The sequence below is a fragment of the Coregonus clupeaformis genome, chromosome 16 (genome assembly GCF_020615455.1).
Source record: "Coregonus clupeaformis isolate EN_2021a chromosome 16, ASM2061545v1, whole genome shotgun sequence".
In the NCBI taxonomy this organism is placed as follows: domain Eukaryota; kingdom Metazoa; phylum Chordata; class Actinopteri; order Salmoniformes; family Salmonidae; genus Coregonus; species Coregonus clupeaformis.
This window is the reverse complement of record NC_059207.1, coordinates 815287-876234: the sequence shown is the minus strand read 5'-3', so window position 1 is coordinate 876234 and position 60948 is coordinate 815287. Positions and strand designations below refer to the sequence as shown.

The 60948-nt window shown below is 44.8% G+C and overlaps 2 protein-coding genes across 5 annotated transcripts in view; both read right to left on the bottom strand.

Annotated features, from left to right (window-relative positions):
* Window positions 1-2272: 2272 nt before the first annotated feature.
* Window positions 2273-51148, bottom strand: LOC121559264 (vang-like protein 1). Of its 4 annotated transcripts, none has more exons than XM_041872557.2 (9): window positions 50932-51148; window positions 40295-40569; window positions 33213-33342; window positions 19803-20234; window positions 19256-19431; window positions 8795-8955; window positions 6618-6765; window positions 5919-6153; window positions 2273-5668 (listed from the first exon to the last, which is right to left on the bottom strand). In XM_041872557.2, exons 2-9 carry the CDS (start codon window positions 40363-40365, stop codon window positions 5408-5410), a joined length of 1614 nt encoding a protein of 537 aa, XP_041728491.2. In that variant the 5' UTR covers window positions 40366-40569; window positions 50932-51148; the 3' UTR covers window positions 2273-5407. The 4 variants fall into 4 exon arrangements, with proteins under 4 accessions (XP_041728491.2, XP_041728492.2, XP_045081459.1 ...); XM_041872558.2 differs by having other exon boundaries at window positions 8822-8955; window positions 50932-51147; XM_045225524.1 differs by lacking the exon at window positions 50932-51148 and adding an exon at window positions 46577-46601.
* Window positions 51149-60024: 8876 nt separating this feature from the next.
* LOC121559259 (helix-loop-helix protein 2-like) overlaps window positions 60025-60948 on the bottom strand; it is a 2991-nt gene continuing 2067 nt past the window's right edge. The window contains exon 2 of the mRNA XM_041872552.1: window positions 60025-60948. This exon is cut by the window's right edge and continues 657 nt beyond it. The gene's annotated coding sequence lies outside the window, so the exon portion shown is untranslated.

Sequence of the window (60948 nt, the reverse complement as noted above, 5' to 3'; positions counted from 1 at the left end):
GGATAGGAGAATTAGGTTAAGGTTTGGAATAGGGTTTGTTTTTTAAACGTTTATTTTATTTTAGGGTTAGCTAGAATCCCTTCTAGACATGACCCTAAAATAGAGGGTAAGAGTAGGTAATCTCCATCCCGGGCCTTATTCTCTATCAGTTTAACAGTGTGGCCGTAACACTTGTTAGTTTTTGTTTGGGGACTGAGAGGGAGGTTTATTGCAGGTGCAAAATCAAAGAAGAGACAATTGATTGATGGGGAGAGTTATGTGCACCTGCCACTATTAGTGCACATTTAAAGGCCCAGTGCAGTCAAAAATGTGATTTCCTGTGTTTTATATATATTTCCACACTATGAGGTAGGAATAATACTTTGAAATTGTGAAAATGATGCCATTTTAGTGTAAGCGCTACTTGAAAAGACCGCCTGAAATTTCAGCCTGTTTTGGTGGGATGCAGTAAATTATATAGTTAAAGGAGAAGTTGGCTTTTTTACAACCAAATCTCAATTTATGTAAAGTATTGTGTTAGATTTTTTGGGGGTGATTTCACTAGTTTTTTAAAAACCTACCCTAAGCAGCGATTCACTTCCTCCTCTTCGTTGTGCAGTACGGGGCCTCTGAAAAAACATGAACAAATGATCCAAAAACACCCAAATATGTCCTTTTAGAAACGGAAACGCTCTCAGTATAGTGATGCAGGTGTTTAGATATTGTACACATGAAATTGTCATTTCGAACATTATCCACAACGTTATATTCCATTTTGTGCGACTCAAGCCGCTTCCCCAATCCAGCTGTTCCATTCCCCGTGTCGCCTGCTGCTAAAATGGACGGAGAGGTATTGCTCGAGTCACAACAAAAATGGAATATAATGTTGCGGATAAAGTTCAGAATGTTCCTTTGTTCATGTTTTTCCAGAGCCCCCATACTGCACAACTAGGATGAGGAAGTGAATCGCTGCTTGGGGTACGTTTCTCAAAAACAAGTGAAATCGCAAAAAAGTGTCTGGACCCTTCTATAACATGGCATTTACATCAAAAATTGATTTGGTTGTAAAAAAGCAAAATTCTCATTTAATAGACCAATAAGAAAGAGTTCAACCGCTCTGCCAATAATAGCTCATTTTCTGTTTTCCTCTCCCCTCTCAGACCACTCGCAGACAGTCCCAGCAAAATTCTTGCTTGAGAAATTGCCTTTTGCTAAGACGCTATTTTTGTTTCTTTTTGACCATTTTAATTGAAACTAATCAGAGTAAGGTACTTAACTGTTACCAAGAAATGATTTGACATTGTGATAAAAACAGCTGCATTGGACCTTTCAGTGTGTATTCCTGATGTGTTTCAGAGTCAAGCTCCTTGGTCAGAAGAGCTTCATCAGACTTCTGTGAGCACAGGATAGTACTACAGATCTGCCCTACCCAGAACTGATCTTGTTCATCAGAGCCCAAAAGGCTCAGAGCAGGCTGTGAGAACCAAATACCACTGATCTCTCCCCCACTGCTTCAGTCGGTCTGCACACAGCCAGGCCAGCACACATCACCAAGTCATTACAAAACCAAAGGAGGGAAAGTATGAGAAAAGAACATTCCATTTAGATGCAAATGGTTCTCATTTCCTCTCCACACTCTGATGATGTATCTCTGTTGCTCTTCCGGAGAGCGAAGGAGAAGCGAGGATTAAACCGGTGACAGATGAGTAGTGACAGGTGGGCCCGCAGCTAGTTTTCGGGGGATGAGGTCGCGTGCGTCGCCGCTGCACACATTCATTTACCCACAAGGCTGTGTGGCGCCCCACTGAGAGCCTGACAGCAAGTCAATTACTATGGGCACCATGACAACAACCAGCCAGCCCCAAAATAACCCAAAAAGCTGACATTTGGCTCATATAGCAGGATCAAACTGTTAATGGGCGATGACAAAGCAGAATGTTTAAATTGGGGTTTGACAGTTAATAGGTCATAACAACACACTGTGGTACTTGTGGGTAGTCTGGCAGCACTGTATTCATTTATAAAGTAGTGGAACTCTAGTCTAGACAATTATACACACTGACAGCTCCTCATTGAGCCTCCTCAGAAGAGGCAACAAGTAATGGTCATTTCACTTTCTATGCGTGGGTGACAGTCAATATAAGTGATTTCTTAGTACCAATGGCACTCAATGATGTTACCTAAATTTATAACCACCACATAATGGACCACAGACATGCTAGGATATAGTTGTATGGTCCAAAAAAATATCATTTCAATGGAATGCTTGAAAAACAGTCCTTCCTAGAGCCAGTTTACAAATGTTCATAAAAATGTTTATTTTACACAAATGCCTAAGTTGTATAGTGAAATTGACACATTTGTTACAATGCGATGTCAGGTCAGTAAAAAGTAGAGGTCTACAGTATGACTGCAACCTGGCTAACCTTTAGCCTAGTCGTGACCAGGCCAAATGACAGAGGTCAATACGCAGGTTAGCATTTTTTGGGATGACTCATGTATGGAGGGAGCTTTACAGAGTGGTCACTAGCTGGCACAGCCACAATGTCATAAAATCTGATTTTACCCTAATCTTAACCATACTGCTAACACTAACCTTTAATTAAGAACAAACAGCTATTTCTTGTTTTCATGAATTTTTACAATACAGCCAATTTTGACGCTGGCTAATCTAGCGGAAATCGCTCAGTTCTGCCTCCAGGGCAAGATTTATCCCAATAAACGTCAACCTGCGGTCAATACAGGGAAGGCTGAGCATGTGATAAGGGAATGACATATGCACACGCTTAGCTACATAAATACATACAGTGTAAAGACAAGAGGCACAGTCACAGGAGTTGGGGTTCATACAAAGTCCATCCATTATGGGTACAAAAAACTCCCAGTGCTAGAAGTATAAAATACGTTTGTTTTCATGACGAGTGAGAAAACAAAGAGAAGTTGCATTTCCAAGTGGCTTTTATGAGCCACATGCTGATCGTTATAAAATGCTTTGTGTATAACCTGACACGGCATCATGCGTTTGTTTGTGAAGGTGTGAAAATGTGTCAAAAGCCTGCATGTTTCACCACCCATCAACAGTAAACCCAGGCCATACCAGTCTTACACCTTCTGGTTTGTCTGCCAGGGGGCGCTGACGGACAGTTTAGTTTTTTATGAATGACATGTAGAGCTGTACTACCGTGGAGGACCTCTACAAGCCAGAAGTCAATTCTACCGGGGGATTAAGAAGATTTTACGTAGAAAGGAGGCTGATCCAGATCACCTCTGAAACAACTCATCCTGGATGGATCTAAATCTGCCATCCACATGCACCAGGGGAGAATATAGGATTCTTATGTCATTATATGAGGGATTAAATTCATCAAACATTTCTATGTTCATCCTTTTTAATAAGGAACCAATTCAAAAGCTATCAGGTCCCCAGATTCACAGTTCAACAAGATATCTCACTTGATGACATTGTAGTAGAAGACAAACTAGACGGGTGAGTTACAAGGGAGGCTCCTCTTCACCACCTCATACCATACTCACCATCTCAAGAGGATTGATTAGCTTAACTAACCGCTTAGAGCTTCAATGGTAATAGCTGCAGAATAGAGTTCTGCGTACAGTGTACAAGGTACACAGGGAAGATTTATGCTGTGGTCCAAATCAGTGTCATACCTTAGTTGTATCATCTGTGTATCTTCTCTCCTGGAGTTCTCCATCATGCAAAGTAAGCGTGATAGACGTTAAAGCCCGAACTCTGAGATGAGAGATATATGCGGGACATGAATGTGTTGCTTTATAAAAAGGTAATTGTTAAATTTCAGCAAATACAGGGTCCTTAATGGACTCGATATCAAAATATGACTAAGCTGGGAAGTGGGAACATCCCATGAAAAAAATTAAAAGTGGAACGGAGACAGCAGCACATCTCCAAAATCAATTACAGAAGCTGTAAATATTGAGGAGTTACATCAGCAATCAGGATCCTATGGGATTCCTAAAATGGGCAACTTTGGTTTTTAAATGTTTGAAGAGCTCTGCTTTACAAACCAGCCATGAGTGTATTGGTATGTTGAAAATGTTACATCTGTTCATTTGGGATATGGATGGACCCATCTGAGCTTCCCCCGTGTTGACAGTAGTACTTCGAACAGAACATGGGCCTGTATAGTACAGTATAACCTTCTGTTACAGAGAGAGAGCTGGCTTGTGGATGAGATTAACTGCAGTATAACATACTGTTGTATTGCTACATTGCACCTGGAAAAGTGCTGCTGTATGCATAAGCCGTACTACTTACTTTGAGGTCTAAAAATACATATTTTTTTAACAGATCCCTTGGAGATTTAAGGCCGTATAAATTGGCATTGAATTTGAATTTAACATCACCAATAACAGCTAAAACAAGGGTTTTGTTTAAATTAGAATTACAAAACAAATGCTACTGATATTCATGTCTGACTAATGTACATCCACAGATTGGGATATAAGGAAATGGGAGGGAGATTAACCCAGTAGGCATAGATTTACACACCATTATATCACAATGTGTTTATACATATTCAATATACAAATGTAGAGAACATGTGCATGTAATGCAAAAATGTGATTGAAGTAGCTATAGTTTCATGATTTAAGTCAAAATGGTTGAGTTTCAACAGGAAATAGGAAACCAAGCCTTGGGCATAAAGGTGGACAGTTATGATCCAGAGAAAGCAGACCAAATAATCGATCCCAGATGCCTCAGTATTACAGGTGTCTGTCCAAGTGAGGGCATCAAGAGACATTCTCACTCTGTTGGTAGAGACTGAGGGAGGAGTGGGACAGCTTCCGCTGCAGAACAGCAGACAGGCCTGAGGCGATTGTGATAAAAGCCTAAAAAGAGACAGTTAAATAGTGGCAGTTCACCGTCCGTAGTGGTTTAGCTGAGGGGGAATGAAGGAATGGCCATGGCAACAGTAGTGTCATCTGACTTCTCGTGATATGTCAAAATGGCCAACCACCACCTCCTTCGGTCTCTACTTTCTGTCTTGAGTCATGGAATTAAAACAATTCCTTGTCTTGAGCTCTGCATCAGTCTTTCAGAGGTGGAACAACTGATTGTGTTCATAGACATTGACACATTATATGCAGTTGTGTGCAGACATTGTTCCTCAATAGTTGCATCTCCACAGAGTCCAGTTCAATCTTCTGTGTGTGCATACAAGACGTGTCAAATTCATCACCGGTGTATATATATTTTTACAATAAAAAAAATATTAACTCATATAAACCAGGTAAACCATAGATAAAAAGGACAATATATTCCAACGTGTGTGTAACATATATATATTCATATATAATATATAAAAATCCCAAAATAAAACAAAACTGCAAACCCAAAATAAAACCATTTTGAAAACAAAGGGGTGGTGGTGTTAAAACCAGTTGTCCAGTTCTACACAGAGGTCTCTGACTGTAGCCGCAGGACGAACTTGTGCGACTTGGGGTCGATGAACTCCTCTGAAAGCTGGATGTAGGGGATCCTTTTGGCCGTCACCACCAGGCTGAAGTCTATGCACTTGACGAGGAAGATGGCACCCTCCTTGAGGCCGCTGGTGACCGAGGCCTCACTGACCAGAGTCCACTGCCGGGCCAGCCAGCGCTCGCGGCCGTACTGTAGGGTGGGCCCGGGGGTCAGGTAACTCTCCAGGAAGGCCTATGAGGAGAGGAGTTAGCACTTTCCAAATAACATCATTATTTGTTACTACTATACAAGTAAGGTGACACTCAATGGAGTTGGTCAAAACCAGTGGAGGCTGATGTCACCTTAAATTGGTGGACGGGCTCATTGTAATGGCTGGAATGGAATCAATGGAACACACAACTATTCCATTCCAGCCATTACAATCCGCTCGTCCTCCGATGTCTCCTCCCACCAGCCTCCACTGATCAGAACACTTGGTCACCTTGGGCGTCATGTTGTTGGTGATGCAGAAGGCCAGGTGCTGCTGGATGCTCTCCATGCTGTGGCAGTGCTGCTGCCTGGTGGTGCGGAGGTACTTCTGCAGGGAGCGGGCCATGGAGGGGAAGATGGCCTGGGCGGCCTCGCGGGGGTCCATCACGTCGCCGGGGGCTTTCTTCTGCTCCTCCTCCTGCATGCGCTTGATGTGTGTGAAGGCCTCCTCTACCGCCACCACCAGTCTGGGAGGGCACATGAAATGTGGTTGTTCAGCACAAATGATGATGGAGTGTATACTCCTACTACAGGGGCTTTGGTAACATCTAAAACGTTTTGACATGGCATAGGAGTAACTAATCAAAAAATATATATAAATAAAAACATTATTTTCCTACTAGCACTGAATTAGCTGATAACTACTTTATTTAGGGAAGACGTTCTTACTACAACTGTGAAATGTGGTTGTCTCACCCAGCTATCTAAAGATGAATGCACTATTTATAAGATGCTCTGGATAAGAGCGTCTGCTTAGTGACTCAAATGTAAACGTAATATAATATCAAAACCAAAGAGATGAGACATACTTTATGATCTGTTTGCTTGGCATGTCCAAACGGCTCCTTTACCACAGATGTACAAGAACAATCCCCATATGTCCTTCCATTCCTTTATCAAACAGCCGAAAACCCCCAGACCTGTCTCTCACCGGGCCTTGCGTTTGCGGACGCGTCTCTCGTGCTCCGCCTCCTCGTAGTACAGCTCGTTGTGACTGGTGTCTCGGCGGCGGGCGGCAGCGGCGATCATAGCCCGAGACTGGGAGTGGGCCAATCCGGTCGCTGCGTTGTTCCCAGGGCCTAGGGAGGCAGACAACAGAGGGATGTTAAGTTAATATAGGTGTTCATTATTTTCCCTGATGCAGAATATTGCAAAGTCAGAGTGTCATGATATCACCACGCTAAAAAACATGCCCTATACTTAGCGTAAAACAGACATATATAGACACTTGAAAAAACAATGTGACAACTGAACACACACTTATTTGTGTCTTTGAATAGTAGTAAAACCCAAATTATAAAGGACGGAACACTGTAATCATCAAAAAATCTGCATAGTTAGAAATGCATGTTCCAAGTTCAAACTTCCTCGCCCACTGTTTCACATTCAGTTATTCCGGGTTCTCTGCCTCTCTGTGTCTTTGGGCGGTGCTGAGTGTCTGTCTTAATAAACATCCCGGGCCAACTTCAAAAGGTGAGCGTCAGGCGCATGTCATTATGAGAGCTTTAATATGCAAGAGAGCGGCAGCTCATGTTAATAGAGGCTAAGAGACGGCTGGAGCTGCTGCAGTATTAATGTAGGGGAGGCTGGGGGTTCGGGACGGGATCATTATATTATACATCCACGCCCTATTTCTCCAGTCTGAGAAACGGCAGCCATGTTTGCACTGCCAGTCAGGTCATGAACCTGTAAACGTACCAACCCAAAAGAGAGATGTTTTTTCTTTTGAAGTAGTAATGATGGGGGTTAATATCATGAAGAAGAATTAACTGGTGATCAAAAGAACACAGTTTGCTTGATGTAAAGGCGAGAGCCCTGTGGGCGAATACATGTGTATTTCCGTATAAAATATAGTACTGAAAAGCTAAACATTGGGAATTAAGGGAGACTGTCTATGAGTATCATGATTCATTTCAGCAAAGCCATGTCTCCTGCTGCCTCATCTGTAGTGTGTGTTCTAACAGCCTCTACCATGCTTAGTGGTTAGGTGATGTGTCTTAGTCATGGATAATGGAGGGAGGATAGTCTCTCTCCCAGACTTCCCCATGTCACTGTCCCTGCTGCAGTTACTGTGATGACAGAGAGGGGGACTCCCCAGAGACCAGCTCCTCTATGAGGAGAATGAGAGGAGAGCGACAGAGTGGGCAGTATAGCTATTGATTTAACACTGCTGGCTGTCTCATCTCTGAGCACTACTGGAGGGTGGAGAGAGAGGAGGAGGAGGAGGAGGAGGAGGGAGACAGAGAAAGAATAGAGGAAGGAAGAGAGCAAGAGGCAGAGAGCGAGAGAGGCAGAGAGCGAGAGAGAGAGCGAGAGAGAGGCAGAGAGCGAGAGAGAGGCAGAGAGAGAGAGAGAGAGAGGCAGAGAGAGAGAGAGGCAGAGAGCGAGAGAGGCAGAGAGCGAGGGGGGGAGAAAGAGGGAGGTGGAGAGGCGGTACACTTATGGGGAGCACAGAGAAGATACAAATAATGAGATTGCTTGTGAGTACTCATGAAGTAGTCATGATGCCTCTTCACTTCAAAACAAAACATGTTCAAACAAATGCATTTATTTAATTTCCCTCTCTCCAGATATCCTGTGAGATTTCGCTCTTGCCCAGAGCTGATTTGACAAATTCAACTAATTATTATTCCATATCAGAAACAGTCAAAGCAAATGTTGAGCAAAAAGTGAAAATGTAGAACACACTAGTAAATACAAGCAGGCGATAAATAGTCACTAGGTCAACGTCGACAGTGACATCACATGCTTTGGGCGTGGCCTACACAAGTGCGTTAAATCATTTCACAGCTGTGTCTCTAAACCAATGAGGCATGCCGATTACAGTGGAGTGTAAGGGGATTGGTTGGGACTGCAGCTCCAGTGGAAGAAAGGCGGGTTAGTCGGTGAGTCCAGACAGTGGTCAGAGATGCAGGGTTTTAGTGAGAGGACTACTATACTTACTGTCCAAAAGGTACGCTTTCAGTTTAGCTTTAAAGACCTCTGGGTGTTAGAGAGCAACCAAGGAGAGGAGAGAGTCGAACATCAAGCCCAAAGGACAGATAAGAGAGATGAAACAGATATAGAAGAAATGTATAGATAATCCCAAGGGAGTCTCCATGCACTCACCAGTGGCGGCGGTTGCTGGGAACTCACCATCCACATTATAGACCTTGAGGCCGGCCAGGTGCTTGGCGGCACGGGACTTAGAGGCAGTGAGCAGGGCCGGGTTGTGGACAGAGAAGTCCCTGTAGTAGTTCTCTATGATGGCCAACGCTGCCCGCTGAATACTGCACACACACACACACACACAGACACACACACAGAGGAAGAATAAGGAGAATTTATTGAGATTTACTTGGAACCTCTGGACATAGAGGAGAAAAAAATAAGCTAATAAAATCCACGACTATAAAAACAAAAATCAATACCATAAAATGAATAATGCATGTCTCTGTGCGAAATAAACCCTGAAAACAAACAAAACAATCGATAAAAAACAGGAAAATCAGGCGCTGCAGGGTCTGACACTGAGGGGAGAAGATGGGGGTGATTAGAGAGAGGGGGGGAGAGGGAGGAGAGTGAGAGAGATAGAAAGAGGAAGATTGAGAGGGGAGTGTGAGGAGAGGAGTCACTAACGCCAGGAGTGTGACTTTGAGCCATCATGTTATCATCAACAGCCCCCCCCCCGGACACATATCCCTGCTGCCTAGGCTCTGTCAAATAAACACAGAACAGAATCTCACAGCGCTGCTGGCAGAGAGAGGCTGAGGTAGAGACAGTCTATTTCCTATTGCTGCTGCAGCATGGACGTCATGTCCCGGCACAACATGCCATGTCTTGCCTCTCAAAGACAGCAATATTTCACCAGTTGAGACTTTTCATATGTGTTCTGTTCTTGTGCTTTAGCAATCCATTATGTAGCAACTGAGTATGGCCTGAACACATCTCTAAGCCATTGGCTATGCAGACATGTAGTCAAGTGATCAATGGATCAATGTACCAGTGCTGATTAGCCAACTACATAATACCAATTAATTAAGCATGTGTATCCATTTTGTTTACGTGCCTTTACACAGGTCCAGGTTGACCGTTGGGGTTTTGATCTAGAAATGCCAGGACTGATTTTCTGCTGTAGCTTATTGTAGCCTACTGATCCAATCCGGCCCTGTTAGTATGCTGCTGAGACACAGTCAGACCCCAGTTCCTCTGTGTTGTTATTGTGTTGTAACTGTGTTCGGCCTACTGACAGAGCAGCAGCAGATGCAAGCAGCTTTTCACAGGCCTACAGCAGCACAGGGTCATTTCTCACAGCTCAACAGACTAGTCTACAGTTCCCTTGCTCCAGAAAAAATGGCCCATATTTTAGGGAGGGAGAGAGGGAGTCTCCCTCCTCCTCCTCCTCCCGTTGACACTGAATCCTGTCTCTCTTTCAATTCTATTCAATTCAAAGGGCTCTCTCTCCCTTTACATCTTTTTCCTTTCCCCTCCTTTTCACTCCCTCTCCCCTCCCATCTCAGGGGCTTGTGTCATTTGTTAAGATGAGCGGCGCTAATTTAACTGTTGCAGACAGCAGCACAATTAGACCAAACCAAATCATGAGAAAACAAAAAGATAATTACTTGACACATTGGAAAGAATTTACACAAAAACAGAGCAAACTAGAATGCTATTTGGCCCTAAACAGAGAGTACACAGTAGCAGAATACCTGACCAGATTACACAGACCCACAAAGAATTAGAAAACAAATCAAATTTTGATAAAACTCCCATTTCTGTTGGGTGAAATACCACAGTGCCATCACAACAGCAAGATGTATGACCTGTTGCCACAAGAAAAGGGCAACCAGTGAAGAACAAACACCATTGTAAATACAACCTATATTTACGTTGATTTATTTTCCATTTTGTACTTTAACTATTTGCACATCATTACAACACTGTATATAGACATATGACTTTGAAATGTCTTTATTCTTTTGGAACTTTTGAGTGTAATGTTTACTGTTAATTTTTTATCATTTTTTCACTTTTGTTTATTATCTATTCCACTTGCTTTGGCAATGTAAACATATGTTTCCCATGCCAATAAAGCCCCTTAAATTGAAAATGGAATTGAGTCAGGGAGGGAGGGATGGAGCACCACGTGCTGGCCTGGAGCATGTGCATTCTATTTCCCCCTGGAGCAGCCAGGCAGCACACTGAGGCTATTGTCACCCTGGGGCCTGTAGACAGAAAGACACCTCTCAGACACAGTCTCCTCTCTTCTTACCTCTCCTTCTCTTTATTCCCCTATTGATACTACACCATGAGAAGGGTTTACTGCTGTGTACCGTTCCACATGTAAGAGAGAGAGAGAGAGAGAGAGAGAGAGTAGGAGAGAGAGAGCGAGAGTAGGAGAGAGAGAGAGAGAGTAGGAGAGAGAGCGAGAGAGAGAGAGAGAGTAGGAGAGAGAGCGAGAGAGAGAGTGTAGGAGAGAGTGAGTAAGTGAGTGAGGGGTGAGTGAGTGAGTGAGAGAGAGAGAGAGAGAAACAGTCATCACATGGGATGTCCTAACAACAGTGACATGGAGAGGGGAGGTGAGAGGTACAGTGGCTTGTGAAAGTACTCACTCCCTTGGCAATTTTCCTATTTTGTTGCCTTACAACCTGGAATTAAAATTGATTTCTTGGGGGTTTGTATCATTTGATTTATACAACATGCCTACCCCTTTGAAGATGCAAAATAGTTTTTATTGTGAAAAAAACAACAAGAAATAAGACAAAAAAACTGAAAACTTGAGTGTGCATACAGTGGGGAGAAGAAGTATTTGATACACTGCCGATTTTCCTACTTACAAAGCATGTAGAGGTCTGTAATTTTTATCATAGGTACACTTCAACTGTGAGAGACGGAATCTAAAACAAAAATCCAGAAGAAGGATGAGTACAACCCCAAGAACACCATCACAACCGTGAAGCATGGAGGTGGAAACATTATTCTTTGGGGATGCTTTTCTGCAAAGGGGACAGGACGACTGCACCGTATTGAGGGGAGGATGAATGGGGCCATGTATCGCGAGATCTTGGCCAACAACCTCCTTCCCTCAGTAAGAGCATTGAAGATGGGTCGTGGCTGGGTCTTCCAGCATGACAACGACCTGAAACACACAGCCAGGGCAACTAAGGAGTGGCTCCGTAAGAAGCATCTCAAAGTGGCCTAGCCAGTCTCCAGACCTGAACCCAATAGAAAATCTTTGGAGGGAGCTGAAAGTCCATATTGCCCAGCGACAGCCCCGAAACCTGAAGGATCTGGAGAAGGTCTGTACGGAGGAGTGGGCCAAAATCCCTGCTGCAGTGTGTGCAAACCTGGTCAAGACCTACAGGAAACGTATGATCTCTGTAATTGCAAACAAAGGTTTCTGTCCCAAATATTAAGTTCTGCTTTTCTGATGTATCAAATACTTATGTCATGCAATAAAATGCAAATTAATTACTTAAGAATCATACAATGTGATTTTCTGGATTTTTGTTTTAGATTCCGTCTGTCACAGTTGAATTGTACCTATGATAAAAATTACAGACCTCTACATGCTTTGTAAGTAGGCAAACCTGCAAAATCGGCAGTGTATCAAATACTTGTTCTCCCCACTGTAACTATTCACCCCCCCAAAGTCAATACTTTGTAGAGACACCTTTTGCAGCAATTACAGCTGCAAGTCTCTTGGGGTATGTCTCTATAAGCTTGGCAGATCTAGCCACTGGGATTTTTGCCCATTCTTCAAGGCAAAACTGCTCCAGCTCCTTCAAGTTGGATGGGTTCCGCTGGTGTACAGCAATCTTTAAGTCATACCACAGATTCTCAATTGGATTGAGGTCTGGGCTTTGACTAGGCCATTCCAAGACATTTAAATGTTTCCCCTTAAACAACTCAAATGTTGCTTTAGCAGTATGCTTTAGGGTCATTGTCCTGCTGGAAGGTCCCAGTCTCAAATCTCTGGAAGACTGAAACAGGTTTCCCTCAAGAATTTCCCTGTATTTAGCGCCATCCATTATTCTTTCAATTCTGACCAGTTTCCCAGTCCCTGCCGATGGTGTTCTCGGGGTGATGAGAGGTATTGAGTTTGCGCCAGAGATAGCGTTTTCCTTGATGGCCATCTGACCAGACCAGACTACCTTCTTCCATATGTTTGGGGAGTCTCCCACATGGCTTTTGGCGAACACCAAACGTGTTTGCTTATTTTTTTCTTTAAGCAATGGCTTTTTTCTGGCCACTCTTCCATAAAGCCCAGCTCTGTGGAGTGTACGGCTTAAAGTGGTCCTATGGACAGATACTCCAATCTTCGTTGTGGAGCTTTGCAGCTCCTTCAGGGTTATCTTTGGTCTCTTTTGTTGCCCCTCTGATTAATGCCCTCCTTGCCTGGTCCATGAGTTTTGGTGGGCAGCCCTCTCTTGGCAGGTTTGTTGTGGTGCCATATTCTTTAAAATTTTTTAATAATGGATTTAAAAAGGTGTTCAAAGTTTCTGATATTTTTATATAACCCAACCCTGATCTGTACTTCTTCACAACTTTGTCCCTGACCTGTTTGGAGAGCTCCTTGGTCTTCATGGTGCCGCTTGCTTGGTGGTGCCCCTTGCTTAGTGGGGTTGCAGACTGGGGCCTTTCAGAACAGGTGTATATATACTGAGATCATGTGACAGATCATGTGACACTTAGATTGCACACAGGCGGACTTTATTTAACTAATTATGTGACTTCTGAAGGTAACTGGTTGCACCAGATCTTATTTAGGGGCTTCATATTAAATGGGGTGAATACATATGCACGCACCACTTTTACATTATTAATTATTTTAGAATTTTTTGAAACAAGTAATTTTTTTTCATTTCACTTCACCAATTTGGACAATTTTGTGTATGTCCATTATATGAAATCCAAATAAAAATAAATTTAAAAATAAAGGTTGTAATGCAACAAAATAGGAAAAACGCCAAGGGGGATGAATACTTTTGCAAGGCACTGTATGCAACTTTACATACCCAGTGCTGACGCAGGGGAAATGTCAGGCTAAGTGATAGGACATTATGGATACAGTGCTATGAAAAAGTATTTGCCCACTTTCTAATTTTCTCTACTTTTGCATATTTGTGATACTGAACGTTATCAGATCTTCAACCAACACCTAATATTAGATAAAGGGAACATAAGTGCAATAATTATTTCATAAACAAAGTTATGCAACACCCAATTCCCCTGTGTGAAAAAGTAATTGCCCCCTTACACTCAAATGCTTCCTGGAGTTGTTGATCAGTCTCTCACGTCGCTGTGGAGGAATTTTGGCCCACTCTTCCATGCAGAACTGCTTTAACTCAGTGACGTGTGGGTTTTCAAGCATGAACTGCTCGTTTCAAGTCCTGCCACAACATCTCAATTGGGATTAGGTCTGGACTTTGACTAGGCCATTCCAAAACTTCCAATTTGTTGCTTTTTAGCAATTGTCATGTAGACTTGATTGTGTGTTTTGGATCATTGTCTTGCTGCATGACCCAGCTGCGCTTCAGCTTCAGCTCACAGACGGATGGTCTGACATTCTCCTGTAGAATTCTCTGATACAGAGCAGAATTCATGGTTCCTTCTATTAAGGCAAGTCGTCCAGGTCCTGAGGCAGCAAAGCATCCCCAAACCATCACACCACCACCACCATGCTTGACCTTTGGTATGATGTTCTTACTGTGGAATGCAGAGTTTGGTTTTCGCCAGGCATTACTGGAACCAAGTTATGCTTTTGAATCATCTGTCCATAGAACGTTCTTCCAAGAGTCTTGATGATCATCCAGGTGCTTTTTGGCAAAGTTGAGTCAACTTTTTGGAAGAGATGGGTCCCATTATGCCTGGCGAAAACCAAACACTGCATTCCACAGTAAGCACTGTATATCCTCTCCCTCATCCCAATGCAGTGCAGTATACAGTGGGGAGAACAAGTATTTGATACACTGCCGATTTTGCAAGTTTCCACTTAAAAAGATAGAGAGCCTGTAATTTTATCATAGGTACACGTCAACTGTAAGAGATGAGGAAAAAATTCTAGAAAACAAAATGTAATTATTTGAATTTATTTAATTGTAGTGAATAAGTATTTGGTCACCTACAAACAAGCAAGAATTCTGGCTCTCACAGACCTGTTAGCTTCTTCTTTAAGAAGCTCCTCTGTCCTCCACTCGTTACCTGTAATAATGCACCTGCTTGAACTCGTTACCAGTATAAAAGACACCTGTCCACAACCATCAAACAGACTCCAAACTCCACTATGGCAAAGACCAGAGAGCTGTGAAAGGACACCAGGGAACAAAATTGTAGACCTGCACAAGGCTGGGAGGCTGAAGGACAATAGGCAAGCAGCTTGGTGTGAAGGAAACAACTGTTGGAGCAATTATTAGAAAATGGAAGACAGTACAAGACCACGGTAATCACCCTCGATCTGGGGCTCCATGCAAGATCTCACCTCGTGGGGCAAAATGATCATGAGGAAGGTGAGGGATAAGCCCAGAACCACACGGCAGGACCTGGTCAATGACTTGAAGAGAGCTGGGACCAAAGTATCAAAGCTAACCATCAGTAACACACTACGCCGTCAGGGATCAAAATCCTGCAGCACACGCAAGGTCCCCCTGCTTAAGCCAGCGCATGTCCAGGCCCGTCTGAAGTTTGCTAAGTGCATTTGGATGATCCAGAGGAGGAATGGGAGAATGTCATGTGGTCAGATGAGACAAAAATAGAGCTTTTTGGCTAAAACTCCACTCGTCGTGTTTGGAGGAAGAAGAAGGCTGAGTTACAACCCCAAGAACACCATCCCAACTGTGAAGCATGGAGGTGGAAACATCATGCTTTGGGGCTGCTTTTCTGCAAAAGGGACAGGACAACTGACCGTGTAGAGGAGAGGATGGATGGGGCCATGTATCGCGAGATTTTGGCCAAACCTCCTTCCATCAGCAAGGGCATTGAAGATGAAACGTGGCTGGGTTTTCCAGCATGAGAACATCCGAAAACACACAGCCGGGCAACAAAGGAGTGGCTCCGTAAGAAGCATTTCAAGGTCCTGGAGTGGCCTAGCTAGTCTCCAGATCTGAACCCAATAGAAATCTTTGGAGGGAGCTGAAAGTCCGTGTTGCCCAGCGACAGCCCCAAAACATGCACGGATCTGGAGAAGGTCTGTATGGAGGAGTGGGCCAAAATCCCTGCTGCAGTGTGTGCAAAACCTGGTCAAGACCTACAGGAAACGTTTGATCTGTGTCATTGCAATCGTCTATAACAAAGTATTGAGTCTGCTTTTTGATGACCAAATACTTATGTCAGCAATAAAATGCAAATTAATTCATTAAAAATCATACAATGTGATTTTCTGGATTTTTGTTTCTCGATTTCGTCTCTCACAGTTGACGTGTACCTATGATAAAAATTACAGGCCTCTACATCTTTTGTAAGTGGGAGAAACCTGCAAAATCGGAGGCTGATCAAATACTTGTTCTCCACACTGTATATACACAGTGCCTTCATGAAGTATTCACAACCCTTGACATTTTCCACATTTTGTTGTGTTACAGACTGAATTTAAAATAGATGTAAATGTAAATGTTGTGCCACTGATCTATACACAACACCCCCACAATGTCAAAGTGGAATATTGTATTTAGAATTAGAATTATAAAAAATGAAAACTGAAATGTCTTGAGTCAATAAGTATTCAACCCCTTTGTTATGGCAAGCCTAAATATGTTCAGGAGTAAAAATGTGCTTAACAAGTCACATAAGTTGCATGGACTCACTCTGTGTGCAATAATAGTGGTTAACATGATTTTTGAATGATTACCCCATATCTGTACCACACATACAATTATCTTTAAGGTCCCACAAGTCGAGTAGTGAATTTCAAGCGCAGACTCAACCACAAAGACCAGGGAGGTTTTCCAATGCCTCGCAAAGAAGATGGGTAAAAATAAAGCATGGTGAAGTTATTAATTACACTTTGGATGGCGTACCAATACACACAGTCACTACAAAGATACAGGCGTCCTTTCTAAATCAGTTGCCGTAGAGGAAGGAAACCGCTCAGGGATTTCACCATGAGGCCAATGGTGACTTTAAAAATGTTACCGAGTTTAATGGCTGTGATAGGAGAAAACTGAGGATGGATCAACAACATTTTAGTTACTCAACAACACTAATCTAAATGACAGAGTGAAAAGAAGGAAGCCTGTACAGAATAAAAAATATTCCAAAACATGGATCATGTTTGAAATAAGGCACTAAAGTAATACTGCAAAAAATTTGGCAAAGATATGAACTTTTGCTCCTGAATACAAAGTGTTATGTTTGGGGCAAAATCCAACAGAAAACATCACTCACTGAGTACCACCCTTCACATTTTTAAGCATGGTGATAGCTGCATCATGTTATGGATATGCTCGTCATCGGCAAAGGACTAGGGAGTTTTTTTCAGGATAAAAAGAAACCTGGTTCAGTCTGCTTTCCAACAGACACTGGGAGACAAATTCAGCTTTCAGTAGGACAATAACCTAAAACTCAAGGCAAATTTACACAGGCGTTGCTTACCAAGACACATATTTTGTGTAGATTGTTGGGGAAAAACAAGAAATTAAATTCATTTTTATCCCAATTTGTAAAAAAAAAAATATGGAAAAGTCAAGGCGTGTGAACACTTTCTGAAGGCACTGTATATATATTATAAACCAGCTTTACACTGCAGGGGGTATTGTATAGGTTAGCAGCAGCTATCTGTCCACTATAGAGGGATTTAAGCCTGGGATTCATCCCATAGTGGTGGTGGATATCCCATAGTGACAGATACAGAGAAAATGGCCGAGGCAGGATGAAGAGTGTTAGTGGATGTGTACATGTGGAGGAGGCAGGTGGGTTCACTAACCCACAACTACAATGTCAAATACATGGCTGTATAAACAATGGCTTATATATTGCTGGTATGGTACACAGACAGAGACACTGTCGTGGAATACTGACAGACAGATCTTCAAAACAAAGGCAAACTGTAAAACAACTTTGTTTTAAATACACTTAAAGGTATAATACTCCTGGGATGGCACACAGGCAAACCCAAACCAGTCTTTGTATGCCACATTCATTGATACATACTGTATGAAGACGTTTTGTCAGACACACACAATTGCGCATTATCCCAAAACAAGGACAAACTACTAAACCAACTTCCTAAAGTTTTAACTATAATACATACACCCATTGTGACTAAGGCAGCACTTTGTGCAGAGTCAGGGTCTCCGGTGCTCGCTACTTTGATCAATTATTAAACTACAGTAGAGGGAGGAGACAAATAAAGCCCAAACTGCCCTAGATATGAGCCTGTCTGTGCCTAAGTTCCCGGTGGCTCTTCTCTTCCATAAGTAGCTACTTGTTATGGTAGGCTACACACTGGAGATAGGGGACAGAATGAATAAGGAGAATAGCAGGATTCTTGCCGAGGTGAATCTCTGGTAGTTTTGGTGTTAGGAGCTTGAGCACTTTCCTCATGTCAGATCCAGACACAAGAACAGGCCTCCTGGCCTCCTAGGCAGGTTCATTATTCTGATACCCCATCAGACACTTGCCAGACAGCCTGCCTGCCAGACACACAGAGGAATGTCATCACCAGTCGCCTGGAAACGGAGGAGGACAGGCCTGGGGAAATGGCCGGAAACACACCCAGTCTCCCCTGGAACCTGGGAATCTGTGTGTGTACAAAAGTGTGTGTGTGTGTATTATGAGTGTGTATGGTAGGCATCTTCTCTGACCAGATGCTCAGTGTGGCCTGTAGGGAGCACTAATTAGCTGTTTGTTTACAAGCGCATACAGACAACAGAGAGAGTGCTGCTGCGTCGGCCAGCTGAGGAAAATAGCAGGACGCTTTATGAGCGACAACACCCCAAGGGCAGCCTCTAACAACACTGGTGAAGCAGAGGCTAAAGCAATTTACATGTCCATCATCTGCCACTGTACTGAGGTAGAGAAAGGTGAACCAGAGTGCCCCAGCATTATACCATCATATGTTTGAGGCCCTCTCACAAAAGGGGATATATATGAGTAGTGAGAGAGAGAGAGAGAGAGAGAGAGAGAGAGAGCCATGGACTGAAATGACCATGTTTATAATTAGGATGCCTTTTGACAGTCTCAATACATCACTCATCAACGCGTCATGAGATAAAACATCTTCCTGGTACAGTCAGACGGCACATCAAAGGACAAGTCATTACAGACCAGGTTCTTCTAGTCTGAGCTGTTCTCTCTGGCTCATTACTTTATTACTCACACTCTCATTCTCTCTCACAACACACACACACACAGTCATGGGATTCTTACCCTCCCTCTCCTCTTACTTGCTGGCTTTTCTTTGCTCTCTCTTCCTCTCCCTTTCTTTCTCCTCAGCCTGCTCTACCCACTCTAAAGAGTTGTCCCGTCTTACTTTCAAGGACTTTTCTCCTCTCGCATCCTCCCCCTCTCCGTTCTCCCCTCCCCCTCATCAGTCTCCCTTCCCCTGCCCCATCTCTCTCCGTCCCTCTCTCCCAGTCTCCCGCCACGTCTCACCTGAGCTGGCCCAGGTTGTAGTGGCGTGTCTCTCCGTCGGTGGAGCGCGTGACGCAGACAGAGAAGGCGGGCTGCAGCTGCCTGAGCTCCAGCAGAACGATGGCCAGGTAGTGGATGAAGAGCAGAGCGTCTACTAGAGATACAGCGTACTGCACGATGCCCTGGTAGTTCTCATCCTGGGTACAATAGACAACCCAGCATGTGCTAGTGTCAATACAAAACATAGGTACACACCAGTGGCTGCTGAGGGGAGGACGGCTCATAATAACGGCTGGAATGGAGCGAATGGAATGGTATCAAACATATAGAAACCAAGCATTTAATGTATTTAATACCAATCCGCTAGAGCCATTAACACGAGCCCATCCTCCCAAATAAGGTGCCACCAACCTCCTGTGGTACACACACATTCATGACAAGATATTTACACAGAGATGAAAGCAATGCCATTCAAATGGAATACTCGAAGAGGCAGTTGTGGTGGCCAGTAATTAGACACATTACAAACATTGTGAGCGTGAGTTTCCCTTCCCTCTCCCAGCTGTACCTGTGAGTCCAGTATCCTCACGCCGTAGAACAGCCAGTAGGACACGACGAACAGCAGCACCAGCACAGCCAGCAGCGCTCTGAACACAAACACCCGGGGCAGGCCGGCGCGCGGAGCCCGGAAGAACAGCGCCCACACGGCCAACAGCAGTATTAGCAACTTAAACGCCACGGAAATAAAGAGGCCCTCGCAGGCCGTGCCGCACACCTGGAGCTTCTCAGGCCAGAGGAGGTGGGGGAGAGCCAGGAAGGCCAGGGGCGTGAGGAAGACCAGCAGGCCCAGAACCACAGCCAGGGTCAGGGTCAAGTAGCGCCGGCAGTCCAGGCCCACGCTGTCCTCCAAGTCCTTGGTGATCCGGACAATGTCCTCCTGGGACAGGCTGTGTTCCGACGTCCCCGTGACGGCCGTGGTGGTCTCGCCCCAGTTGTCATCCTGGGAGGGGGAGGACGGGGAAGGAGGACGGGAGAAAAAGAGAGGAGTCAGTGTTAAATACTGTAGCATATGAGCATGTTACTACTAGAGTCAAATGTATTAGTTGGAGACAGGAAGTTATAAATATGGCAAGTCAGACCGGATTTTTCTACTCTAGGCTCATTTCTATAGACCGCTTAAAGCTGTGCTCATTACCGTTCAAAAGTCAACCAGGGAGGAAGGGCAAACAAAGAGAGAGTTCGAGAACGAGAGAGAGAGAAAGAAAGATGGGAAATGGAAAAAGAAAACAGAGAATGGAGCGACTGCCAACTGGGGTACGCGAGGCGAGGCGCTGATGTCGGTGTTTGCTGGCATCCACAGATAATAAAGGTCATTTGTGGCTGGTGAGAGATCCTAAAACAACACAGATAAGAGCCTTTATAACACTGTACTAACACAGGCCCACAGTGTAGCCTGCTAACTGAGCTGCCAGGGAGGGCTGCCCAATAGAGACCAACAGGGAGACTGGACAGACAGACCAGAGACTGTCTATCTAGTTGCCCTTTCCCTCTTTCCCCAACGACAACAGATGGAGCCTGATTTGATTTCCTCAGCAGAGGACTCCAATTTAAATCAGCAGGCAGCTAAAAATAGCACTGAGGGGAGAAAAAGGGAATTCATACAGGATGCATTTACCATCCATCTGAGATAGGGGATTGCACAGTGTGTGTGGGGGGGGGGGTCTCTTTGTCCCATGGCCCTAGGAGTTAAAACAGCACAGGACGGGCAGAGGGAGGCTGGACAATAGAAGGCCAAGCTTTACAGTGACACTCTATCCCAGTCGGAAAGATGCAGCAGCCACAGATAATATCCCACTGTAATCAGGCCAGCTCCTACTGCAGTGTCCAGAGACAAACTACATTTAGTTAAATGTTGCTGTTGCGGGTTCAATACATTAGAATTGTATTTGATGTCCCTATCCCAACCACTTACAGACAACCCACCATGGATATTACATTGTGTTCCTTCAAAGGAGGTCAGATTTGAATGAAGTCAGAGAGAACCAAGTGAGGCATAGAGAAACTACAACTCAGTCGCTCCTCCGTTCCTACATACTGAATTCCAAGCTGGGCATCCGTCCTTTTTGTAATAAATCATCTCATATCATTACTTTCTGCCAATTCAAGCAGTCCAAGGGAAGGGTTGACGACACACAGTCAAATGTCCAGGTTCTTATCTGAAACAGTAAAACTGACCCACCTAACGGATAACATTCCTGATACAATCCTGACCTCAATAACCGATAACACAAACTAACGGTCGTAAATACCCATTAGTCCAGTCAGTCTGGCCTCCAGAGAATAATCCTTATAATGGACCAATGGGAGGGCTGTAAAATCAGTGTAGAGCTGCTGTATGACCTTTGGGATGAAGAGGTCACAGGGTCAAGACACTGGTGGTTGTTATGTAACTGGACATTTGCAATTAGGTGGAAAACCAACATCCACATCCGATTGAATGTTTAGGTCACATGGCTGGCTTGAATTGCACCATTCAACACAAGCATATTTCAGTGCTATTCCAAAAGTTCCATGCTGTGCTTTTGATATAGGAGTCAGCTGACCCCATTGTGTAGTTTCCAGGTGCAGTGTTGAGCATCAGCACCTTGGCTCTACCACCACAGCCCATAGCCAGAGCACTGGGATCCTCTAGTCTCTACCTCCCCACTGAACCAGGAGAAGCTGTGTGTCCACAGAGAATACACCAGGGTTATTACCTGACCTACAAACCCAAACCTGCCACAGTAATGAGTGGGGAAAGGGGTAGAGGAGGAGAGGCAAGGGAATTGATGTAGCTCTCAACTATGTGTTGAACACACACAGAGAAAGAGAGAGATAGAGAGAGAAAGGAAAGAAAGGAGAGAGTGAGAAAGAAAGAGAGAGTGAGTGTCTGTGTATATCATTTATAAGAGAGCCCTCATTAACACTAAGGGGCGTTGAAGAGGTCCTTTGCCACTCCATGGTGAGAGTATGAAACAATGGATACTTCAAAACATAGACAGAGAGAGGGGGCCTTCCATGAATAGAATGATTACAAATAGAGAATGAGAAACCCATTTTAAATCAATCTCATTTTGATGAAGTGCTCTAGAGAAACACTCAATTAAGGGTTTTCCATTGGTTGGCCCGTACCAACCAGGGCTGGCTCACCAGACCTCCGAAACCTTTAGATAGAGAGTTTGGCAATTCTGGATGGGGAAGTTTGGGCCCTTGCCTGCCTGGTGTTTCCCTGTGCCTGCCTAAGACCTAAATCTCCTGATAGGATTAGAGAATCATCAGGACGTTAATCTAATAGCAGAGAGAGGTGCATGTACCTGGCTGGCAGCATCACCATTCAACACATTCACCATCACAGACACACAGCAGAAGAGGAGGAAAGGGGGCAGACAAAACAGCGAGAGAGGAGAGCCGAAGGGAGACAGGAGAGAAGGAGGGAGGGTGAATGAGAGAGAAGGGAGGGGGATTGTGGCGTATTACATCCCCCACCACACACACACAACCTGTCAGGACTATCCACAACATCCACCCTAATCAGAAACCTGGGGTAATTCACCAACACCTCTATGGTGGTGGGGGAGGGGTTATACAGTGAGAAGTCAGCTAAATAGCCATGTAATTGAAACATCCAACTTGACATGTTCTCTCCCACACGCAGCTACACATTCAGAAAGAGAGGGGAAGAGGAGATGGGAGGGGACAGGAGAGACGGGGAAAGGAGAGGGGAGACGGGGAGAGGAGAGGGGAGACGGGGAGAGGAGAGGGGAGACGGGGAGAGGAGAGGGGAGACGGGGAAAGGAGAGGGGAGATGGGGAGAGGAGATGGGAGGGGACAGGGTAGACGAAGGGGGGTAGACGGGGAAAGGAGAGGGGAGAGGAGAGGGGAGACGGGGAGAGGAGAGGAGAGGGGACAGGGTAGAGGAGATGGGAGGGGACAGGGTAGAGGAGATGGGAGGGGACAGGGTAGAGGAGATGGGAGGGGACAGGGTAGAGGAGATGGGAGGGGACAGGGTAGAGGAGATGGGAGGGGAGAGGGTAGAGGAGATGGGAGGGGACAGGGTAGAGGAGATGGGAGGGGACAGGGTAGAGGAGATGGGAGGGGACAGGGTAGACGGGGATGGGAGGGGACAGGGTAGAGGAGATGGGAGGGGACAGGGTAGAGGAGATGGGAGGGGACAGGGTAGAGGAGATGGGAGGCGACAGGGTAGAGGAGATGGGAGGGGACAGGGTAGAGGAGATGGGAGGGGACAGGGTAGAGGAGATGGGAGGGGACAGGGTAGAGGAGATGGGAGGCGACAGGGTAGAGGAGATGGGAGGGGACAGGGTAGAGGAGATGGGAGGGGACAGGGTAGAGGAGATGGGAGGGGACAGGGTAGAGGAGATGGGAGGGGACAGGGTAGAGGAGATGGGAGGGGACAGGGTAGAGGAGATGGGAGGCGACAGGGTAGAGGAGATGGGAGGGGACAGGGTAGAGGAGATGGGAGGGACAGGGTAGAGGAGATGGGAGGGGACAGGGTAGAGGAGATGGGAGGCGACAGGGTAGACAGGGAAAGGAGTGGGGAGATGGGGAGAGGAGATGGGAGGGGACAGGGTAGACGGGGCAAGGAGAGGGTAGAGGAGATGGGAGGGGACAGGGTAGACGGGGAAAGGAGTGGGGAGATGGGGAGAGGAGAGGAGATGGGACAGGGTAGAGGAGATGGGAGGGGACAGGGTAGACGGGGAAAGGAGTGGGGAGATGGGGAGAGGAGATGGGAGGGGACAGGGTAGACGGGGAAAGGAGTGGGGAGATGGGGAGAGGAGATGGGAGGGGACAGGGTAGACGGGGAAAGGAGTGGGGAGATGGGGAGAGGAGACAGTAACAGGAGAGGACACTGGATAGAGGGGTGTGAGCAACACTGACATCCCAATGGCAATGAGCACTCCTGTGAAATCTGAACAGACCAAGGGATTAGGAGGCAGACAAAGACCGACAGAGACCGACAGAGAGAAAAACAGACAGAGAGAAACTGAGAGAGAGAGAGAGGTGTGCATAAAAACTCTAATATTCTGAGTGCTGAGAAACTGGGTAGAACTGGCCAAACCTATTCAGCAATAAGACATCTACACAATTAATCTATACAGAGGCTAGGTAGCCTAGCAGTTAAGAACCTTGGGCCAATAACAAAAAGGTTGACGGTTCGAATCCCCGAGCCGGCAAGGTGAAATAAATCTGCCATTCTGCCCTTGAGCAAGGCAGTTAACCCCCCTAACAACACCTGCTCCCCGGGCGCCGATGACGTGAACGTCGATTAAGGCAGCCTCTCTGATTCAGAGGGGTTGGGTTAAATGCGGAAGACATTTCGGTTGAATGCATTCAGTTGTGCAACTGAGTAGGTATCCCACTTCCCTTTCCAACATGCAAAAAACCTAAACATTGCCACTCAGGTAACCTAAGCAGGGTTCCTTTCCTTCTATTATAAAGAATTAATAGAGATAATAAGGAAGGAAATGTTTGTCGAGCTAAAGTGTAGAAGTGTAGAAATGTACTAAATACTAATGTCGCCAACCATTCAGTGTGTGTGTGTGTGTGTGTGTGTGTGTGTGTGTGTGTGTGTGTGTGTACGCACGTGTGAGTGTGTTAACAACATGTCATCGGTGGGAATCTTTCACCATGTACAAATTAAGTGACATACATTAACACTATGTGTGAGTTTAAATACATGCTATTGTCTCCAACGTTAAATCATGTCCATAAAAAGGGTTGTGTGCTATTTCGGAGACAGAGCATATGCACTCAACAGACTCCTGGGAGACGAGCGGTGTGTGTTTGTGTAAATATAGCAACGGACAGGGGGCATTCCAAGATGCTGTTAACATCCAGCTCTAGCCGTGACAAGCAACGCAATGCAAACAAAGCTGCCAATTACATGTCAAGACAGAGAGACAGGGAAGATGGGCAGTAGCAATGTTCTACACTAACATGGAGGAAATAGGTGGACCAGCCAGGAACAAAGTGGGAGTTCAGACACTGCCAGAGAGAGAGTCCAGTAGGGATAAGTAGAGGTTCTCCAGGGGAAATGTTGACTTCTATTTAACCTAAACACTTGTCCACTAAGCCTCCTATCACATCGTGAGATGCAGCTAATGTTGAACTTCATGTAAAATGACCATAAGATTCCAGCTTCGTCATCTCCGTCATCATCACAGAGCAGATTTCTCCCTCCAAAAAGACGGCCATTTTGAAATCACTTCTAAAACAGTGGTCTCACAGACCACAACAGCTACACCAAAAACAATGTCTCTCACTGTATTTAACAAATCCACGCACACTACTTGAACACGAATGGCTTGCCAGTTGCACGCATGCCAACTCCTTGTATCCAGACCTTTAACATCCACTTAGATAGAAGGAAATGTTACAGCCCTTGACCATCCACCAAACAGTCTGTCTTACCTGGCCTGACTCTGTGCATGGCCCTGGGCTGAGCGCAGGGGTGTCCCCAGGCGGAGAGTTGGAGTCCTCCTCTTCCTTGGAGGTCTCCACCACCACCTCCTCCATCATCACCTCCATCAAAGCGGAGAGCTCATGTAGAAATGCCAAACTTTTGCGTGTAACAGCGTCGACCGGCCAGGACAGGGAGAAGCTTGGCCATAGAGATCCAGCTAGTGCATCTCTCCAGACTGAGACAACAGTCCTGGAGAGCAACCTCTCTGCCTCCACCGCTACACTGTTGCAGCCTCACCACTTTATCTCTTTGTATAGAAAAACATTGCTCATCACCCCCATCATGCCCCAAGAGAGATTGTACTGTATGGGCTGTGTCTCTCTGGGTTTAATGTACAGGCTTTGAACATCGAGAGACAGCGAGAGAGCAGGGGGGAAGAGCGGGAGAGAGAGAGAGAGAGAGACTAATCTCATGGGATGTCCTAATAGCAGCAAGATGAGGGGGGAGGTGAAAGGGCAGGTGGAGGATGAAGAGGAGCGGGGTCCATTAAACAAACAGATGTGCCCCCCAGAGAGAGAGAGACAGCAAATACAATAATAAACCAATTAGGCTCAGAGGGCTCCTGCCTGCCACCCCTATTATACCCCCTCCTCCCCCATCACATCTTTAAACTCTCTTTTTCTATTCCTTCACTTCCCTGGGGCAACTTCTCTCATTCTCTCCCGCTCAGTCTCTCTCTGCTCATCCTTGCCTGCTCCAGTGAAAACCACTCTCTGTCCATTCCTTCTGAGCCACTGAGCACTACGGTGATGGTGTCACGACTTCCAGCCAATAGCAAAGGGCCTGACGAGGGACCTGGGTGGTCCGGACCAACCAATGAACACACAGTGACAGTCTTTGTACGGATTAACTGTTCATAGACATTGGATTGCAGGCTTATAGCAGCCTCTATGGAGGTTGACAATAAAACCACACAGTCACACCAATGTCAGAAGACCCCTTGCTACTAAAAGATGGAGATGTCCTTAAAAAAAATCATAGATACTCCTCAGATTCAAGTAAAATGCAGATCTGCAAAAGGACTGAAGTGGACACAGTAACTCAATTCCTCTGTGAAGAAGCGCCGTCATCAACCACTTCTCTCCTGCATAGACGGCCTAGAACTCGCCTCAACCCCAGGAAAACCATGCCAGAGCAAGGAACTTGCATGAACAGCAAAAACACAGAAACATTAAATCATTTCATTAAAGAGACCTCACCTAGTAGAGAAGCAGAGGCTCAACTCACCATGGAACCATAGACCCAGACATGAGCACAAGCCCTGCGCCGCATCCAAGGTCCCGACATCGCTACTACTGTACCTCGTACTTCCCCAACACAGAACTACCTGCACTCTGCTTAGAAATGCAGTGTAGTCATGTTGTTACCTCTTTACCTAACCATCTGAGAGGACAGGCGCTGCTTTTATTGGGCAGAATTTAGCTGGAGGTAGAGAGAGGGGGGAGGGGGTACAGTAGAGAGGTGCCTGTAATGGGCTGGGGGATCAGAGGCTGGCAGAGTTTAGTTTGATGTCCAATTGGCACTGCCTCTATTCTGAGGGACCCTGGGAGGAACCACATCTGCCCCGCTTTGGCTATTGCCTGCAGTAAATGACACAACACAACAATGACCAATTGTTGGCAGCCCCCCCAAAAAAAACACCCACTTTTTAAAGCTGGATTCTCATTCACTTCAATGCGGAGGTTAGGTAGTACACGATCATCATACAGACGTGAACACGTGCACTGGGGAGTACATGTGCAGCACACTGTGTAATGTGCCTTTACAAAACAGAATTAGCCTACATGACACAAACAAGGTTTTAGGTGGAAGTCTGGAATGAGTCACAAGCACAGGCGCACACACAAACACGAGTACAATGTCTAATTGTTGGGTTCTAAGGCTTCTGATTTCATTGACATCCCGTGAACTATAAATAAAGTGAGATACACGTTCTCTTTTCAAACAGCCCTCTGTCTGTGTCAGCAGGAGAGGTGGGAGGGTTGTTAATTCTCAAAGAATGCTTCCTGGCTTCTATATCATGTTTCTCCTGGGTGCCACTTCACATAATGGTGGAGCAGTGAGAACCCAGAGTGCATTCCTCAGCTGCACAACTCTGTTACGCCAGAGACGAGTACTTCAGAAGTCCCCATTCCACATCTATGGTCTACCGTTACATCACTGATATAACGTATCATAAGTGTATACGAGTAGTCGAGACGAATATGGATTGCTACGGTTCTCTCAACTGGAGAGTGTTGAGAGTCAGCACACTAGCATAGCCTGGAGGCTGGAGCTTTGGACTGGTTCCCTCAATGGCAGCCGTTCAATATTTTAGCAAACGGCTCTGTTCAAACATCACTGCAGAATCACCAAGAGCTGCATGCTCATAAAACTGTCAAGGCAAATGATGAGAAAATTGAGCATATTGAGACCAACGCCCTGACTCGCCAATTCAAATACTGTATCCCAAACACACAATGACAAACATACAGTATAGCTTACAGTATGAAGTATTTAATCAAAAACAGACACACAACAAGCTTTCCTGACAAGCTCAACAGCAAACAACCTGAAACACACACACGTGCCCTGACACACACAGTTCATTCTGGAGGGCTGGTTATAGCAGAGGGACACAGCTGCACTGAGATGTCACAGCTTGTTGAGGGCTGGCACCCTCTTGACACACAGCCCCCGCGTCTGGGCTCACACACCGTGTCAAAGACACCACACAGTACCCACACACAGTGTCAAAACAACACACCGTGTCAAAACAACACACCGTGTCAAAACAACACACAGTGTCAAAACAACACACCGTGTCAAAACAACACACCGTGTCAAAACAACACACTGTGTCAAAACAACACACTGTGTCAAAACAACATCCACAGTGCCACAGCCAACCCCCAGACACACACACTAACCAACTACACAAGTGGAAAAGCATGTTTGTATGTCTGGATACATTTTTCCCAGAAAATAAGCCGCCAAATTCAAATGGACGGTCCAATGCATTGTTAAAAAGTTGTGCAGCCACCACATGTGAATGTCTGTACTAAGGATGTATACGGTTATTTGAATATTAGAATATCCGAACGGACGTTAGCATTCGAATACTTGTGTGAGTATTCATTTCAGCAAGAAAAAAAATATTATAGGCCTATTTTAACACTGAAAAAGCTCTCTCTAAATTAAATGAAAATGTAGTTTCTATGACGTGACCCATAAAAAGACCGGTAGCCATCCTGTAGCCGTCACGTGTGTAGCTTGTTGTTTGTGTTGGCCAATCAAAGCGGCAAAGAAGCTCAATGTGTAGCAAGTGGAACAAGAGTGTCACGCCCTGGCTCTGGGGACTCTTAAATGTTGAGCCAGGCTGTGTAGTTTCTATGTTATGTTTTCTATGTTTAATTTCTAGATCTGTTGGCCAGGGTGGTTCCCAATCAGAGGCAGCTGTAGCTCGTTGTCTCTGATTGGGGACCATACTTAGGTAGCCTGTTGGCACTAGTGGGTTGTGGGATCTTGTTCCGTGTGAGGTATGTTATTTGTCTACCTTGGACTTCACGTTTCGTTTGTTGTTTTGTCGTGTGTTCAGTACGTAAATAAATATGAATGCATATCACGCTGCGCCTTGGTCCTTCTCGTTCATGAACGATCGTGACAAAGAGTTCAAGTTCTAATGTCACGTGCACAAGTACAGTGACATGTCTTTCACTAATGCAATGCAAGATGGAATAAAATTACAGAATTAAAAGCTAGCAAAATGAGGAGTAGGCTACAACGAACAACCGACAGGTAGGCTGTTGTTTTATCTGAATGGGGATGGGGAGAGATTGCAGCATGTGGCCTCAATTAGCCTAGCTTAGCTAGCTTCTCTAGGCTACTCCAGTCAAAACAGGCACTGTTATATGTATATATAAATAACATTGTGGCTGCTACAAGTTAGCTAGTCTTGGCTGTAGCCGAGTTGCATTGGCTACTGCTTCTCTCTCACTTCCATCTCACACACACCGGCCCCTTCACAGCTGCAGCAATAGAGCGCCAGCCTCTCTCCCCCGCGCAGCAATGCTCAGGTTAAAAACGCATATTTTAAAAATATATACAATACCAGTCAAAAGTTTGGACACCAACTCATTCAAGGGTTTTTCTTTATTTGTACTATTTTCTGCATTGTAGAATAATAGTGAAGACATCAAAACTATGAAATAACACATATGGAATCATGTAGTAGCCAAAAAAGTGTTAAACAAATCAAAATATATTTTATATTTGAGATTCTTCAAATAGCCACCCTTTGCTTTGATGACAGCTTTGCACACTCTTGGCATTCTGTCAACCAGCTTCACCTGGAATGCTTTCCAAAAGTCTTGAAGGAGTTCCCACATATGCTTAGGACTTGTTGGCTGCTTTTCCTTCACTCTGCCGCCCGACTCATTCCAAACCATCTCAATTGGGTTGAGGTCGGGGGATTGTGGAGGCCAGGTCATCTGATGCAGCACTCCATCACTCTCCTTCTTGGTAAAATAGCCCTTACACAGCCTGGAGGTGTGTTGGGTAATTGTACTGTTGAAAAACAAATTATAGTCCCACTAAGCCCAAACCAGATGGGATGGCGTATCGCTGCAGAATGCTGTGGTAGCCATGCTGGTTAAGTGTGCCTTAAATTCTATATAAATCACAGACAGTGTCACCAGCAAAGCACCCCCACACCATAACACCTTCTCCTCCATGCTTTACGGTGGGAACTATACATTTACATTTTTAGTCATTTAGCAGACGCACTTATCCTATATGCAGAGATCATCCGTTCACCTACTCTGCGTCTCACAAAGACACGGCGGTTGGAACCAAAAAACTCAAATTTGGACTCCAGACCAAAGGACACATTTTCACCGGTCTAATGTCCATTGCTTGTGTTTCTTGGCCCAAGCAGGTCTCTTCTTCTTATTGGTGTCCTTTAGTAGTGGTTTCTTTGAAGCAATTCAACAGTGAAGGCCTGATTCATACAGTCCCCTCTGAACAGTTGACGTTGAGATGCGTCTGTTACTTGAACTCCGTGAAGCAGTTATTTGAGCTGCAATTTCTGAGGCTGGTATCTCTAATGAACTTATCCTCTGCAGCAGAGGTAACTCTGGGTCTTCCATTCCTGTGGCGGTCCTCATGAGAGCCAGTTTCATCATAGCGCTTAATGTTTTTTGCGACTGCACTTGAAGAAACTTTAAAAGTTCTTGAAATATTCTTAAAGTAATGATGGACTGTCGTTTCTCTTTGCTTATTTGAGCTGTTCTTGCCATAATATGGACTTTTGTCTTTTACCAAATACATTTAACATTTAAGTCATTTAGCAGATGCTCTTATCCAGAGCGACTTACAAATTGGTGCATTCAACTTAGGATAGCCAGTGGGACAACCACCACTGGGGGAGGGGGGTGTAGAAGGATTACTGTTAGACTGTTCCAGGTATTCCTTAAAAGAGGTAGTGTTTCAAGTGTCTCCGGAAGGTGGTCAGTGACTCCGCTGTCGTGGGGGAGCTTGTTCCACCATTGGGGTGCCAGAGCAGCGAATAGCTTTGACTGGGCTGAGCGGGAACTGTGCTTCTTTTGTATACCACCCCTACCTTGTCACAACACAACTGATTGGCTCAAACGCATTAAGAAGGAAAGAAATTCCACAAATTAACTTTTAACAAGGCACACCTGTTAATTGAAATGTATTCCAGATGACAAGTGCTCAGCATATGTGGGAACTCCTTCAAGACTGTTGGAAAGCATTCCAGGTGAAGCTGGTTGAGAGAATGCCAAGAGTGTGCAAAGCTGTCATCAAAGCAAAGGGTGGCTATTTGAAGAATATCAAATATATTTTGATTTGTTTAACACTTGTTTGGTTACTACATGATTCCATTTGTGTTATTTCATAGTTTTGATGTCTTCACTATTATTCTACAATGTAAAAAATAGTAAAAAATAAAGAAATACCCTTGAATGAGTAGGTGTGTCCAAACTTTTGACTGGTACTGTATATATACTGTGTAAATATATAACCCAAAAAAGTATTTTGAATATCTAGATATTTCAAACCCCCATCACTAGACTAGTCCTGGTAGTATTCCGTCCAGATCAACCACACTGCCACACACACAGCTCCAGTTAGCCTTACACATTGTCACACACATACACAGGCACACACACATAGTCCCCCCCCCCCCCCCCACACAGACATCACACACACACTGCCTTAGCCAACTTAGTGAGAGGTACTGTGGGACTGCGAGTCCGGCAGGGCATAGTGGTTAACACAGCAGCTCTACTCCTCTCCATCTCTCTCTGAGGAGATTCCCAGTGACTCTGTATTACTCTGACTGATGCCTATAGAACACCCGTCAACACTACCGCAGGCAGGCTGGGCCACAACGTGAAGAACACATGAACACACACATACTGAGTGAGTACTGCTGTTCGCTAGCAAATCCTGTTGAGGTGCTTAACATATTACACACACACACACACGTAAATACATACATGAAAAGTAACAAATACACACCCTGTATAGTGCGCACAAGTCTTGCTCATCCGAGTAAGGGAGTTTGCCAAGTAGGTCAGTAAGGGTTAGTGTAATGGTGAGAGAAGGGCTGGTAGTGTTAGTGTTGCTCTGGGCTATACTCTACTGTAGAGAAGAGTGAAAATAGAATTTGCACTTGGACGGCAAAATCTCTTGTGCTCTAGTCTGTGCATAAGCCATAACATCTGGATCTGTCCTACTGTCTGTCTAGCTGTTAACATCTACTATTTTTAGATCCATCCATCCATCTCTTCAAGAGCCAGGCAGACCTAGCACTCAAAACCCATTTTCATCAGCCAAAGCCAGAGTGCCCAGTGTTTAACACCAGAGACTATGTGCACATTGATCAGCTAGCTGTACAACAAAGGGATGTAAACGCAGTGTGTGTAATCTGAACGCTTCAATCTGACCTGTGAAGTCCTCAGCTCAACCAGAAAGGCACAGGGCTTATCCGGACCAACCGGCGGATAGATTGACTCGCTCCCATGAGTGGATTTATACATGTACATGTGCATTTGATGCAAACATTTGTATTACAAAGAAGTTGTTTACCATAAATCCAACTACAAGCACTGATAAACAGCCACGTGAGCTGAGCTGTCCACCGATACATACTGTATGTGCCCGTGCCGACCTTTATGATTAAGTGAAGTCCACATCAGAAGCACCCAGCTCCTGCTGAAGCCTTACCATCATAATGAGGCATTGTACAATAAATACAATAAGAGTGGGAAAAAACATAGGACTATAGAAATGTAAAAGTTAATTTCAAACAAATCACAGGAAGGAGTTGTCGTGTGAGAAAATGGTCAAGTTCATATCTGGGGGGTTTCTAGCAGTGTGGTTTCTTCCCTGTCTGGGCTGTGTGGGTAGAGTAGCTGTGGGAATATTGTGGGGTAGTTGGAGAGGTTGGCCTACCTGGACCTCCTCCCCCAGTACAGACGAGTCTCCCAGCAGCGGTTCTGCTGGTGGTGCGTTGATGGTGACCGACTTCTCAGAGCGGCTGCCATCCTTGCTGCGTGACTTGTGGTGGTCTCGGCTGCGCTCCCTGAGAAACAATGACAGGTACACCGAATGATTCGAGGGGTATGGGGTTACCATGACTACCAGCAGACAGGAGGAGAGGGTAGGAAGAGAGCATGTCGGCGTGGCGATAGAAACGGACTGCCACACGCTGGATTTCCAGCATGAGCCTCATGTTATTTCTCTCTCTCCCTCTTTCCTCCACAGCGTCAGCAACAACAGGGTTATAGGAGCCATCATCCCCTACGACCTTAATCCTGTTGGCTTTTATTTAATTTGTATTTTCTCACAGTGAATGTCTGCAGGGGCTTAGCTGGCAATTCAAAGAAACACACACATGGATACACACATGGACTAACAAACAATTGAAAGAACACACATGGACACAAAAAAATGCTAGAACAGGCAGGAACTGTCTGAGTCAGAAAAGAGGACTAGGGGACCATGGGAATAGAGGACTAGGGGACCATGGGAATAGGGGAATAGAGGACCATGGGAATAGAGGACTAGTGGACCATGGGATCAGGGGAATAGAGGACTAGGGGACCATGGGAATAGAGGACTAGGGGACCATGGGAATAGAGGACTAGGGGATCAGGGGAATAGAGGACTAGGGGACCATGGGAATAGGGGAATAGAGGACTAGGGGATCAGGGGAATAGAGGACTAGGGGACCAGGGGAATAGAGGACTAGTTGACCAGGGGAATAGAGGACTAGGGGACTTGGGGATCAGGGGAATAGAGGACTAGGGGACCATGGGAATAGGGGAATAGAGGACTAGGGGATCAGGGGAATAGAGGACTAGGGGACCAGGGGAATAGAGGACTAGTTGACCAGGGGAATAGAGGACTAGGGGACTTGGGGATCAGGGGAATAGAGGACTAGGGGACCATGGGAATAGAGGACTAGGGGATCAGGGGAATAGAGGACTAGTTGACCAGGGGAATAGAGGACTAGTTGACCAGGGGAATAGAGGACTAGGGGAATAGAGGACTAGTTGACCAGATGACTAGGGGACCAGAGGACTAGGGGAGGAGAGAACCAGGCCTTTACCTGCTGATGATGCGTCTCTAAAGGTGGCAAAGCGTTCTTTGTTCCATTCCTTGCCTCCCTCATGACCCAACTACCAACCAAACCCTTGTGAACTCTCCTCTACCTCACCTCCCTTCCTCCCACGTTAAATCTCCCCACGAGGCCCATTAGCGTATCCGACCCCAGTACTGACCCTCTTCACCTCCCCAGATCCCAGATCTCTAATCCTGTGTGGGAGTGAGTGAGTGACAGGGTTTCTCCATCCATCCATATACAGCACAACACATGGCACTGTGCCCACTGCACTGTGCCCACACCATCATGGCTCTACTAACCCTGACACTGAGGAGGCTCATCGCCTTCCCAGCATCCACTAATCTGATCTCTAGTCAATCCCATTCTATTTCCAATTGCCCTCAGCCATGGTACTGTAGCTAGATACTCATGGTCTGGTCTGTTAGAGGGAGAGCCATGGTACTGTAGCTAGATACTCATGGTCTGGTCTGTTAGAGGGAGAGCCATGGTACTGTATTGTGCAGTAGCTAGATACAGTACCTTCTGGTCTGTTACATAGGGGCAGCATGAGAATAGAACAGAGATGAGGAGAGAGATAAACAGGCTATGGTCTGGAAATAGCAGGACAGGCTCAGTCTGATCTAATACAGATTTTGGAATCAAATGTAATGGCAGAGGGATTACAGTGGAAACAAACAATTTACAGAATGAAAACTTGTATGACTTTATTAAAACCTCCAGGAATTGTAAATGCTAGACAACAAGGGCTGAATTCTAACCTGAGTGCCACCCAGTGACATCAAAAAACAACTTATGAGAAAATCATGAGTTAGACCCACGCAAACCTCTAGTTATGATTAAGACCAAGTACAGTTTTGCTGCAAGATATTGCTGCCATTTTTCTTTTAACCACAAATGTTAATTTCTTGTCCTCTGAGCTTATCTCCGTGTTAGGAGTCTTTTGTGAAGACCATAAAATGGATGTAACAAGTGTAACAAATTTGATTTCCTCTAAAATGGGGGGCTTATCTTGTATCTTTCTTTCACTTCAGGCAGTAACATGGCCACCTCAGTCTCAGTGCTGGCAGAGGACTCTGGTGTGTTACAGTATGCCTTCTTTAGGGATGTTCAAATCCTTTATAATACATCACGCTGTCATATCAGATTCGCCTTTTGGTGCCTAGCACTGTAGATATGTATTCCTTATGCATATGATGGATCAATAGGTGTTACTAACACATTTTACCCATCCGTTATGGAACATGGGCATGGTTGTGAGAGCTCTTGATGCCAGGACATGAAAAAGCACTATGCAAGCTTAAGGAAAGTGCAATGTGGATATTCAATGACATAGACACTATTGATATCATAGATCCATTATTGATTGACCTAAAGCTGGCTCAAACAGCAATCAGTTTAAAGTAAATAGATGATTCACACTTCAGAGTGCCGCTTACGCATTCAGCATAGGTAAAAGGGGTTGGAGGATCAACGCTGATAGGAGAGCCCATCAGATATCCTGACGTTAGGCTCATCAGGGAAGTGGTGTGATTGGCTGCTACGGAAGTCATGGACCTCTATAGAAGCCAATGTGTTGTGATAGAAGGGTGTTCACCCCTCTGTTTCCTGCCTCTATTCTGGTGTTTCCCTTTTTGAACAGGACACAGCTTCCTACTGAAAATGACCACAGCCAACTTCCCAACCACAAACTCAGGTAAATACCCGAAAAATGTATTGTTTAACAATTGCAAAAAAAAAAGTACAACATTCAAAGCAAGGATAATTGGAACAAAGTGGTGTAGGATGTTTTATTAACATATTTATTCACTGGGACTGGGAAATCTGAAGAGTCAGTCATGGTGGATTGGCAGTCTGTCCCATTCATTTTTACTAGGGACTCCCAGAGAGAAAATTGACATGACATTTACTGCCTTATTTCAACACTGCAGGGAACTCCAGAAATAACAGGTGAGGCACTAAGAGACATTCAGAACTAATACATTGAATCTAGAAGGAAGTGGAGATTGAAGTAATCCTTAAATAAATGATGGATATCATTACTAGAGCTACAATGAGTCCAGCGAGGGGCATGATCATCATTTAGACCCTGACAGTGATGATGATTAGGAATTGGAGGAGCCCTATGGGGAGATGATGGTGAGGAGAGTGGGTGAGGGACTTCTTACAGTACTCATACTTTTAATTAATATGGTATGGTACTGTACTACTGTAGAGGCCAGGGTTGGGTAGAGGGGTTCACTGCAAAGCAGGATCAAGGAGTTAGCCTGCTAACTTGCCTAAATATTCAGGAAATAAATATATTGTTTTAGAAAGATAAGCTTGAAACGGGCATGGTCGACTTAACTCAACAACCAAAAAACGCATATCTAAGTTTAGCGTTCTTTATGAACATGAAAATAAATAGTTATTTCTGGTTGTTTAGCTGGCTTACTCATTGATACTGCTTTGTAGTCCACCGCTCTGGCTTATGCAGGTTGTGTAAAATATAGGGGTTGTAAGTTACATAGCGGTAGGATCACTTAGGCCGTTTATAAGGGAGTCGATGTAAAGATTGGATGACTCATACACTGGAACGTCTGGAGGCAGCTGGTTATGACTGGTGTGATTGTTTAGAATCAATGTAGGATGGAAGATGAAGAAAAGGGTCTCAACCTTTTTATATCACAGCCTGCCTTTCAGAAACAGACTTTACCAAATCAGAAAGTAGCTTGTGGGCAAATCAATGTGCATCTCTTCCTCCTCCGACATCCTCCTCTCATCCTCCTCCTCCTGCATCATTAACATGCAGCGCCAACCAGCCTCATTGCTATTCTACAGCCCTGCTCTGGTATCATTTGATAAAAGCAATTTGACTTCCAGCGTGGCTTCCTAAAGCAGGTATGGCTTTTAGATGGAGGATGGAAGCCTGGCAAGCTAGGACAGAGCCAGACCTGGGAGCGATTTCCACCGCAACACCCGCAGCTAAGTCTGACACTGTCTGTGCACCCCCTTTCACCGACACACAGGGCTACGGGAAACGGGGCCAAATTACACCTCCTCCGCCAAGAGTCTGTCTGTGGATGAATTTGCTCACTTTCCGCATGGCTGGCCAGCCAAACCAGACACCTGTGTAAAACAGGCCTGTGTCAATGCAGCGCTCAGAGCCTGAGGAGCTAGGTACTGCTTACTGCCAGTGTCAGCTAACGGGAGGATGACGAGGAGCCAAATACATAAACACTCTCAGAATAATCACATTACAGAGAGAGAAAGAGGCCGTGTTCACTTCACCTTGAGAGAGGCCGTGCTCAATGACACTGGCAGGTCTGCTCCCTCTGGGTAAGTGTAATGAGGAAGGCGGGCCAACAGGCAAAGAGGTGTGGCTGTTAGAAAGACAACACTAAACTAACAAAGGCCATTTCCTCAAGCCTAGGTCTATACAGTCAAGGTCTCTAGAACTTCATGCCTGGACATAGCACATTAATTTGCCCATCCCTCATACTGACTGGGCGAACCCATGGTCGCAGCATTGCTCAATGACATTTCTCCACACAGTGTTGAGCCAGAGAGAGAGGCCCGGGGAGCAGTGTGTGATAGGAGCCGTAGTGAGGCCAGACTGTTGGCTAGGATTAGCTCCACTATCAGGTGACAGGGTACACACTGTATGACATGTACCAGTGTTTCCACTAAAGCATTAGTCAGGCAAGGCGAGCCCCTCTCCTTGACTTGCTCTGTAGCCCCCTGCCTAAAATAAAGTTTATGTTGGAAATGTAAAAAGCAGCATGTGGGTAAGGTGGTCTTTTCACTCCACTTGGCTTTTCCATAAGCATCAACTCTAATCAGAAAGTTCCAGAAATATGGTGTCTCCCCAAAATGTGGCCTGCCTCAGAGAGGGGAACAGTTTGGGGAACCATAATACCCGAGCAGCAAAGGGATTAAAAGTTTGGCATGAGATAGCGTAATTTATTCAATTCCCTGTGTTAATAGAGTGTGCCGCCATATAATTGGAGTCCTACCAATCACAAAGAGCCAATTTTCCACATGACTGACTACCAATGTGAGACTCACTAGTCAATAATCATTGGCACGCTCCATAGCCACAGAAGAACCCCTCTCAGGAGAAGAGAAAGAAGTCTCAGAAGTTACTGTAGTAACTCAACACCACCATGACAGTGGATGCAGAAAGGCTGTGATCTTGGTCTAGAGAATCATAAATAGGTAGCAAACTACTCTGATGTCCTTAAAAAGACCAAGCATCAATGTCTATATAGAGGCACAGTGGCTTACAATGGGGACTGACTGGGTTACCTGTGTATAATCGTGCTAGAGACAACAACGCAAAAACAACAACACGAGTCAACGATCCAGAGATCAGTGGGAGAGATGTTTGACACGGTGTAGTATCACACAGCTTCAGCCATGGTAATATCTTGGAAATCCACCCCCTGCTGTGGACCATCAAAGCTAATTGTCTAGTATGTTTTTAGCTTTAGTTGTATACCAAGGCCAGATACAGGATCTCAGAGAGGCACACAACTGTTTACATATCTGCTTGGGTGTGTGTGTGTCTGCATGCATGTATGTGTTTGTGTTTATCCGTCAAAGTCTGGCAGAGATGTAATTAGACAATGGCAATCTAAAGCCGCTTCGCACATGGCACCCCTCGGAGTAAAAGGATAATACTTCAGATCAGACAAGGGTTTTCAAAGCCAACTGTTTCTCTTTTGTCTATTGAATTAGAGGCCAGCCAGTGGCCTTAGCATAGTGGGAGAGGAGAGAGAGGAGAGAGAGGAGAGGAGCAAGTGGAGAGAGGAAATGAGTTTGGCAAGGAGGCCCTGTATCGCCTCTCCAATTTGCCGTCACTCACTGGCTGCATCCCAAACGGCACCCTATTCCTTACATAGTGCACTACTTTTGACCCGAGCCCTGTGGGCCCTGGTCAGAAATAGTGCACTATATAGGGAATATGGTGATCTTTGGGATACAGCCACTTTCTCCTGAGTTACAAATACAGGAAGAGAGGGGATTGGGTGGGAAAATGAGTGCCCCTTCCCCCACCTCCAACCCCACTTTCATTTACAACAAAGTGTGCCCAGTTTTCGCTGCCTAGCTTCAGACTACAAGGTCAAATTTTCCCTCGGGAGAACGTGAGAAGAGAGCTGGGGCAGGGGAGCGGAGAGGCCTCTCCATCCAGTGATACGCCTGCCGCTGTCTATCCCATGGGAGTGGTGGTGACACCACTGGAGAGAGGGAGGAGGTCAAGTGGAGATTAACGAGGGAGGGCAGCTGCTGGCTTTTCAACACGTCCGGGGCTTGGGAGCGAGGGATCGGCGACTGACTGGAGCCGAGTGGGGTCTGACGCGTGAGAGGCAAGAGAGCCTTGAGATAAGGGGAAAGAGCAAGAGAGATAGCGAGGGAGGGAGAGGTAGAGCAAGAGATGGAGAGTAAGCACACCAGAGGTTTCAGGGGGTCCCACCAGATTCACCCGTAGGGGGATCCTTTCCCCTGGGTAACAGGTGCCTGAGAGACAGAGGGAAGGAAGAGGGAGAGAGAAGGATGTGCTGGTTGGATAAAAGAGGGGATGTGTGGAATAGGAGCCCCTTGCTTTTGGCCCTCCATGTATCAGCTGAGCCATCAGTCAGGCCTCTTCAGCACCTGTCCCCCTCTCCCTTCCTGAGCCTGTCAGACACTGCTATTCCACTAACGACTGACAAATAACCCCACACTGCTCTGTGGTGGACAGATGGATGGAGGGGAAAGGGGGGATAGGGACAGAGTGGAATGAGGGAGAAAGAGAGGAATGAAGGAGAGAAAGAAAGATTGGGAGAGAGAACAGGGTAGAAAGGGAGGCAAGGAAGAGAGAGGAATGTATCAGAGGTTCTGTGACTGCTTATCCTTCAAACTAGAGAGGGAATGAACTTGTTCCTCTTACCCGTGTCTATGGGATCCCCGGGAGCGACCAGAGTAGTACGAGTACCCTGAGTAGGTGGACTCCGTGTCCATGGCGACAAGGTCCTTCCTCCCGGGCGATTGGCCAAGGGCCTCGCGGAGGTTGCTGGGCTTAGCAGCAGGCAGACGCAGCGGGAGCTTGTGGGCGGTCTTGTCCGGTGGGAGGCGGAGCTCGCTCAGGAGATTGGCAGAGGCTGCAAGCTGTCGGGGGTCAATCTTGAAAGCAACCCTGGGGGTTCCCGACTAGGAAACATCAATCTGGGGAGGAGACAGAGCAAGAGAGAGACAGAGAGAGAGAGGCAGGTCTGGTCAGAGGACAGTCTATTGACAGAGTTTGGGGTGGAAATGGTGGACTACTATAGCCCAGTTGATATTAATGAGATGACAGAACGGTCACCAAGTGCAGAGGTCAAATACATACTGAAAGGCATGGATGTGTATTGCAGATAGCTCTGGATAGCTGGGATCTCTGCACATAGCTTTCACGTTGCCTTTTTCTCTGGAATTAACATTCCAGGAGATAAATATGAGAAAAACACAACCGCTTCATTGAAGCAGCATTTTCTACATTCCCATTTGGCAGGCTGAGGAAATAATTATTTTAATGAAGAATGTGCGATCCCTCTCACACACACACACCAATTGAAGCATGACACAGAAGAGCCTTGAAACCATTGGACGTATTTTCTGTTGATTCTAAGAAATATGAAGGTAAATTGTGAAAGGCTCTTCTTACTTCTAACCTCCTTGACAACTCAAACCTACAGTAGTTGACAGAGAGTGTGAGCACTAAGCACATCCACAAACAACAGAACAGCAGCTGACCTAGCTATGAATCCCTCCCTCAACAAATAGACCTTTCAACAGACCCAGGCCCATGAGAAGAGAGATTTAATTGGAATGTTGCGCACACGGGTCTACCCCTGGAGCTCCAACAACACAATGGTCGGATGCAGAGCAACAATCCCTCCGCCCGCCCCTACCCCGGTCTCACCCCCTACCCCGGTCTCACCCCCTACCCCGGTCTCACCCCCTACCCCGGTCTCACCCCCTACCTTGCCCCACCGCACTCAGCCCCAGCCTTATCAATGAGAGCCATCTCCAGAGGGAAATCTGGCAGTGACCAGCTCCAGCAGCCTCTCCCCTCTTCCAGCATTCCACTACAGTGACATCATCACACAGACAGAGAGTGCTCCAGGTAAAACAACCAAACACTATCACATTATTAAACCAAGAAGCTTTCAGAGGGGAATTAAGACAACCAGCCAACAACACAAACAGATCCCGTAAAATATCTAATATAGCTTTAGGCCTATATTCTGTGTTTTAGTTAAATTTTTTCAAAAGGAAGGAAGGAGCTTATCGGTTCTGCAGGAGCCCATATCTAAATGTAGAGAGACTGTCCATCGAGTCTCTAATCTTGGAAACATTCTTTCCCAAGAGGATCAATCTCCCAGAAAAATGCTAAAGGCTGTGTGGATGCAGAGGAGGGCCATAACTCAAACATCAAGTGGATTTCAATATCAAAGGCAGAACAAAAGAACTGCCCATTAATTCCATACCATTAGTTCTACCCCAAACCTGACTAAAGACTTTACAGCATCCACTAGGAGATGCAGGTCTGATAAGAGTGTTTATTGGGTGCCCTTGATTTGATTTGACTACACATACAGGAGGATATGGTTTACAGTTGTTCTTAAATGACCAAAAATAAGAGGGAACAGAAGGGAGTGAATAGAGTGAAAAGAAAGGAGTAGAAACAGCCGTAGTGAAATAACGGGATTACGATTACGCACATGGCTGAGTAACAATGCATGGGGAAACAGAGAGAGCCATGTGAGTTGTGGCGTACGCTCCTTGGGGGCAAGGAGAGCTGGGGACAGGCGTACACACACGTAACACACACACACTTCAGGTAAATCATCTCAAGGCTGAGGCATATAGGGAGGTGAGGGGTCGGTTCTCTGTTGCATCAGAAATGGGGCCTCATCCAGACCGAGAACCTCTAACAGCTGGAGGTAATGGGCCAGGAAGATGATGAACGGAGCACGTTACATAAACTCACATGCATCAATGCAATAATCTGCCAGAATAATTAATAAACCAAGCTTGCAATGTACATTTCTCAACAACGTAATTCATTCTCGAACACTAAGGATTCCATTTTGACCTAGAACCATCCAATCAAATTTAAAGAATAATTAAATGAAAATGGAGCATTTCAGAAAGGGGCCTTGACAAAGTGATAACATATTTTGTATTGTAACACAGGTGATAAATAATATATACAGCTGCTTGAATTGGGCCAAAATCCCTAGTGAAATCTTCAATGTAAACAAGGAGCTTAAGGAGAGAGGTTAAAGGTGAACATTGTTTAATTTAAACACATATCCCAGACATGAGCACACTCACTGGACTGAACACTTAAAGCATGCCAGCTCCCATGACCCCTTGCAGCAGAGGAAGTCCACAACAGATCTGGGTCAGTTAGAGTGAAATTAACCAGAGGGCTACAGTCACCACTATCTGTCTCCACCACAGTCACATCCTGCTGTCCTGACGTGTTTGGAGTTAGCAGTATGCATGTTCATTCAAACACTTAACCTCCTTTGGAATATCACAAGCAAAGCGCACTTCTGCACACATGAAACATGTTGATTAACTACCGCAGTAGTCACAATGGAAGCCATGGGAAGTAGAGCGGGGCTGGAACTCTCCCTTGGGGCACTCCCTCTGTTTTCATCCTGCTACTGCTTTCATAACCACATTTGTTCCAGTCGTTTCACAGAAAAATGCTGCTCATCCAAGATACTGCCCCGTGCCATCTTATCTGCCACTTAGAAAGAAAAACTAGAGAAATACTAGGAACTAGGAGCACTTGGGGTTAATGTGAACAGTGACCCATATAGTGTGTGTATGTATGCTTGCACATGGGGATTGAGAAAGTTAGTTCTATCAAACAAAGTCTGAATATTTCTATTTAAAAATGACAGCCCTCTTGCTGACACGGTTTTAAACATCTGAATCATCAGAGGGAATACTGAACAACATGATGACAAACCTCTCTAAAACTGTTTTATTCTACTGAAAGAGCCAGCTGCCAGCTCAGTCACTGTGCCAGTTAGGCAAGCAGAATAGCTTGATGTGACAGACAAGAAAGGCTGCTTTTAGACAGGCAGCCTAATTCTGATCTTTTTTTCACTAATTGGTCTTTTGACCAATCAGATCAGCACTGAAAAAGATCTGTGAAAAGATCTGATGTGATTGGTCAAAAGACCAATTAGTGTAAATAATATCAGAATTGGGCTGCCTGTGTAAACGCAGCCAAAGAGTAACAGATTTTGAATGTAGATCGGAATATGATTCATATGGGAATCATGTTAGATTGAACTTTGTGTCATTGAAGATGGGAGTTGTGGATGACGCACTCCAAGCAGGCAGGACAATCCAGACTCGGAGTAAGGCAGGCTACAGACAGACTACAGACACTCTGGCCAGGGTAAGGCAGGCAGGCTACAGACAGACTACAGACACTCTGGCCAGGGTAAGGCAAGGCTACAGACAGACTACAGACACTCTGGCCAGGGTAAGGCAGGGCTACAGACACTCTGGCCAGGGTAAGGCAGGGCTACAGACACTCTGGCCAGGGTAAGGCAGGCAGGCTACAGACAGACTACAGACACTCTGGACAGGGTAAGGCAAGGCTACAGACAGACTACAGACACTCTGGCCAGGGTAAGGCAGGCAGGCTACAGACAGACTACAGACACTCTGGCTAGGGTATGGCAGGCAGGCTACAGACAGACTACAGAAACTCTGGCCAGGGTAAGGCAGGCAGGCTACAGACAGACTACAGACACTCTGGCCAGGGTAAGGCAGGCAGGCTACAGACACTCTGGCCAGGGTAAGGCAGGCAGGCTACAGACAGACTACAGACACTCTGGCCAGGGTAAGGCAGGCAGGCTACAGACAGACTACAGACACTCTGGACAGGGTAAGGCAAGGCTACAGACAGACTACAGACACTCTGGACAGGGTAAGGCAGGCAGGCTACAGAAAGACTACAGACACTCTGGCCAGGGTAAGGCAGGCAGGCTACAGACAGACTACAGACACTCTGGCCAGGGTAAGGCAGGGCTACAGACACTCTGGCCAGGGTAAGGCAGGGCTACAGACACTCTGGCCAGGGTAAGGCAGGGCTACGGACACTCTGCCCAGGGTAAGGCAGGGCTACAGACAGACTACAGACACTCTGGCCAGGGTAGCAGGCAGGGCTACAGACAGACTACAGACACTCTGGCCAGGGTAAGGCAGGGCTACAGACAGACTACAGACACTCTGGCCAGGGTAAGGCAGGCAGGCTACAGACAGACTACAGACACTCTGGCCAGGGTAAGGCAGGCAGGCTACAGACAGACTACAGACACTCTGGCCATGGTAAGGCAGGCAGGCTACAGACAGACTACAGACACTCTGGCCAGGGTAAGGCAGGGCTACAGACACTCTGGCCAGGGTAAGGCAGGGCTACAGACACTCTGGCCAGGGTAAGGCAGGGCTACAGACAGACTACAGACACTCTGGCCAGGGTAAGGCAGGGCTACAGACAGACTACAGACACTCTGGCCAGGGTAAGGCAGGGCTACAGACAGACTACAGACACTCTGGCCAGGGTAAGGCAGGGGCTACAGACAGACTACAGACACTCTGGCCAGGGTAAGGCAGGGCTACAGAAAGCCGGTAGGGCAGGGCTACAGACACTCTGGCCCAGGGTAAGGCAGGGCTACGGACTGCAGCAGGACTACAGACACTCTGGCCAGGGTAAGGCAGGGCTACAGACAGACTACAGACACTCTGGCCAGGGTAAGGCAGGGCTACAGACAGACTACAGACACTCTGGCCAGGGTAAGGCAGGGCTACAGACAGACTACAGACACTCTGGCCAGGGTAAGGCAGGGCTACAGACAGCCTACAGACACTCTGGCCAGGGTAAGGCAGGGCTACAGACAGACTACAGACACTCTGGTCAGGGTAAGGCAGGGCTACAGACACTCTGGCAAGGGTAAGGCAGGGCTACAGACAGACTACAGACACTCTGGCCAGGGTAAGGCAGGGCTACAGACAGACTCCAGACACTCTGGCCAGGGTAAGGCAGGGCTACAGACACTGTGGCCAGGGTAAGGCAGAGGGCATGGGTTGAGGACTACAGACAGACTATACACTCTAGCCAGGGTGAAGGCAGGGGTACTGCTACAGGACCACAGACAGACCACAGACAGACCACAGACTGTGGCCAAAGTAAATAAGGCTGCTTCTGCAGAGCATCACAGAGGCATTTCCATCTCTTGTGGTAATCCTCTTAAGAACGAGGGATGAAACATGGATTAACAGGGTTAAATAGATGGGGTCGGGGTCCCGGTGAGGATGGGTGGGGGGGAATACCACAACCACCTTCCAGTCACCACCTGCCCAACAGCCTAGCTAAGCTGCTTTGTGTCAACGAATTTGGTGTTTGTGACATCTAAGAGCAGATCTATAAGGGAAACACTAAGCTGGTTCCTGGTCTTTACTTAGAGTGGTGCCAGTGGCCATGCAGCACTAAAGCTGATGCCGCTGTGCCCCCCCTCCCCACACACTACTTAGGGAAGCCATCAGGTTATCCATGGCAGCCGAAGCCTCTGATTTGGTCTTTGGCGAGACAAGCTGGTAGCAGCCCAGAGCCTGCCAATGAGAGCCTCCTTGTTGATCTTCCTCCATTCAGCCGCTCTCTTCCTCTTTACACTGGATAAACATCCTCTCACTATGGAGAACCACACCCTCAGAGAGCCGGGAGAGAGAGGCATGGGGACTGATCTGCAGGGTAGAAACACACACACACGCATATATATAGCCGCACGCACACAGATGTGACACTCTGTGATTCATGCTTGAGGAACTGCGGGAGAGCAAATACCCACGAGTGAAATACACAAGATGACAACAAACATGCGGTAGCACACCATCAAAGAAACAAGAAAACAACCATCTAACCATCAGCAAGCTCATTAACAAAGCCTCATCAAGTGCATGCTAACCAAATCCAAACCCAGACGGATCCTCAAGACCCCCCCACAGCACATCCTTCCTCCTCCAGAGCAGGTTGTAGTAACAGTCAGGTGATAGCAGAGCAAACAAAACCACAACAGACCAACGCAGGAACGATAAGGTGAGGTCCTGTAGTTCATTCTTTGTGAAATGTTTTCTTTTTTATTGCCTTTTTCTTCCTTACGGTAAAAGGTAGTTCATTCATTCATGGTTTCCACAGCGACAGTGAGTCCACAGATTGGTCTTCTAGTTCCAACCAGGCTTCCGGCTCCATGGACGGTAATCTAATCCCACTGTGTATGATAGCCTAATCTACAGATCCTTCACTACTCACAGCCTTTAATAGGAGATGGGACTCTTTTCCAAACTGGGGAAGAGACAAATTAGGTTACTGTATTTTCCCCAAAAGATAGATTAATTCTCTCTAGTGACCGAGTCTAAGCACAAGGCTCTGCCAACCGGGCAGGTATTCAGGAACAAAGGGGAGCCCTGACTGAATCCGTCTCCTGTGCTAGCCTGGGACCAGGAAGTACAGCCGTGCTGGGTGCCCAACAGAGCCCCTCCCACACCTCACCACAACATAAACAAAGGACCTATTAAAAGCTCATCATCATTACGAGCCAATGATATGTCTGACCTTCATTAGCCGAAGATGGTCTTCAACCCATCTCCTCTGACACTGACTGAGTGAATAGAACAGTCGTTGCACTGGCCAGGCATTCCAGCTAGGTCATATGTATCAGAGGCAAACAGCTCTGTTGTGAGAAACTAAGACCTTTAGTTGAGATACAGAGAGGAGCGTTCAAATCACTGGAGGACAAAAGGTCAACACTGACATTTGTCCAAGCAACTCCCAAAGAGGCACGCCCTCCCCGTCCTGTTTGTGTTTTTCCACATGAAACAAGATTAATTGAGTATGCATGTACACATGCATGCCCGTACACACACACACGTCCCCTCATACTTCTCACTGTAAAATGTACTTTGACTCTATTAACTACAAGCTAACACAAACGTAATGAAAGACAAGCTGAACACGGGAGAGATAATGACTTATTAAGTTAAAGGTAACGACATGATTAATCTGAGACAACGGAGGAGGAGAGTAGTCGACCGAGGGAAGTAACACGAGTCAGCGACAAAATGTGTTTCTCGGCATCACATGGTGATCGAGATGCTGTCCATGGAGCAAATGAACCCATTAATTCTATCAACATTCCAGAATGTCACCCTCTCCCCCGGCCATTCATTAGTGTCAGAGAATCAGAGGCCCAAATAGCACCCTATTCCCTTAATAGTGCACTACTTTTGACCAAGGCGCATAGCGCTCTGGTCAAACGTAGTGTGCTATATAGGGAATATAGTGCCTTATTGGCCCTGGTCAAAAGTATTGCACTATAAAGGAAAAAGGGTGCCATTTGGGACTCACTAGAGAGGCAGACACCACAGGTTATTAAGGCTGAGTTTAGACAGGCTGCTCAATTCTGATATTTTTTTCTCTAATTGGTCTTTCGAACAATCAGATCAGCTCCTAAAGAGAGCGGATGTGAAAAGACCTGATGTGATTGGTCAAAAGACCAATTAGTGGAATGAAACATACTAATTGGGCTGCCTGTCTAAACACAGCCTTAGAACCAAGAGAGACAGCCCTAATAGTACATTAGGAGCATAACAATTAAGCTGTGATTTTTCTATATAAAATTATAAGCTCGAAAATCTAATTTTATTTGCCACATGCGCCGAATACAACTGGTGTAGACCTTACAGTGAAATGCATACTTACAAGCCCTTAACCAACAATGCAGTTAAGAAAATAAGAAAAAAGTGTTAAGTAAAAAATAGATAAGTAAAAAAAAAAAAAGCAAATAATTAAAGAGCAGCAGTAAAATAAAATAACAGTAGGGAGGCTATATACAGGGGTTACCGGTACAGAGTCAATGTGCGGGGGCACCGGTTAGTCGAGGTAACAGGAGGAAGCTCCGGATGGCACTGCGTTATAAAAGACCTTCTAGTTTCCAAGGTGTAGCCTATTACTGTAGTGTTGCAGCCCTGTTACCGTCTGTGTTGCAGCACTGTTACCGTCTGTGTTGCAGCACTGTTACCGTCTGTGTTGCAGCACTGTTACCGTCTGTGTTGCAGCACTGTTACCGTCTGTGTTGCAGCACTTTGTCTTCTAAACAAATTGGATTAATGGATTAAAATAAGATAAGATGAAGAACCCCCTTCTTGCTGTTGTATGTACTTTGTATGTCACACATCATCTAAGATTATGGCGAAAGATGTCCTCTTGGACTTTTTCCAGGATGCAGCTCTCTCTCTCTCTCTCTCTGTACTTCTGTGGCTGAGCTGAGGCACTTGATCTGTGATTACTCCTTCAAGCAATTTCCACCTGGTTTGCAATCGCATCTCTCTTCATCACCGACACAAAGATCACAATACTAGACCTAAACCTCTCACAGGGGCAGCATCCCTCCCCATCCATGTTGACGATCACTCACACACACGCTGTCACTCACACGAGGAGCTTATGACAGTTATCATGTCATCAGCTTTAAAATATTCACTTTGCAGATGTGAAGAGACGCACAAACAAAAATCATTTAGCCTACCGGAATGGAGAGCGCTGCAGGAGGATGTCGTGTTCAAATCCCACAAGGAAACTACCTACAATCACACCTTTCCCTGACGTTAGGCTCGGTGTACAGATAAAATATATGATAATGGATTCTGTGAATTATTCACAGTCAGACGAAGATATTTACGTTTTCTCTAGTGAGTGTATTCTCTTTTCTGAGACAAGTCAGTCATGTTTAACAACACAAAGGGAGTGTCATTGTTCAGCGTTTCCTAAGCATTGCCACCACCATCCAACCATCCTGGTTCTTACTGCAACTAGGGGTGGGGGTGGCAGAGCGAGACTGCTAGTCTGTACAATGCTCATAGCCATGGAGTTTCAATAAAGCTGTATATTGGAGTTAATTCCATCTGAACTTCTAGAGAATTTAGGTAGGCTAGCTACATCTTATTCACACAGTCTGCGAATGATTCTTGTGAAATCATCTTAAACACTGAGTAAATGTGTTGGCTTGGGTTTGTTTATTCAATACATATGTCATCTACTGTGGTCCCATCACAGTCTGTTCTGCTGAATTACCATACAGGTCTATTGTTTTGGGGGGGATTTTCAGGTCTGGGTGACACTCAATGGCACCACTATGCAACATATTCCAAGTTCAGTATAGCTTTGAACGCCTAAAGCTATAATTATTTGCTTCTTTTTTTTTGTACTAATCTATTTTTTGTACTTAACATCTTTATTTTCTTAAAACAGCATTGTTGGTTAAGGGCTTGTAAGTTACCATTTCACTAAGGTCTACACCTGTTGTATTCGGCGCATGTGGCAAATAAAATTTGATGATTATAAATGTATTCATTTGAACAACATTGTCTTGAACAATGTTTCAAAAAAATCATATTGGCGAGAAGTTCTTAAAATGTTCAGACTACATTCAGAATACAAAACACTGACAGTCCATAAGGTTCAGGTAGCACTTTACATCACATTGTTACTCCTGTACTACAGCCTAGCTAGCACCAAGCATGTGGTGCAGGCAAATCATGTTTTTATTTTGAATAATACTGATTTATTCCGTACTAATGCAAGTGCTAGTTTTCGGATTGGACTGTCATCTTCATACAACAGCATAATCGGACTGTAGTAGAGCTATACAGCCGTTTCCCTGCCCGACCCTACCTGTAACCCAAATGGCAGACTTCCATAGGAAACTCCCTGGTCTCTGCTAGGCCTTCTGAGCCCTGCCCAGACAGTTGGTTCGATAACTAAAATATTCACAAACACTAAAGAGTAAGTTAATGTTTAAAGAGAAATGTTTATGAAATGAAACTGTCGGCACGCGCGTGAACGATATCAATGAACCATTGTGCAACATTGTTTCTGGAGGCGCAACGCTGTAGCTGATGGTAACAAGGTAGCCAGAGTGAACTACAAACGAATTCGGTCAACCGTGTGCAGATAAAGTGGTTCAAAGTTAGTCTGAAAATGTGTTTGAGACTTTTGAGTTAGGTTATTATTGAAGCAATTATTGACAGACAAGCCATATATTGTCATATTCTATTTGTAACGCTTTAGAAAACGTATTAACTCCTGCTTTACATGAACGTAAAGGGTTAACTTTACACCCTACGTTGACCAGCTGCAGTCCTTTGGGTTGAGGGAATGAGTGCATTCTAAATCACATTTACTCTCCACATGTAGCCTACAGCTCATGTAGCGTATTAGAAAACAGAAATGGTTACTTGTAGGTTGTACTGTTTAAATAAAACGTAGGCATGACTACCTGTAAAAAAAAAAACGCATTTCCACCGAAGACAAATAAGTAGTAGTGTAGCTTCCATGAAGCAGCAACAAGCCAACCAAACTCCCAATTTACATCGGGCTCAATCGCACTCATAAAATACAACTCCTCAACGTAGGATGCAGACGTTGGAATTCTGACTGTTTCGCGCACGGCTACTCACCTTCACTGGAGGTAAACCATTCCAAGAAGAGATTTCATCCAGAAATGTAAATAGCATATTTCTCCCCTCGAGCACAAGGTACAGTCAGGGACCAGCCCGGGTTCAAGCCGTTGTACAGGGGGCAGCACTTACATGATGAAAGAAAGGAAAATGTGTAGTGCGACAATGGTGCGCTAGGGGGGAATGGTGATGGCTGTGAAGTGTGAACTGTCAAGTGATTACATAAGGCTGTACAATGCAAATATATAGTAAAATATGGTAAAAACCGCAGCACCAAATGACTTGGCAAAATATTCTTTACTTGTCTGACAAGTAGGCTACAGGTGTTTGCAATTAATTTCTGATTCAGAGTCCAGTTCACACCCACATTTCAAAGTTGTGTTTTGCGCTTACCAAACATACAACACCTTCAGTGAGTGTCAGGAACACCGGCAGCTAGGCTCTGTTAGGGGGACATGTCACAAATGGCTGAAGTGGGACAAGTGGCAGGAGAGTGCAAATAGCTTAGGGTTTGGTGCCATGGAAACCAGGCAAAGTAAAACAACATACTCCACTCCTGCCTCCGGTGGATGTTTTCAGTGAAGTGCATATTAAATGCATTGCGTTCTTATAAGTCATATATCCACATAGCCTAGCCTGACTTTATTTTATTAATCCGAATATGAACATTCACTAGGTTTATCCCATTATCTATTCTAGAATAAGGAAAGTTATCCTGTAATATAAAGTGCCATCCTCTTGCTTGAGTACCATCATGGTTTATCTCATTGCAACATTAACAAAGCCAATGAGTGATTACCATCATGTTTTATCAGTGCAGTCCATTGGACCTTAGAGAGATATAGCAGGGTGCTTGGATCCAGTCAGTGAAAGACAACAATGAGCTCAGTGAAGCCTTAGAGCTGGCTCTTAAAGGGGAATGTAAATAATGTTTGTTTTTTTACCTCAGACCTCCAGAGCCTCTATGCCAGTCTAGGTCAGTTGATGTCATTGGCCCGGAGTTTGCTCTGAAGACCAATCAATTCTCAATTATTTCTCCTCTCCCCCAACCAGATGTGAGGAACAGGAAGTACTAGGAACTGTTCCAAAAGTGTTTAGTGTATTATTCACTTATAATACAAATATAAATAAAATCTAACACAACAAAGCTGCTGAGCAGGGAGATGACATCATGTGATGACATTATGTGTATTTTGGCCTTTTCAGCACCCCACCCCCAAAAATACCTCCTCCCCTCAGCAGAGAATAAAGGTCATGACCAGGACACGACCCCCTGATCCTTCCTTTCTCTCCCTCCCCAATGAGGGCCATGCAAACACAGAGGCTGGGGAAAGGAGGGTTAACTGACCTAATAACTATCCATTACTAACAAGTACATAATGTTGTTCTAAGGTTCAATGAATAGTGAGGTTGATAAAAGTGGATCATCAGGGTTATTTATCTGTATGTTGATAGAAACATGAGGTGAAAACAAGAAGGCATAAGACTACCTAACATTCTCCTAAGACTCACGTCATTTTGCAGACACTCTTATCCAGAGCAACTTACAGGAGAAATTAGGGTTAAGTGCCTTGCTCAAGGGCACAGACAGATTTTTCAACAAGTTGGTTCTGGGATTCAAACCAACAACCTTTCAGTTATTGGCCCAAAGCTCTTAACCACTAGGCTACCAGCCGCACGTTAGTCAAGGTTGATCCCTGAGACTATATGACATGTTTGGTCAATATAGCCTGGACACATTATAACAGAACATTAAGTTGAGCATTGGGTTTTCTCAGATTTTAAGGTTAGTACGCCCCGCTCTGGCCATATAAGAGCAGTACAGTTTCATTACAGTATTATGTGCAGCACTGCACAAGCTGTTACTTGCCAAAGGAGGTGCCTTTGTGAATTGCATTTGGGATACTGAGACCACCTTATGTTGTTGTTTTTAAAATATATTGGGGTTCGAGATAATGATTTTGTTTTATGTTGGCAAGGATAGATAAATAACATAACCTTTACAATTTAATAGTTTATATTTGACTTTAGTTTTATTCCTTGATAATCAACACGTGAACCATTTTGTGTCATATTTTTGTCATATAAAAATAAATAAATATATATAATCCTACAGACCATCTTCAACTAATTCTAAACACTGGCAAACAGCAACAAGAACAAACTATATTGGCTATTTATTATCATTGCAAGTTTGTGCAAGTTTGCAAACAACATTTTCTTGATTTTCTCAAGTAAGAATTAATTCATTAAATAGGACAGCATAAGTTGACAAAAGAGACCCCTCCCCTCACCAATCAATCATTTTGAGTGAAAGCAGTGAATCTGATTCGACAGTTCTATGGATGTGCGAGACAAGCACTCGCATTTAACTAGGCACGCGTGTGGTGTGAGTCACAGCACCCACTATCAGATTTTACTTTCATTCATAGCGGTAAGCGTTGCGTGCAGATGGTCTCTATTGAGCATGCAAGGTGGGCCCATGAGATCATTAAATTTAGTGTCCGGAAGATGGATGGATCCCTCCCCGAAGACACGCAGTTTATGAGTTTAGGGATTTTGGTAGAAAGAAAAAAGAGAAATTAAAGCATGTAAAATGAAGACGAAGTGAAAAGAGATGCAGCTTATCAGACCACACACACACACACACACACACACACAAACACACATCAACAAGGATGTTATTTGGGCTGACTTGGATTCTCCAAATCGTCTTTTACCTAAATGAGATATTCTCACTGCAATTTCATTCAGTGTGTGTGACAAATTATTTGTATTTGCTTATTTTGAATTCAGTTTGCCTGCTGAACCATCAAAATGTGAAAAATGGTTGTGCTCCTTTTTTATTGGTCTGGGCATGTGTGAGGCAAGAGCAAGAAAAATGAGATACATCTATGCTTTCTGTTTTTCTATCCTCCTTGTCATTTTAGATTGGACTGAAAAAGCAATATTTGTGGCCAAAAATGCCAAAAATAATCAAAGTATTGTTCATCCTTTAAAGCTGAAAACATCAAAGACACAACAATTGGAAAACAAATCGTAAACAAATTCAAAGCTCATGAATATGGCATATTAACGTGCCAGATTGGGACGTGTAGTACTGGATAATGTATGCATTGCACACACACCTTATGACATGTCCACTGTACAGATGGTAGGAGCGTGAGTCTGAATGAGAGCGGGACCATCCAGGGCTGCTGACGCATTGTGAGGGCCACGACGCCTTCAATACCCAGAGTTAATGAGAACAGACTGACTCGCTTTTTTCCCCCCTCCCCGTTTCCATTCATCTCTTCCCGTGTCTCTCCTCCTCCTCTCCTCTTCTCCTCTCTGCCCGTTTCCATCTGTTTGGAGACAAAGGGCCACGAGCCAGCTCGAGCCCTGGGACCCTGCTGGTGAAGTGGGCAGGGATAATGCGTCCCATCCCGTGGGTCGCATTTCAACACATGGACCTGCCTTTGTCCTGCTGTGTGCTGCTCGCTGCTTAAAGGACCCACACACACTTCACAACACACACCTCCGATGGGGAGGACGAGAAGAGGAGAGGAGGAAGCAGGAGTGGAGGAGAGAGGATGGGGGTATGGGGGGGCATTGAACATTGATAATTGTTATAATATCCAGAGTGGAGAGAAAAAAGGTAAAGGATTTTTTTTAAACAGAGCGGTACAAAACCCCCAAATGCTGTTCCTCTATTCCTTGCACAGGGAACATATGGCTGTTTGTCATATTTTTGTTCCTAGCAAATTCACACAAAGCTATCAAGCCCCTTAGAATTAACCGAATGTGTGTGTTGTCCTACTCCAGACTTTAAAGGAGTCTACCTGAATGATGAAGGGGAGAGAACGGACAAATGTTGATAATGGTCATAGTAATCCCAGGCCGTCTGCACACTTCCTGACATATGGTCACTTGTAGGCCTCTGCCATTACATAATCCACGGTGAAAAGGGGGAAGCAATATGGCTCTTTCTCACACACAAACACATATGCACCGGTCACACTCGCAGTCTGTTCACTGCCCACAGCAGTTTGGGCCACGGCTGTCTGTCTGCCTGTCTGTCGGTTTCTCCCCTCTCATGAGTTTGTAAAGAATAAATTGAAGGGGGCCGATGGCGATGCAACAGAACCTTTTGGGATGGGGAAGGGAACACAAATGGTCTTACAGTTTATGGCAAGTACAGATGGACTGTCTACTTAATAAGCTTGAACAGAAGTCTGAGGCTAAGGTTGTCCAGAATGATGCTGGTTGGTTTACTATCAGGGGAGAAGAGAATATATTCACTATTTGAAATATCTCTGTTGGGAGACTATGGCAGACAATCTAAAACATGTATAGTATGAAATACTCTCCATTGTACAGGGCAATGCCAAATTGAACACCATATGTTGAATTACACATCCCATTTTGAGAATGTTAATGTCGCTAAAGAAACAAAAAGAGGGATTCCTTCAAGTAACTGTTTAACAGTCTAACAGCAATTGAATTAGTAATTCCAAGGAAGGATGGTTTATATGAGGTCAAACGTAGCAGAAAGCAATTAGAGGAATGATAAAGGGCCAATGTATAAGAAGCTTTGACTGACAGACAGACATACTGTATTCTAAGGCCGTCTTTCTGCATGTATAGAGCCTTTCTGTTGACATGACTAGGAGAGACCTTGGACATGACAAAAAGCCATTTCCCTCACTTCTCCTCATATAAAGAGGTTCAAAGCAAGGCCCCCTCCCTTATTACAGGAGCCACCTGAGGATAGTGAAAAGGAGGAGGAGGAAGAAGAGGAGGAGGAGGATGAGGAGGAAGTGAGGCATGATGGGAAGGGGCCAGACCAAGCAGTTTTAGTTCTGTGTCTCAAAGGTCCACGATCCCAGTATACAGTGTGGTCATTTACCATGTAAAGGGCCTTTGGCAAGATCTCAATTGCATACTCCTGGCATCCTTTCTCCTCTTCCCTCGTCTCCTGCTCAAAACCCATTGGGAGAGAAGGTCTTCCAGAAGGACATGAGGAGAGAGGACGTTAGGAGGTATGCAACTGAGAACTTCCCTTTGACTTTTCCCTTGGTTCCATAGATCCCCTGAGAGAGAGAGAGAGAGAGAGAGAGAGAGAGAGAGAGAGAGAGAGAGAGAGAGAGAGAGAGAGAGAGAGAGAGAGAGAGAGAGAGAGAGAGAGAGAGAGAGAGAGAGAGAGAGAGAGATCATAGGGTTTATGGGTCATCAGTACACGTGACACACCTGGTCTAAACCAATTTGGAGATGCCTGCCATCTCCAACCATTCATGAATGAGCCTATGCAGGTTATAGATGGGTCTGCCATGGTGGTACAGGAACCATTTTGACCTTCTTATGTGCTCATTTCATGTGTTGTGTATATGTTGTCTGACTAGGGATGTTTTCACTTGTTTTGTACACTAGGGGTATTCTCACATGGGGTTATGGGTTCACTGGTCACATGGTACAAAGGTAACCAGGAAGTGTTAGCACAAGTGAGAGGAGAAAGGATAAGGTTCTTACCATCTCACAGGGAAATGCTTATGGAATACACCTCAAATGTATTGGAACTCTGTAAAATATGCAATAAATCAGAACATTAAATCAGAACATCACCCAATCAAAGATCTAGGCCTGGAAAGCCATTTCTATGTGGATGCATCATGAACTGCTTTCAGCCTGTGCAAGTGGTGTTTCATATAGGGAATCGCTTCTAAGCCTACAGTAGCTCTCGAAAAAGGGGGGTGTATCCATGAGTTCTCAATTGAATATATGGATCACAGCTCGAACAATGAACTACAATCCCAAAACTCTGTTTTAACGTTTAGAAACATTTATAATCCTCGCTTGAAATACACAACTTTCCCATCAGGGAGAAATAATATTTCAAATACAAAAGACACACTTACTGTAAGCAGTTTAGAAAGTTGCATCCTGGTTGCACCTGGCAAAATAAAATAAAAAACACAGCCCCCAGCCAAGGTAGGAAACTTCCTCCCCAGTTATGCTCCATTCCAGACATTTGAAGCAGAAATTGCAGGGGAGGAAGTGTAGTCTAGGTTGGAGGCAGTGTTCTTGAAAATACAGTGAGGGAAAAAAAGTATTTGATCCCCTGCTGATTTTGTACGTTTGCCCACTGACAAAGAAATGATCAGTCTATAATTTTTATGGTAAGTTTATTTTAACAGTGAGAGACAGAATAACAACAAAAATCCAGAAAAACGCATGTCAAAAATGTTATAAATTGATTTGCATTTTAATGAGGGAAATAAGTATTTTACCCCTTCGCAATCAGAAAGATTTCTGGCTCCCAGGTGTCTTTTATACAGGTAACGAGCTGAGATTAGGAGCACACTCTTAAAGGGAGTGCTCCTAATCTCAGTTTGTTACCTGTATAAAAGACACCTGTCCACAGAAGCAATCAATCAATCAGATTCCAAACTCTCCACCATGGCCAAGACCAAAGAGCTCTACAAGGATGTCAGGGACAAGATTGTAGACCTACACAAGGCTGGAATGGGCTACAAGACCATCGCCAAGCAGCTTGGTGAGAAGGTGACAACAGTTGATGCGATTATTCGCAAATGGAAGAAACACAAAAGAACTGTCAATCTCCCTCGGCCTGGGGCTCCATACAAGATCTCACCTCGTGGAGTTGCAATGATCATGAGAACGGTGAGGAATCAGCCCAGAACTACACGGGAGGATCTTGTCAATGATCTCAAGGCAGCTGGGACCATAGTCACCAAGAAAACAATTGGTAACACACTACACCGTGAAGGACTGAAATCCTGCAGCGCCCGCAAGGTCCCCCTGCTCAAGAAAGCACATATACATGCCCGTCTGAAGTTTGCCAATGAACATCTGAATGATTCAGAGGAGAACTGGGTGAAAATGTTGTGGTCAGATGAGACCAAAATGGAGCTCTTTGGCATCAACTCAACTCGCTGGATTTTGGAGAAGAAAGAATGCTGCCTATGACCCCAAGAACACCATCCCCACCGTCAAACATGGAGGTGGAAACATTATGCTTTGGGGGTGTTTTTCTGCTAAAGGAACAGGACAACTTCACTGCATCAAAGGGACGATGGACGGGGCCATGTACCGTCAAATCTTGGGTGAGAACCTCCTTCTCTCAGCCAGGGCATTGAAAATGGGTCGTGGATGGGTATTCCAGCATGACAATGACCCAAAACACACGGCCAAGGCAACAAAGGAGTGGCTCAAGAAGAAGCACATTAAGGTCCTGGAGTGGCCTAGCCAGTCTCCAGACCTTAATCCCATAGAAAATCTGTGGAGGGAGCTGAAGGTTCGAGTTGCCAAACGTCAGCCTCGAAACCTTAATGACTTGGAGAAGATCTGCAAAGGGGAGTGGGACAAAATCCCTCCTGAGATGTGTGCAAACCTGGTGGCCAACTACAAGAAACGTCTGACCTCTGTGATTGCCAACAAGGGTTTTGCCACCAAGTACTAAGTCATGTTTTGCAGAGGGGTCAAATACTTATTTCTCTCATTAAAATGCAAATCAATTTATAACATTTTTGACATGGGTTTTTCTGGATTTTTGTTGTTGTTATTCTGTCTCTCACTGTTCAAATAAACCTACCATTAAAAGTATAGACTGATCATTTCTTTGTCAGTGGGCAACGTACAAAATCAGCAGGGGATCAAATACTTTTTTCCCTCACTGTACAGCCAGATGCAACTTTCCTAAACTGCATACAGTAAGTGTATATTTTGTATTTGAACAATTATTTATTGCTTATATGCAAGTTTTGTTCCAAATGTTTCTGAAACTGTACAACGTGCTAGGGGTATTCGCGTTTAGACAGAGCATTTGGGAAGCGTCTGAGCGTCTGGGCATTTTCCTCACAAGGCTGAAGGAGACGTCCAGTGGTTCAATGTAATGCAATGGAATTGGAGTAATGAATAAGGTCTAGGCCTACATGTAATTTCTCTGCTTTAGTTTATTGTGAATGAATACTTTTCTGAAGGCAGAAAACATCTCTAATCTTAAAAGTGTTCATATTGCAAGTAAATCATATAGCATCAGAACTATGTCAGATGCCCACTGACCATTCGTTTTCCCCTCGTCACGGTTAATAGTATTGGCCAAAGAGATCCCCCCTTACCTCAACGAATTATTCTCGTGCAAATCGTCTAGGGTTTGTTGACATACATATTTAATGTTCATATCACAGATATGTATTTATTTACTTTTGTATATTCATTTGTTCGTTTGTTTATTAAATATTATTCGATTTAAGCGCAAAAACACCATGTGCAAATGTTGCGCATGTTCTAGCCTAAAAAATGTAATCGCACTAGCTTAAGCTAAACCTATGCATTGGCCTATATTATTAGACTACAAGCCTTAGCAGAATTGATGGCAATACATCAGAAATAAATACAAAGATTTGGATCTTTGCTCATATTTGGCAATATTACATGGCTGTGCTTGCTCGCTCATAAATTTCCATCTCTCCTCCATCCCCTCTCCCTCTCTGTTTCCCACGGGAGGTGCCAGACGGCCAGTAATTTGGTTGTCTTGGCTCGTCTGGAGTAACACCTGCCCCCTCTCTGGGGAGAGCGCCTTTCAGCCAGGAGCGAGCGAGGAGCAGCACAGAATACATGCACAGGAGGAAATAAAATCATACATAGGCTATATTCTCTTTGCTTGCTTGACCAGCGCCTAAATCGTGTGTGTGTGTGTGTAAACAATTTCAAAGCTGCAGGATATAGGCTGTAGCTTACATTGACGTCATTTAATAATACTGTATATGCCTATCATTCGAATTTAGGGGGAAAGTGAAAGGATATAGAGGCCCGTCAATCAAGACCATTTCGGAAGTGTAATAGGCTCCCATCGTGCTTTTCCTCCAGGGCGACAGCTGCTGTTTAAATATTGAAATCATTTTTATCAAGGCCATTGCTCCGTCCATTTCATTCATATTACTCCAATCATTATGCGAGGGATTTCCCCCCCTGAGCAATTGGTAGACTAATTTCAACATTGTGTGACCATTTTTGGAAAGGAGATTCCCAAGTAATTATTCCCAGTTTTAGTCTTTATAAAATTAAAATTAAAACAGAACAGCCACAATAGCATGTATTTCTTTCCTTTTTTTAATCAAAAAACACCACCGGAAAATATAAAAAATGCGTTCATTAAAAACCAGCTGTCACAATAACTCTACTACAAAATATCTGCATAAAGCAACAAGTACACAACCCTGAAGAGACAAAAAATCTTTGGATAGAAGATATGCTTTTCTTCGCTATAAAATTACTTATTGTGTTTTTTCAGATACAAGCAGAGACATATATATATAAATAAACACCTCTAGCTTTTAAGGAAATAAAAACATTTAATAGAAATCAGACTATTTTGAAATGATTTTTGGTCACAGCAAAAGAGGTTTGCCTCTGAATTGTAAAGTGATATCAACACAAACGATGTCATTAAATTATATTTTTGCTTTTTATATCCGGTTATTCGAATTAAAATTGTGTGGATGTTTTTCTGTAGTAAGCTAATTCGTTTTTAGTGTATTGTTAAGTTTTCATTAACTTCCTTCCCCTTTACACATAAGGGAACTAAACGAAGTTTGACATTTTATGAGTTTACTCAACCCAACATGATTAAGTGCTTATCGTTGCCTGATAGACAATATACATGACATGAATAAAAGTATATTACACTTAACGTACTAATTCAATAAAACAAAAAATATAATACAAAAACAGAAAGTGCCATTTGAAGAGCAATAACATCATTTTCGAAGTTCAACATCACAGCCTAAAATATACAAGTATGCATACAATGATACAAACAATGGACATTTACATAAAAGACGTTAGTTAGTCTATTATAAACACAAATAAATAAGAGACCCTTCAATATTAACACATTTAAATAATAATTCCATAAACTTAAATAAGAATGATTAAGGTCACAATTGTATGTGTCATAAGTGGCACTAATGCATTTGAACTTTTTTTCCTTTATGGAAACATCAACTATGCTATGTC

Excerpts from the sequence above, each read along its gene's own strand:
- LOC121559264 (XM_041872557.2), bottom strand. The coding sequence starts at position 40,365 with ATGGACACGGAGTCCACCTACTCAGGGTACTCGTACTACTCTGGTCGC. Across the intron at positions 33,343-40,294 it reads CGGGGATCCCATAGACACGG|GGAGCGCAGCCGAGACCACC; the intron begins GTAAGAGGAACA and ends ATTGTTTCTCAG. Across the intron at positions 6,766-8,794 it reads CCCAGCAACCGCCGCCACTG|GCCCTGGGAACAACGCAGCG; the intron begins GTGAGTGCATGG and ends CTGCCTCCCTAG.